General features: G+C 38.6%; 1 long non-coding RNA gene across 1 annotated transcript; it reads left to right on the top strand.

The window, feature by feature from the left end:
- LOC110390121 lies at window positions 13,117-66,511 on the top strand. The gene is made up of 4 exons (XR_002433577.1): window positions 13,117-13,362; window positions 21,457-21,571; window positions 47,863-47,982; window positions 66,270-66,511. It is a non-coding gene; the product is annotated as an uncharacterized LOC110390121 (long non-coding RNA).

Genomic DNA, 72,089 nt, shown 5'->3' with positions numbered 1-72,089 from the left:
GTGCATGTGTGTGTTTGACTCACAGGCCTGCACAGTACAGTATCTTCTATCCAGCTAGTGCTAGTTTGAAGATGGTGCTTGTGGAAAATTATAATACTTCCACTAGCATATTTCCTCGGCTTTTAGCAACCAGAAACCAAGCAGCTTCCATACTTGAGTGTAAAACTACTTGGTGGATTGTTATTTTTTGAACATTTACAATAAATACTATAGTGTCATTATGTATCATGTGAGGAAGCAGAAAACTCATTTGTTGTAAACATGTTGCCAAATAATGTCATTTTCTCCATCTTCATTCTATTGTGGGAAAGTGTGACTAATCAGTCCCTGTTCACTTCCTACTCATCATTCTTGGATTTATCTAGCACGTCCAGCCATTTTTCCTCCCGGAGTAAAGATGCCTGGTTTGTTTAATCAATCCTCATGAGAAAACGAATGGAATGTTATTGTCAGTTCTATTGTGTCCTTTTTGAGATGCTGTAATGAGAGTTGCACTCAGTATTAATGATATAAGCACATCTTGGACTTGGGGCATAATAATGTTTTCTGATTTGCTCTAATTTTCTTTCATTCCTAACAGTTTATTTTCCTTTTTAACTCTCTCTGGGTGTTAAGCTGATGCCTTTATAGAAATAGCCACAATGACTCTACAATCTTCCTTCTGAACAGTAATAGTTCATTTTGAGCCCATCACTGAATATATACACACAATGTGAATATACAGATAGTGTTTTTTCCCAGATGCATTACTTTCTCAGCACTAAATTTATCTTTCACTTTACTGCCAAGTCACTCAGTATAGTGACATCCTCCTGCAGCACTTTGCAGTCAGCTTTCATTTTACTGCTCTGAGTAACTTTATATCACCAGCAAATATTTTACCTCACTATCTATCTATACATTTTCCTATAATTTGGGTGATAGATGGATGAATATGCATCTCAACCCAGACACGTCTTGAACTCAACCAGTGAGCACTGCGTCACCAGACAGATTTTTTTTTTCTTATACTAGCCAATAACAGTAATGCTTCATCTCTGGCCCTATGTCAGCTTAGGATTTCTGAGTCTCTTTTGTGAGAGGTGAACAGGGCACTTTAAAAGCCCAAGCATTAAACAGGCACAAGATCTTGTTGATTCACATTTCCTCTTGAACCTGTAATGAAGTCTAAACCATGCAAGTCATGATTTCATTTGACAGAAGCCAAATTTGATCTTTCCTTTTGTCTCGTATGTATTCACATATATTGTTGTCTTTTTATTATGGCTTCTCCTGTTTGCCCAGTATGTAAGTCGAACATACCTGCTGTACCCAGACCTACTGTGAAACCGTTTCTAAAAACCAGTTTACTTAGCCACTCTGCATGCCTCTGGTCTCAGGGTCATTTTAAACAGTAAATACATCACAGTTAATAGGTCAGAAATCTTTTACTAAATGGGTTTATAACTCTTTGTTCAATATAATCTTGTTGTGGCAATTTACTGCTTTTCAACTGTCTTTATAGAGAAACTTCCACACGAGTGTTATGGTGGATTCTGAAATTTTCCTTCACAGTGCTTGAAACTTCTCCCATCTTAGTACCACTGTATATTTTGAGTAAATACTATCTCTTCTGTCATCCGATCCCCACTGAAACTATTGATGAAATGAACTGAACTGCAACCACAACAGATCCCTGACGTACCTGTTCTGAAAACATTTTCCAAATTGATGGGAAAATATCACTAAACATTCCTATTATAATTTCAACTGTGTGTATGTATTCACTTGCTCCAGAAACACATCCAGTCTCCTTCTTCATTTTTTAATCTCTTAGAATTTGACATTATCAATAAAATCTAACCAGAAGGATGTAGTACATTTTGTTTTGTATTCTTTGTTGTGACTCCTAGACTCCTGTTACTGAAGGGGACAGCTGGGAGAGCATAGAGCTGTATCTTTGACTGTACTCAAAAACAATTGCTGCACATATACAGTTAAGAGAATATCCAGACACAAATTCAGTGCTCTGAATTTCTGCCTTTCCTTGTTAGCTCTTCTTTCACTCTCTTTGGTACTCCTGATGCTCAGTAAATGATTGCCTTCAAATGCCTTGACAGCTGAGCTCTATAAACCATCACCAGCAAAACTTGAACTGAACCAAGGTGCCACTTGAATAATTTATATGAGTACTACTTTTACAACTTCAACATATTTAGAACGAAATCCAGTACACATGACCTACTTGTGTAAGAGTCTATTCATGGCAAATTGGGGCAGAGAGGATGCTCCTGAGATGGGAAAAAAAAAACCCACAGCAAGAAATGGCAGCTCCACCAGAGCTGATTATACAATTTGTACTGATATATAGCCTTCAACAACAACAACAAAGATTTTTTTTTAAATGCTTATCAGAACACAACAGCACAAGTTTGTTCAAGTGCAAGCCTTCAACCTGCCTCCATCTGGATGTTTTTTCTGGAATACTAAGTCAATGCTCAGAAATACTCAGCTTAAGAATGTTTTCACTGAATAACTATTACATCTGGACTTTTCTTATGTGGAATTACAAAATATTACACTCACGCAAGCATCAGCATCAGCAGGGCTCAGTTAAACCACTGTCAACTAAGAGGAGTAAGACGCACTATTAGTTCACATACGTAGTTTTTGAGTTTGTGCATTCATTTTATAACATTCTAATCATAAAGAAAGGCAAGAAAGAGAACAGAGTAAATTACTACTTTGCAATTGACAAAATAATTTGAAAAATTCCAGGTGAGAATCTAATGTTCTGATCCAACTGATCGAGATTCAGACACATCATAATGAAAAAATTTAAGCATTTTTCAGTGTTTAACATAATAAAGAAAAAGAGAGAAGGGCAAAGGAAAATGGAACGGGAAGAGGAAGGAGAAAGTGATGTGGAAGGGAAAGAGGAAGGCAAGATAAGGGAAGACAGCATGAAGTGGGATGAACTAGAAGGAAGACACGGGGAGAAATTAACTGGAAATAAAAGAAATATTCTATTTTGATAAACAAAAGCATTCTGAAGGAAGACAATATGGGCATGCACACAGATATGTCTTGCTCTATCCCTCTGTGTCACCTCAACCATTTTTCTGAGTTTTCTTAAAGACGCTATTGATGTGCAACCAAGCAGGACAAACTAGATTTCTTATCTCGAGGGTTACGTTTTCATTAATGTGGCAGAAACATAAATGTGTGTGAGTGAGAGCTGTGCTTCTAAATCATAATTTAAGATGGTAAGAGTTGTGTAAATTGCAAGCTGTTTGATGAAAAACTGTGGCTAAAGCTGAACCATAATGTGTTATTCCACAAGTAGTAGACAACCTACCAGATTTACTGTTTAAGCTTTTAAAAAACTGTCAAAGGTTTGTCCTATATTACTCCTTCTTTCATTTTCTGGATAAAATATTGTTATTAATAACCATTATACCACTTCTTACATTTCTAATTTCATGATTAATACTGTTGTTAAACTTACAGTTTGGACCATATCTTGGGTTGGGTTTTTTTTTTTTTTTTGGTGAAATTCACAGTGACAGTGTCTTTCCAGTTTGAAACAAAAGCTCTACAGTATTTACTGACTAGTCACTACTATATCACCATAGCTCCAACTATGAGAGCAATTGAGCAGTACACAGTCAAGCAATTCAGCAAATATGACCATGAGCTGGAACAGTTTAGGAGCACATCTCAAGTTAGATCTGATGATTTATAGACTTTCAGAACCAAAGTGTTCATGGTTGCTAGCATCTAAACAGTCAAAAAATCAATGATAATCAATTCTGGGACAGTATCACTGCATGTCCTCATTCAGTGGTTTTCATAGAAGGGGCTGAATCAGAAATCCTTTACTACCAGTTAGGGCAACATATTGTTGTTGTTTTCACCTTTGCAAAGGTTATGTAGAAGTGCCCAAAAATATCTTGCATTACAGAGACAAGGAAAAGATTTGGAAAGAGTGGCTTTATTAGTGATGTATTTGTAGTCTAAGAAATGTCATCAACATTCACATATATTTTTCCAAGATTTCCCAGTTATTGATGAACACTGCATGTAATAGTGCCACCTGGTGACTGAATTATTTTAAAAACTTAATGTAATAAATCTACAGACTCTTAACTCTACTACCTATTATTAAACAGGTTCCCAGGATTTCTTGAGAGAGTGACAAAAGCCCAAACAAGAAGCAGGCTGTTGCATATGGGCCATGGTTTGAATCTTAAATCTAAGATACAGGTTCTTAAACACAGAAATACATGTAGTAATAACACTGTGAAATGGAGGATATTTAACATGATAAGCCTTATCATCTAAGTGAATATGCAAGATTTTAACTTGACATTATTAATTTATGGTTGAAGTGTAAATTTGGAGTGCAAGTGCTGATATTTACTCTAGAGTAAATACAGATTAACTCCTCAGATTATGAACATTGATTTGGTTGTGTCTGTACTAAAAACAACAGTTGCTCTTGTCCACAATCGAAACAACCAGAATTTGCTTAGAAGACCTCAGTAAAATCATTAACTTCTTCCAACATTCTTCTCTCATTTAAGTATTGTAATTCCAGTTAAGGAGCTTGGAAGCAACCATCCACCAAAGTCTTACTAATAATTGTTTCTGATTAACACAAGAGCATCAATAAAGAAAAAGAATTGAACACTTTTTTTTTTTAATTAAAATAATCAAGTCAAGGAAAACGGTCCACGTGACAGATAGCTTGTGTAAAAATAATTGACTCATTAATCTCAACCACATGAACATGTTCACATTAGTGAGTCAGCTGCTAGAAAGGATGCAACTGTAGTTACATGTTCACAGAGGTGTGAAGTTGAAGTTAGCCTAATTGCACAATAACTTTCCTTAGGAGCTGTGTGAAAGCTTTGGAGTAAATAGTTATTCAGTGTCAAAAGCAGAGAAAGTTTCAGTGGGAAAAAAAATCATACCATATGGATTATGAATTATTAATACAAAGGAGTGTCTTTCCATCACACTAAAGAAAGCTAGCACTGGGGCCTCCAGCTGTATACAAAGACACATCCTTAACCTCAATGCAAAGGTATTTGATATAATTTTGATATAATTTTGTTGGTGGAAGGGTAACTAAACCTTTTAAGATAAATTCCTTCAGAGTTGATTTGGATTAATACTAAAAGACTCATGCTTGCACTAAGCATTTGTTTAGATTATTTGGATATTGAAGAACAGTTTTCAGCAACAGGAGTACTGCTGCTGAATTAAAACTGTCAGAAATTTACCACCAGTTAGCTGTACATACACTGGTTATATCTTTGTAGACCTGTAATGACAGTGTTGCCCTTGCTTGTAACAGACCACAGGCTTTGCATTAAGCTGACAACTTAGGGGTTAATACATGCCAATCTTTGCCTAAACACCACTTGGCCTCCCTAGAGATTTGTTTTAGCCTGACTGTAACTGATTCTCCAGTGACCAGGTAACTATCACCTCCTTTCTTTTATGTTTTGTTTGGCTTTTGAAAATAACTTTTTTAAAAAGTTATCACTATACAGACATATGAATTTAATAACTAAAAGACAACAACAACAAATAGTCTATGTGTAGAGCAAGATAGTTGCGAAGTCAAAAGAAATGCAGCATAAAGGAGTACAGAAATGAGATGGAAACTGAAGAAGCCTTCAAAGCCCAAGCACAAAGTACTGCCAGAGGCACTGGGCTACAGATATCTAGACAGTTATTCCTGGACATTAAAATACTGCAGCCCTGTTACCTGAATAAAACCAGCATTAGAGGTAACCAAGATAGTAAAGAGCAAGCGTTCAGCAAGTGCAAAACACACCTTAGGCAGTGTAACGTGGACAAGCAGGCCAGTGAAGGAAGATCAAGGTGCAGAGCATGTTACAATGCATATCAACTTGGCCACCTGTGTGTCTCATGGAAAAGAAAGAAACCATGGACACCAACTTCATCCTTCTCCCAGAAAATGGCTCAGGATGTTGGCAACATGCCATGTTTCAGTGTCTCTGGAGAGAAGCTACCATCAGCTTTAGGGACCAGAGAGGACATGCAAGACTGAGCTATGCTCACCTGAAAAAGAGATAGACTTTAGGAAGATTGTGTATATACTATTTTAACTACATGTGGTTTAAACTATAAGCACTAGTATCATGTTAGTAACTTTGCAAGTGATCTACTAAAATTCTTGCATGAAACTAGTAAGATTTTAATAAAACAAACAAAAGACTAGTGGGTTTGCATGTGAGGTGTGCAATTTTTTTCTGTAAACGAATTTTGAGTGTAACAAGCTGGCAGGAGCCTAAGCAATCTGTTTTGCAACTTAGATACAACAGATTGGTAGCTCTTTACATTATATATGTTATTTAGGGCATAGGCTACCAAAAGAGGACTTTGTGCCTGTCAAGAGATGGGGCTGCACACAGCACATATCATTCTGAAGCATGATTCTTTCACTCCAGATATTTCAGAGGAGAGCACAGAAAGCTGCAGCCATACAGTCCCAGGTTGCAACTGACTGCACTTATCTGGGGCATATGTGGTTGTCTACTGTATTACATGAACATGAGATTTCTACACATGAAAGTCAGTTGTCGTGATTGCATTGTCTATAACAATATACTATAATAAAAAGGGATGCAAATAAGTGCTTGGAGCCCAGCCAGCTGCTGTAAATCTCATCTAAGCTGTGAGGACAACTCCTTGAAACTATGCAGGCTAAACCAATTGATGGCAGTTGAGGATCTGGGTCAGCACGTTGCAGGACAAGGAAATGTCTGCACTTTGATTATTTTGAGAATAATTGTTGAGATAAGCTGATTACATCTGATCTTCTCAAACATCTGCCTTTTCAGTGTCCACGATTGCCATCTCCTAATTCTCTTTCAATTTTTTTAGTACAGTGTGCATGTTAGCTCATTAAAGCCTACATTATTTTCTTAATATATAGCAGGGTTTCTCTCAGAATCAATATAGGCTATCAGGTAGCATGTCTTTCATTAAAGACAATGAGTCAAAAGGCCAACCTTAGCTATCCAAGCACATGTCCTCCAGAGCAACATAAATAGCTACCCTTCTTTTTACCGAAGCACAAACACAATTACATTGCAGTTTATGTCTTAATCAATGCAAGGTATCAAGTATTTTGATGTCTCTACACTGAAAAATGAATGCATGAACTACATAAGTATAACCGTTTCAGAGCAGTATTAAATGTGTTTCTCATTTCTTACTCAGATGGAGCCTTTATAAAAATCCTTCAGATGTGGCTTTTGAGATGGGGCCTTTTTAAATGCTCACTGGTGTAGAATCCATGCCCCTGAACCAGGGCAGAAACTGCTGGTGTCCAAGCTTGGACAGCTCAGAAGATAATGACACCAGCTGCCAATGCTGGATTTCAAAACACTTTACCGGGTTCTTTTTTTCCCTGCTCTAAATTAAGAAAAGCAATAATTTTAAATCATCTATGGTCATTATGCAGACTAGTCAATCACCTACAACTTTTATATGGAAATAAATAAGATTAGGTTTTGAGAAATAGACTGAAGGGAAAGCAAGCGCAGAAAACTAATTTGTTGGGATGATGGAATAGACACATTTCAAACACAACCTTCAAACACCACAAAAAAAAAAAAAAGAGGAAATTCACTTTCAACTTATATTCAGAAGAAAAAAAATGGTTTCCAACTGAGCTTAGGCCAAAAAGCAGCACATTTGCTACTGACAGGGAGATCTGTGGGATGAAGACATCTTATCTGATCTGGAGAAAGGTTTGTAAGGGTTTTTTACTGTGTTAGGCAATAACTTAATGGTACAGATTTTAACCACAACAATTCTGCAAGAGCCACTGGAAGTATGTACTGAGGGACATTCTTGGTGTTTGTCTTGAAGGAAGGTATTGAGCAAAGCAAGCAAAAAGAAAATCTACATTCTCACATGAATAGCTAAGAGCATTTTTTATGCAGAATGAAGCATTTTTGTAACATACATTTTCCTCAGTTTTTCTCATATATGTTTTAAGGAAATTCAGAATTGTGGAGTATGTTGCAATAGTGTTTTCGGTTTGTTCTTCTGGGGATTTAAGAAAGAAAACTGTAAAGAGAGCTAGACAGCAGAGAAAGAACTGTGAGATTGACAGGTGCATTAACCAAACCTGTGAGGAGCTCCTGGGAGATGAATGTTTTGTCTTGAAAACTAAATAGAAGGTTAAAACAGTTATTCGATATAATGTTTACTAAAAAGATTCGGTTGTATCACTAATAGAGTAAGGCACACTGAAGTCTACTGCGGAAAGTTCAAAAAGGATAATATGGGTTATATTTCAAACTATTATGGCAACAGTGACCAGGCAGGTATCTAAGCTTGTCTTTGAGAAGCCCCCCTAGGACTGGATTAACAGTCACCAACATTTCCAAATGCATAGCTCTTTCCTACAGATCTGGCAATTTGTTCCAGACTTTTTATAAAAATAAGCTATATTTTCCCCCCAAGCTGTTTTTTTGCTGTTAAGCAGATCTGAGACAAAGCAGAGACAACCCTAACACTGCTTTCACTTGCCAAGACACAAGCCTGGCCACCTCCTCCCAGCCTGCCTGCCCAGAGATCAGCGGGGGCTACCTCACCTCATAGAAATTCACACCTCAATATGACATCTTTTCCTTTTATTCCTTTATCCTCTCAATTCTAGATGCATCTGGCTGTGGCTGCAGCATAGACTTTTAAAAAAGAAACCACATACTTTAGCTAATATTGTTTCCCCACTAAGAAAGAATATATTAAAATTATTCTCCTTGAACTCCTTATGATGTTTGATTTGATCAAATGCCTTCCAGTTGTTAGGTATTTTTATAACAAACCCAGAGTATTTCAATGTAAACAGAATTCATATTACTATATAAATAACTTCATTCTTCTTTTTATTTTTGTCTTCAGGCCACCCTTTTACTCTTCTTTCCAAAACCTGAGTATAATTGATCCTCACTAAATTCAAAAGAGAATATCAAGAAAAGCAAGTATGTTTGTGATGAAGTCGCTTTACATTTTGTTTCTGTGGCTGTTTACAAGTTGCATCCTCCTTCTAATACTCTTGCTGACTCCTAAAATCTGTGTTGTCCTCTGACATAGATATTTCTGGAGTCTGAAGAGATGAAGTAAAAAGGAAGGAGAGCATGCTCCACCTCTTATAACAGATATCTTCTGCCTTCTAACTTTTCATGCCACTGTAATATGCCATTACAAATAATAACATAAAAATTCAATTTTGCCTTTTTTTTTTTTTACAACAATTTCAGGTTATCAACAGAGTGTTAACTGAAACTGTTAAGAGGGCTTCACAACCAAAGAGACTTGGTGAATTACAAATACACGTTTTATCTGTGTACATATGTAAATAAATCCGATGATGAAGAAGCTGCATTGGCTAGGGAAAAAACTGAGGGCAAGCTCCCTGGAGATTTCTAAAAATTTCTAAGAAATTAGTTTCCATGCAGCTATACCTCCTTGTTTGTAGTTGACTCCCTTCTTTCAAAGCTTTGAAAATTTTCACAAAATCACTCAGAAATAAAACATGTGAGACATTTGGTGAAACTAGCAGAAGAGCAGTTTAACAATGAGGGAAGAAAAGGCTTTCCACTATATACAGCAAACCTCTGGAGCTGGAAGCCAAAGTGGGCAGAGACAGGAGCAACAGCAGGTTCAGAAGGATGCCAAACTCACTTATGGGCAACAGATCTTGGAACTGAGCAAAGGCAGTAATCAAGGAGGTGTCCTCTTGCCATCAGTGCAGGTGCTAGGATGAAAGCATCATTGAGAGTAGCTCAACCAGAGCTTTTCCCAAAGCACAGATTTATAGCCCTGATGAGACTTTTGTTCTTAATACCTATGCTTTGTCAATAGAAAGCCAAAATCCTCCCAGTCAAGAGTACATAGTAGCCAGACACATAAACCGTAAAACAGTTTGTTGAACCTGTGAAAGATGAGATGGCTTCATTTAAAACCTTTGTTAGATGTTTCCAGTCTCCCAGTACCACTACAAAGGCAGAGGGTAGCAGAACTGAATTTTGAATAACAGGGTGATTCAGACAATAGCAGACCTATTATTCAGGGAGACCAAAAAAATCAGATTGTGTTTTGAAATAGATTTCCAGCCATGAGAGGCAGGTACTGTGGAACAGCCTTCCAAAATAGTGGCAAAAAGCTTAGCCACTTTGAAATGATTATTGATGATTTTATGAACAGAGTTCAGAAGCAGTTTTTCCTACAGTGTCAGAGAACTGGACCTGATGGCCCAGAAAGACCTAAGTAGACTTCTGCTGATTGAAATGGGCTTTTCAACAGGGAAAGCAACACTTCTGATAACAGCATTTCCAATCAACAAGTTATTACCAGGTCTCCTAACAAGAGGAACAAATGTTAAGAATAACCTCTCTCCCACAACAGAGAAATAATAATTGCAACATTTGAAAAAATATATATATTTTTTTTAATTTATTTGTACATACAAATCTCCATTGCCCTCTCAATATCAGACAGACTGGAACTGATTATGCCCTTCTGATGCAATAACAGACATCTGTTTGAAATTGATATGAAGTGTTGCAAGGTCAAAATAGCTGATTTCCGTGCGTTCCTTCTCAGTCTCTTCCTGATGCTTTGGGGATCCTCTAGCTCTTTTATGAAGGAAACAGAGTTCTGTATTTGGCAACATTTATGCAAGGCATTCAATGCTGAATAAGTATTTAGACCCACTGAAGTCACAATAAATTCTCAGATGGACATATAAGACCACAGTTTTGATTATTTTTCCCGGTAGGCTGCTATGCAAATTTCTCGTTCTATTTGTGATACAGGTCTTGAATAACCGTCTGAATAACTGCATTGGTAAAAGCAAACTAACAGTTCAGTCTGAAAGTCAGCACTCCCACACTGTTCCGCAATTACTTTAAACCTCTGACTTGCAACAAATTGTAACAAAGGCAATTGAGAAAACAACTGGTCCTTTCTGTCAGCACTGCTGGCAGAGAAATCTTCCTCAGAAAACACTTGTCCTAATGGGATAAGTCTTAGAATAAGGGAAGATTACTTTAGAAACAGAGTTAGCGATATTGGGGCTACAGTGTGATACTATGGGCTAATTTGAAAGCAGTATTAATGCATGTAAAATGCAGAGAAAAAGGAGAAATTGCTCATCATGTATTTTCTACACCTGGAGCATATATAACCTTATGAACAGGGTAAACAATATCCTGACCATCTTGTTCCCATTTTAGGAAAGTGAACACATACAGGCATTTAGCAAACACGTTTTCTATTGTGATTCCCAGTTGCCCCATGGAGTTAGATGCGGTAATAACTAAGAAAAAAATAAGCATTGCCATTAACAAGCAGAGTCAGCAGCCAAACAGTCTGATTTTTTCAAGTAAACAGTCATTTCAGCAGGGCAGCCAGACCTGCAGTATGACTGAGCTCCGATAGGAGGGGAATACTCAAGCTGCCAGGCTGCATCCATGTTACAGATGCTGAAGCTGTGGTGGCCAAACTTGAACCAGTTCTTCAGCAGAGGGCTTAAGTCTGCCTGCAGGGAGCAGGGACCACCAAGATACTGCAGAACTCACCTGAGAAGCTGCCAAAACATGTGTACAAGCCAAACACATCAAGCTGCTCAGTACATTCTGCTAGAGGTGATAAGCTCCCAGGAGCAGTAATCAATAACATTGCTGTCCTCAAACCTGAAGGCAGAATAGCAGTCTTTATGTCTGCCTCTCTGCGGAGCTCAGCAGGGAGCGCCAGCACTGAGTTACCAGCAGCCTGACAAAAAGCTCTGCGCACCTACTGCTCCTCTTGCAGGGGCCAGTCCAGGAGCATACAGCAAAGTGCAGCATCTTTACTTTGTCATCAGAAGTAAACAGCTCCTGGCTGAAAATACTGGGGATTTTGTAAAACACCTTAAACGAAAACACTGAATTCAATCTTTCAGACTCAGCACTGGCTTTGAGGAGACGAATGAAGCCTTAAGACTCACATTTATCATCCCCTAACATATCAAATTCAAGGAATAGTTTTTGCTTCCAGTTTTTTTATAGTGTAAGGAGTAAATTGTACCTAGCAGGTTTGTAACTCCTTTTAATTCCAGCAACTGCTTAGCTGCAGGCATATGAGGAAACACTAGTGGAGGAAGCTCTTGACATTGGTCTGACAGTGGCTTCTCAAATTACCAGAAAAGCTATAAGTTAAATAACATTGCTTATAATGCCTCACATGCATTTAACTTTATGGGTTAGGATGTGCAAGATTAAACCAAAGGAATTCTTATCTTCATTTACATTTGTCATTATAACCTCGAACATAAAAAGCAGTCTTCTTTTAAATTACATTGCAGTGTTTAATCTTAATCTAATGTTGTGGTTAAAGGACTGGGGGAAGGGAGATAGGAATTACTATTATTCAGCAGCCTGTCTGTTGGGCAGATTTCTTAACTGGTCTCAGAAGAGTAGCCTCAAACTGGGAATTACCTGTTTGAGGCCTTCAGATCACATTGAATGAGATAGGCATTATGACCAGTGGGCATAACAACTAAAGTATGTAACTGTTAACATCCTAGTTAATGTCAAAAATCCATTTGAGAAGTGACTTCAGATTGTTCCTGCTTGCCACACCTCCTTTGATGACCCAGAACACCATTCAAGAATCATAGTCATAGAATCATAGAACAGTCTGAGTTGGAAGTGACCTTAAAGATCATCCATTTCCAGTGCCCCGCCAGGGGCAAGGCTCACACCCACCAGCTCAAGCTGCCCAGGGCCCCGTCCAGCCTGGCTTTGGACATCTCCAGGGATGTTACATCCACAGCTTCACTGGACAGCCTGTGCCAGGGCCTCAGTACACTCCAAGTACATTTCTACCTAACATCTACTCTAAATCTCCTCTCTTCTAGTTTAAAACCTTTCTCCCCTTATTCTATCACTTTCAGAGTGTGTAAATAGTCAGTCTTCCTTCTGCTAAAGCTTTAAGTATTGGAAGGCCACAATGAGTTCATGAAGAAACTTCTCCAGGCTGAATAAGCCCAGTTCCTTCAGCCTTTCTTTGTAGGAGAGGTGCTCCAGTCCTCTGGCCATTCCTGTGGCCCTCCTCTGGGCCCATTCCAAAAGCTTCACATCTTTCTTGTCAAACCTGGATGTAGTCCTCCAGATGGTGCTGCACAAGGACAGAGCAGAGGTGGACAATTACCTCCATCACCTGACCGGCCACCCCTCTTTCTGATGCAGCCCAGTTTACAGTTGGCCCTCTGGGCTGCAAGGACACACTGCTGGCTCACATCAAGCACAGGAACTCAATTTCTTCTGGATGAAACTGAACTGGAAGGTAGGCTCCATGATCTCATCTTGCCTTAATTTAAAAATTTCTTGTCAAAGCAACTTCATTCTAATTTCATACTAACACAATTAGTATTGCAAACATATTTTTCCTATAAAAGCCAGGGCAATAAAACCTCAAAATCCTGAGGAGGCAAAAAATCTGTCTCAAATTCACCCAGTAAACTGGAAAGCTCTCTCACATAATGTATACCCAGGCAAGGTCACTTAGTGTCTGCAGGAAAGATAACTAATACGGTTTTCAAATGCTTCTACAGTATCTGAAAGCCTGGGAAAGAGAGTGTACGTCATCCTAAAACTGACCAGGACTTCATAATATGTCCATATTCCTTGCTGTTACTGTCCAGTCACTGATACCTGACAATTAATACTTTGAAAACATTCTTGTGGTGACCATATGCCCTAATCATACTCTAAGATGGATAAAAAGAATGTCTTGTACACCATCAGTTTGCCAACACTGGGCAAAGTTTTGCTAGCAGCTTCTCCTTCTCAGTGCACTTCTCTACTGCATCCATTCCTCTAGAGCTGCTGTTCTTTTCTCACTCTCTTGAAATACTTTAGAGGATGATTGAAGCTCCAAATCCTTTCTTACTCTAATAGCTGTGATTTGATTATTATTAACTAAAGGACTGCAGGCTCCTCGACTTTTGAAGTAATAGCTCAAAAGCCCAGAGACATCCTAGCCACAAATCTACTTAGGGTGGGCTGACTTTAAGGTGGGCTCTGAGTTTAAACACTGAGTAAGTCACAATCTAGAGGTGGTTTCAGCCAATTCCACAGATGCTGGAAATCCAGAGAGGACTTTGCCAGGTTTAACATAGAGCACAGTCCTACCTACAGCCTTATTTATCTGCTTTTTACTTCTTTCTACCCTCTCACTTTGCTCTGTGCCTCAACATTTGCTAGCTGTACTGCAGAACATGCCTCTGTGCACAAATCCTCCCAATCTGATGTCCTCAGAAGCCCCAGCACCACATGAGTCTCTGGCGACCTTGTGTGCAGTCATCGCCGCAAAAGCCACAGCCATGAGCCTCCTTCTGATGTGCTAAGGAGCAGTGTGACCACCTGAGCCATCAGCAAGGCTGGAGGTGCAGCTGCAGAGCATGTGAAGGGAGCAGCTGCTTATTCAGCAGCAGCTGAAGGAGCCAGTCAAGCTGCAAAAGAAGCTTCTGTTGTTTTAGCAAAAATCTGCAAGCTGATCTTTTCATATTTAGTGATGTATACATATACTGATAAGTAAAGAGAATATAGAGGGCATGGGAAAGAAATCACTTGAAAATCTCTAGAGGTATTTCATGTTCTGTACATATACATGATCTAAAAAACCTATCTTTTTAGAGTACTTCTAAACTTAGACTGTAGACTATGTTTCCCTTTCTGAGCTCAGTACACATAATAATGTTCTGTGCTAGGAGTTACACGTATTACTCAGAAAAAGAAAAAAAAAATTTTGAGCACAGCACCATCAGACCCATTCTTGATTTTCCTAAAACAAAATTAAAAATTGTAAATCCAGAAATCCAAATAGGTAGTCTGTAGGATTTAATAACTGTCTCTGTAGGATAACTTAAATACTGTTATGTTTCCTAAGGATTAAATAATTTTATTGTCTTTAAGTAAAGCAGTTTGTGTTACAAGAAAATTTGTCATTTCAAGTTCTGTTGATGCTTTGTTTCCAGTTTAGTTCAGTTTTCTTTCAGGAAACAAAGCCAAATATCTTCTTTAGCAGGAGATTTCCTATCATTTGACTTACTGATTAATAATAATAAGAAGATAGCAGATAACACATTTTCAGCTATTGACTTCATAGTAATTCTTAAAAACTAACTTCTGCCCATTGAGATAGACTAACGTGTAAACTTGGCTTAGGGATATTTGTAGACTACACTGTTGTAGGATTAAACTACCAATGAATAACTCAAATTACTAATTTAACCAAAAATGAAGTCAAATCAAAATCCACACACACATTTTCTTCATTTCCTCAGTAGCCTGTTTATTTTATTCTCTGCTTCTCATGATGACTTTTTTTTTCAAAGCCAAAAGACTTTTGTGTATCAGACATATTACAATGTGTTCAAGTTAACCAAATTGCACAACCGCCCATGTCAGAAGTTCAGGAGAAAATGAAATCTATTGTCTACCCAGGGGCAATTCAGAGTATAAGGCTCTCATGCAAATTTATCACCATGGCAGGAGAAAAAGCAGATGACCAAACACAGCCAGGGTACACCAAGGGTATAACTTGTATGTGTGGAAGGGCAATTTAATTTGTCTTTGGTTTTTATGAATTGCAAGCATAGATATATTTGCACAGAAATGCATGATCATTTTAAAGCAATTAATTAAGCATGCAATTCATATGAAAACAATTTATTGTTGGACATTATCTAGGCATCCAAAATGCAAAGCAATTTCTGTGCTTTCTAATTTGTGGACATCATTTATTTTGATTGTGCAATTAGGAAAGTAGATTAATTAATTTCTGTCTTTCTACAAGAAGCAAGGAAAATTCTGCAGCCAAGATGTCAACACTATCAGAAAAAAAGAAGAAAAAAAAAGTATTAAAAAAAAGAAGCCAAGAGAATGAGGTGCACACAACACTGAAAAGAAATGCTCCAGGCAAACAAAGCTTCTACATACCAAAATAGAGAAAATAAAAATCCTGATTCTAGGGAGCAAGAGCTAAGCTAAAATATGTCACTTAAAATCTCACTATGGGAGAAAAAATATAGTCAATGCCAAATCTTAGAAACACGAATATAACAAATAAAGGAGAAAAGATCATCTAGCTCAGAGCTACCTAATGGACTCACTGGTTCAGAAATGTTTTATGTGGTTCTCATTAGAGCTCACTGGACCATTTTCAGCTAAATACATTTTCATTGAAATAAATATTTCACAGAAGCTGGAACATTTCATAGAGTTATATTGATTTCAATGCAATTTCCAGCTAGAGAAAAAAAATAATAGGAGACTACCAAAATAAAAACCACAACCTTTGCTGTCAAAATATGGACTTTTCAGCACAATGCTACATAGGAAAAAAATATTTAAATGTCTCAGCTTAGCCCCAGTACGTAAACTGGAACTAACTGCTGGAAGGTTGCTGAAAGGAAAATTATCATCCTTCAACCCACTCTGACCCTGCCCCTTGATTCCTTTCTGTGTCATGAAAAGCATTTTCATTCCAGCTCAGCTGAGGAGGCACACACCTGTACCTGTGACATTGTTGACAGTCTCTCTAGCTGTTATAAAAATATGTTCTGTAAGAGCTGGATAGAAAGCTTCCCACCATATCCTCTGTCCCCTAATGTCCTTTTGCCAAAGCAGTTCAGTTCCTTGCTTTCTTGTTGACACTTCTATCCCCTGCAGAGTAATCCCACACAGTCTTTGGAGGCTGAATAACATCCTGCATTATCCTGCATTAAACACAAGAACAATGACTTACATGTAGCTCAGAACTCACTCATGCCCAGCATGACAAGGTTTGAGTTCAGGAAAAGTTAACCATTACCAAATCAAACTCAGAAGTGCTTTGGAAGTAAATGAGCTCATGTTAGCCTTTTAGGTCCAGGGCATGTGTTAATCATCTAACTGGGAGCATCTGTGACTCACAGATTAAATTCTTTTTCTAGATGTAATTGGTCCTATGAACTGCTTCCATCCCAGCAGAAACCACAAACTCAGTTATCAGCTTTCTTCAGTCCTCTTCATCTCCATTTATCAGTACAAGGAAGGTGCCTTTGCAAAATAAACACAGGAATAACACTCAGTGCTAGGAAAAAGAGAATTTTTCCTCTGTTTCTTTTGTATTTTTCAGTCCTCCAGGCATTCAGAATACATATGTACAATCACTACATTTTCGAGTGGTATAAGTTATTTCCAGCTCCACCTATTCTGTCTCTATGCTGCTGTTTGACTTCAGCTGAAGACATGGCTATCTACTGATGCCATTCTTGCGTATCCTGTTGGTGCTATACTACAGCCCTTCTCTTCAGCTCATTTTTTGTAACTGATCCTTATTTATGCTCAGAAACAAGAAGCACATCACTCTTTCTTAACCTGTGGAACATGAAACTGGCTTCTTGAAGATCTCTAATATTTTCCAGGACAAGCATTGCTTGGCTGCAATAAATTTGGAGTGTATCCTCCCATGTGCTGACAGGACCTGATATTCAGAGTTTGGGAGAGCTGGCAAAATCCAAACTGAAATGGGGCAAGGAGCGGAACACTTGAGAATTTGAATTTTAAGACTGCAATCCAAAGTATGGCCTCAATCAAAAGATCAGAGTTCATATTTCAGCTCATACACACAGTGAGATAAAAAAAGATAACATGGAAGAGCTCATTAAAAAAAAAAAAAAAAGACATGCACATATTTAACCAGAGATAAGTCTGTCAATGTGGAATGCAAATTTCAGTGCAGAGTAAAAATGGCCGTTTCTTTCTGCTGAAGAGAGAAAGGAGGAGGAGTGAAGGTGACTATATATAAGAAGCAGAAAATTTAGCATAGCACAACCATGAAAATTAATGCTGGAAGCAAGGAGAGGGACAAAAAGGATCTGAAGAAGTAGTGATAAGGCTCAAGAGGAGGAGTTATTATAATGTACACGGAGGAGGAGAAAATGGGAAGAGAACTATAACACAGAAAGAGCTAAGCTGGTGAAACTCACGAGTGTTGCATGCCACAGGATCCTGAAATAGATCATTTAGGATTCCCCCACAGCCTTAGCAAAGCAATGTCAAATGACAATCATTACATTTCACCTAAGTGATCACTGACATTAAAAGACATACACAGGCAGAAAAGCAATGCATAGGAAATTACTTGGGTTTTCAACATGAAAGGAATTCTTTGTATAGGTCTTTGTACATAACATGGAGTAATTTCACTGAAACAAAAAATAAAAAGCAAGAAAGTGTGAAAGTGGTACCTGTAATTACTCATTTGCTATAATGCTAAATTTTGTGTGGAAAACGAATAAATTATGGTCTTGTTTCTCCACCATGTGTCATCTGAAATCCGAATAATGTGACAATTGAAGGAGTAACTGAAAGGAGGTACCTGTTCCAAGATTGCAGTGTAACAAAATATTTAGAAAAAGTGAGTACTGCAACTCCAGGAAATGGAGTGTAAGATCTGGTTACTGTACCTGCATGAGATCACCTTGGCTAGCTAAACTAATGTGGTTCTGACCATCAGTAGTAAGAAAGGTTAAACACTAAGTTTAGTCCCCACATTTCCCAAAGCAAAAAATGTTCTTAGTCACTCAACACTTCCATAGTGTCATATACAGCCCGAGCTGGGAATTTTTACTACCCAATAAATCATATAATAGGTGTTATTATTTCTTTCTGTGTAGGATGGAAGGACTTTGTTTTCTACAGAGTCCACAAATAATAAGCCACTAATAAGCTATACTTATCATTAAATATAAACTATTGTCTTTAATTATGATTATAAAGGCTAGCTCCTTGTATATGAATTAACAGTGTTCAACTATGATGAACGTCGAGACCATTCTGCAGTTTTGGAGATGAGTGGAAGAAGTTATCAATCATAGGCAACTGACAGGTGACACTGCTCCTCTTTGTAGGTTGAGAGTGAAAAGAAGTAAGCACCATCTGTAGCCCTAGAATTTCAGACGCAGAAAATCTCAAAAAATCCATTTCTCTTGCAACGCAGCATTGTTATCTTCGGAACTGTGAAGACACAGAGTTGAACGTGCTACTTCATTCAGTTGTAAGGAAGAACACAGGTTCAGCAAGGCCTTTTGCAGATCAGTATTAGAGAACTACAAAACAGAAAAGAGGGGAAGAAAGAAGACGTTCAACATGAGCATTTTTTGTGTTACTTTTGCAGGATAATAATGCATGAATGCAGTGGGGACAGAGATGGAAGACATGAAGGGTGGATGCTGGCCTCAGAAAATCTAGCTTGTAAAACTTTTAAAATAGTTTTTATCAGATAGGAACAAAATCCTGTTTCCTCAGACAGACACAGATTCATTCAATTCTTTAAATTCATCTGCAGTGGAGGAAAAGAATATTATATTACATTCGGACCAACATGGAGTAATGAAAATATTAATAGTATACTCGAAAATACTTAAATTACTTTTCTAAAAGAAGGAATATCATTCATCTTAGGTCATTTAATATATTTATTTATGATATACTATTATTAGAACTTACACATGGAAATTATGGTTTGTGATCAATAACTAGTTAATGCACATTTCTGTGTTTAAAATTGATAATGCTAGGCACATATTTCCAGCTCATAATTGATGCTGCCCCCAAACAGCTTTCTATACAGCCTTTCTTGCCTATTTTTCATCACTCTGATATTCAATTTCTTGCATATATTACCACTTGCATGCATAGAAATAAGTTCAGCTGCTTGGGGAGGCTCCTAAGCATGAACATTTTCAAACTACCTCAAAATGATAATGGTTTAAAACTTTAACAAGATACCTGAAGAAGTAGCACTTAGGTTGTTCTGTATTAAATATTTTTCTGCTGTATTTTGTGTTGTGGTCACTTAGAACAGTAATAGAAGGCAGTCATGATGGGCTACTGTAACTTAGAATGTAAGACGGACTTGACAAAATTCTGCAGTTCCTAAAAAGGGATTAATAGTTCAGTTGCTGTAGCCTCATTTTACAGATGGGACTCTGAAGCAGAGACAAAATAAAACTCACCTTAAACCAGAAAAAACCTGTGTGGTAGAACCAAGAATTTAATCCAAAGATTGTCCATTGTTCTGTCCCAATGTTTTACTGCCCTTCTCTACACTGACATCTCTGCTTGAGCTAACAAGCCTGGAAATCAGCTGGAAAGATTACTTCTACATGGACTAGATTTTTCTTTATTTCCTCCATCAAGAATCTTAATTACAGTTATTGAATTGGGTATTTGCTAAAGAAAGTTGGTAACTTAGATCAGTTCCTCTCTAAAAGATATGCAAGGAACTTTCTGGTACTCAAAAATATTTGAATTTTCTTTCTCTGCTAATAAACTATGATGCTCAGGGCTTATATTCATGAATAAATAGATAAATAAATAAAACAAAAACTGTAAAGCTTTTAAAGATAAATTTAAAAGAATGTAAGTAGTATTTGCCTTTTTTTTTGGGGGGGGGGGGGGGGAGGGAGAGAGGGAAAATCAAATCTTTCATTCATATATAGAGTTCCCAGAGTTTTCACAACGTCAGCTTCTAAGCAAAGGAGTACACCCAAAGGAAGCCATTTTCTTGGTTACTCCCTTGAGAAATCATTACTACTCTCTTCCACAATAATGTTAACTAGAAATTGCAAGAAGGCAACCATGATAGAGGGTCGTAACAGTGAAGCAAACAAGAGATACCTGAAGAGCAATTCTGCGCTGAATGAGAAGATGAATCTTTGAGAGAACATTCACTGAGATGAATGTTATGAATATACATTGTCATGAAGTACAGATGATGTAAATGTGTTACAGGAATTCCCCTGGCTTCAGTTCTGACAAGAGGGTTGTTTAAATGCTTTTTGGGGATGCATGAACATTTCCATTTTGACTTCAGAGGTAATTTGGGGATCATCAAAGAAGGTCTCAAGCCTTTAGTTCTGCAGTTTTGCCTTCTTTTTTTTTTTTTTGGTTGGTTGGTTTTTTTGTTAGGGTTTTGTTTTATTTTTTTTTGCTTTTTTTTTTAATTGTTGATGATTGGTTGGTTGGTTTTTGTTTTGTAATTTACAAGGAATACATAAATTCAGTATATTTTGGGGTGAATACAGTACTAGTAAATCTTATTATCATTTGCTGACTACAGACATACGCAAGTGGAAGCATTTATTGCATTTTACCTGATGCCAGACAGCAAAGGGAGTTGTGGTGTAGTCTTTGCCTACATGCTAATGTTGCTATAGTGTCAGGCATTAGTAGTACCATTATATTGAATTTGTAAGGTCTTTTTTTATCTTTTCTTGTTAAGTGAAGCATTGATGAGTCTCTTTGTGACATTTTGCTCTGATGTAATTTCTCTGCGGGTAAGAATCTCTGCACTTACTGAGCTTGTTTTCTTCCTTCTTTTCTTTAGCTAGTCATTTTGAGCACACTGACATCCTTGGAGGCAGTCACAAATATAAAGATGAACACTTCAGAAAAGTCATAATGCCTGTAAAATGTTTTCAACCACTGCTAACAGTGGACTGGTGAGTATACTGCTAAACAAATAAGGTATTCTAAGAAAATAATCTGTAAAAACAGTATTTCTCCTTTTCTACTCAATCTTTATTTGAGTCTATTTATTCTTCTGTAAAACAAGAGAATTTGTCAGTATAGCTTGTTAGATAAAAGATTTCATTTGACTCTATAAAACAACCCTTTCACCGGGAACTCTACCCTGCTTGGTAGCAGTTGTAGTCTTTGAGATTCACCATAAAATATTTCTAGAAGATGGCTTCCAATTTCCTTTTATTTGACTCTGTATATCAAAGGCCACACCTGAGTGATTTTTATAATTAAGATCTCTGAAACTCTCATTCATGTTGATCTCTCAGCCTCGGATATTTCATGCTCCATAATTTCTTTACTAAAATATGGCTCCCAGAATTGAACATGTAGGTTCCAGTTATGCTCCCACTAATGCCCAGTGTTAACCAATTTACAATGTCAAGTCCTCTGTCTTTTAACTCCATCCAAAGATTGCTCAAATAGCTTTGGTGTATTATTTATGATTAACCCTGTTTCTCAAGGTGCATTTTTTATCTCCCTACCATTCATTTGTTAGGTTGTTTCTTTTTTTTTTTTTTTTTTTTAAGCCTGCTGGTATATCTTTTTGCCTTCAGCCAAGTGGATGACCTAAATAAGTTCGAATCTATATTTTATGCTGATTTTTCCTCTCTTTTTGCAACCAATCTGATTTTTTTTAGAAAAAGTATTTTCTCTTATTTGCTTAGCTATTAGTAAGATTAATTTCCATACTATATATGTTGGACATGTATAACGGCAATGAAACTAGACAGATTCACTATATAGTGAAAAATATTTTTGCCAATGTGCAGATTGGTAAATATAAAATAATACATGTATATATCTAATTTAGAGATGCCTGCTTGAAAGGAGTAGGTGTTTATATAAGCTGATGCTGACAGTTGGACAAAAATCATGTCCAATCATGTGAGATCTGATAGTCAGAAGCTATAAGACTAACGAAAACTTAAAGGGATATAGGCAGCAATGAAGTTAGAGGACATTAATTCCACAGAACTCCTAAACAAAGCACAAGAATGATGTGCTTTTTCAGCAAGATCATAAAATGGAACAGCAGAAAACTCCCCTATATACTTTTTTAAATATAGGAGCTCAGACAAAGCAATTACTACATTTTTCTGAGGCCACTACTATAGATTTCATACTCAGGCACTAAATGTTAAAAAAATTGCTTTGACATGAAATATTTAATCTCGTAAGTGATAAACTGGCCTCAAAATGAATCGCACAAAAACAAATAAATAAATTAATAAAGAGGCTGATATTGGAGGGAAACTCTGGGTGTAATCTTGTTTAAACCCACTAGTCCAGCAGGCACACCTATAGCCAGTTGCCCAAAACATGTCCAAATGGCTTTTGAGAATCTCCAAGGAGAGAGACTCCACAGTCTCTCTAGTCTCTAGGCAACCTGTGCTAGTGCCCTGTTACTGACACAGTACAGAAGTGCTTCCTGATGTTTTGTTCCTGATGTTCTCACCAAAATTCTTGTGTTCCAGTTTGTGCCCACTGCCTCTTGTCCTGGATATGGGAACACTGAAAAGAGCCTTGCTTCTTTACACCCTCCTTTCAGTTAAGCATTGAGAAGATTGCAGAATAATACAATCATTTAATGGTATGGGTTGGAAGGAACCCCACTTTCAATTCTTTTCCACATTTCACTAACTGGGTTGCTTGAAGCCTTACTGAACCTGGCCTTGAACACTTCCAGGGATAGGGAACACATCATTTCCCTATGCAACCAGTTCCAATGCCTCCTCAATGTCTGAGGAAATAATTTCTTCCTAATTTCTAATCTAAATTTATCCTCTTATAGTTTAAAGCTCTTATCCCTTGTCTTATCAATACAGCCCTTCTCCTTAGAGCTGCTATTGATCTATTCGCCTCTCAGCCTGTATTTGTGCTTGGGATTGCCCCAGCCCAGGTGCAGGGCCTTGCACTTGCCTTTTTTGAACTACACTGAGTTTTAATGGGCTCACTTCTCAAGCCTGTCAAAGTCCTTCTGGATGGCATCCCTACCCTCCAGAGTGCTGACTACACAATGCAGTTTGGTGTCTTCCACAAACTTGCTGAGAGAGCACTCAATAGCAGTGTCCATGTAAATGACAAAGATTTTAAATAGTGCCAGTTCCAATACTGACCCCTGAGGACTGCCACTCATCACTGACCTTCGTTGAACCTTTGACCACAACTCTTTGCGTGCAACCGTGCAGCCAATTCCTCACTCATGGAACGGTCCATCCTTCAAATCTGTATCAATCCAATTTAAAGACAAGGATGCCATGCAGGATAGTGTCAAATGTTTTGAACAACCCCAGGTAAATGATGTCAGTTGTTTTTCCCATATCCACCAACACTGTAACCCTGTCATAGATGGAGTCACAAAATGTTATTCCCCAAACCCTTTCTCCAGGCTGAATAGTCCAGGCTCAGCCTTTCCTTGCAGAGAGATAAGACCCTTCATCATCCTTGAGGGACTACTGGATTCTCTCTGATATGTCTATGTGTCTTGTACTGGACAGCCCAGAACTCAACACAGTACTCCAGTTGAGGGATAGAGTATTCAAGAGGGTTCAGAAACCATCTTTTCTGAGCACTTAAGCCAGGTGTGCCCCACTTTAGTTATTCCTACCACCCATTTCTATCATGATCTTTGGCTCTCTTATATCTCTCAGAGGCTCACTGATTCTGATTTAAATTATCTTGACAGCAGACTACACAGCTCGCTGTTTCTGCAGATAGATCAAAAGAGCATATGCTGTGTAATCTTTATCTCAAAATAATTTAGAAGAGAAAATATCATCCTTAATTAAAATCATTAACATGGTCTCTTTTGCTTTATCTCACAGCTGTGAGATAAAGACCAGATGAGATATACATTATGGATACAAAGTTAGGAAAAAAGTTCAAGAATATTTGGTTAAGGAGTAAACATGCAATCAATCTTCAAAAAATGTAGCGTCTAGGAAGAAACGAGTAGCTATGTTTCAATATTTATTCAAGATCCATTTTTTCCTCATAAAGAGATTTAATAATTTAAAGAAATTAAAATATAAATGCATTTTTAAAAGTTCTCAGACCATGTGTCTGAAATCGTTTAATTACAGGAAATACAAGTACAGCTGAGTTTCATCACAATAAGACCAAAGGCTTTAATTATACCAAAGCATTTCAGGCCCTTTCAAGTTTTAGCTATTTGTATTATGACAGATAAAAAAGGAAGCCAAAGTGCCACTTACGCATGAGATCTTGGTAATGGTAGGGAAAATAACTGGTGAAAGATGTCCAAGAGTCCAAGTTGCCATAGCTTTTATCATAGCAGAAGAAAACAATGAATCATTGGTTTGTTACTCTGACTGGGGAAAATCTTTCCTTGTTTCTACATCCAGCAATTTTTACCATCTCTAGTGCATATGTCAGACTCACATCATGAGGTATCTGGTGAAGAATTTTCTCTGCCACAGTCAACACAGATAAGACTAGTGCAACAGGCCATCTGGGATAGCAGTGACTCAGGGAACACTCCAGTGTCCTCACGGGCAGATAATTCATCATAAACACTCTCTACAGCACTTTACAAAACAGACTGAAAACACACCTGTATTGGAAAGAAAGAGGCATCAAGGAGAGGCAGGACAACATTGCCACTCCGGATAGCACTGGTAAACTCACTATTTGAGCACGATAGTACTAAGGACAGTTTTCAACTGTAAGAATGATGTAGAAACCTTTGAGAAAGAGCTGTGAGAGAAGATGAATAAGCACAAATAAGCTTTGAAATGAAAAATGTTTTTTGTGCTGTAAGCCATCATTTTATTAGTGAGTGTTTACATGAAAGTAGTAAATGGGTATATAAAAACATCAGTAAAATGTCATGAAAACATGACAGCCAGCCACAAAAATGTACAAAACTGTAGTCTCCCTTGTCAGTGACTATAATCAGATTGAGTCACTCTGAATAAGATCAAAGTTTCTTCTAGCCTAAATTCTGTCTCTAACAATGTCTTTAGGAAATGTTTTCAGAAAGACTAGAATAATAAGAAAAGAATATGTTGTGTTTCCCCGGAGAACTTTTCCAGATGTCAGTGGCTCAGAATGACACATCTTCAAACATACAAACAGTATTTCTTACATAGTGAGGATGGATAGGCATCATTCTTCTACAATTCCACAATGATATATCAAATGATTTAACAGCTGGAGGCATGGAGTACGCTGATGCATAATCGTAAGGAGAAATCTTTGATTGGAGGAAGCATAGACTGGTATTTCTGTATGGTTTCTTTTAGAAAAAAAATGAAGTTTTCTTCCTAATTCTAATCTTAGAACACTTGAGAGAATAACTAATGACAATTTCTTGTACACCTAATTTAAGTTTTAAAGTTTAGATAGAAGTTTCTTCTTGTTTTTCCCAACAGAACAAATTTAGGGATAGCATTTTTTGCCTCATTTTCTAAAACATATTAACATTCACGATAATGCTTTTTCAGCATCCCATTTAGAAAACAATACCTCCTTCTCATAAAATAGAGGGTTCTGTTTAATTTGTAGTGCAGTCCTGTATACATTCCATTGAGCCAAACCTCATCATACATAATCATATTCTATTGTGCATATCCAATACCCTGCCATAGGCAACATATTTTGTTTACTATGGTGCAGCATGCATTTGAAAAGAGATACAAAGAGAGGGTGTTTTTGATATGAACAAAGTAATTTATTTATAAAAGAAAGCATAGGCTTGCATGATTCACAAAAGTACAGTTATTAGATGATCAGAAAATCTTTCTTATGCTGTGGAGCTTTCTGAAAAATCCTTCAGATCATCAAACCCCAGTCACTTAACACTTGTAAATTAGGGGAAGTGTATTACAAAATTTTGAGAGTTTTCAAGTAAACCTTGAAGTTCATTATCTTAATGGTATTTATTGTAAATCAAAATGACCTTGTAGTATATCTGAAGCACCTTTCAGAAAAACTAGTTTTATTGTAAATACAGAAATCTTTTTTTGTCCCCAAATTATTCAAAAAGTCATACATTAGATATAAGGTATACCTATGCCTGTGCCCCAAGTGAGCAAACTCCCAAAGGAACAACGCATCTTTCACTTGATTCTGGCATTTTCTTGAAGTCATAGAATCATAGAATCACCAAGGTTGGAAAAGACCTCCAAGATCATCTAGACCAACAGACCACCTACTACCAGTATCTCCCCCCTAAACCACATCTCTTAATACAACATCAAATGGATGGTGACTCAATAAATTTTCTTAATATCTAACCTGAATCTCCCCTGGCACAACTTGAGGCCATTGCCTCTAGTCCTGTTGCTAGTTATGTGGGAGTAAAGGATGAAACCCAACTTGCCACAAACTTTCAGGTAGTTGTAGAGTGTGATAAGTTTTTCCCTGAGAGCCTCCTCTTCTCCAAACTAAACCGCCCCATTTTCCTCAGCCGCTCCTCATAAGACTTGTGCTCCAGATCCCTCACCAGCTTTGTTGTCCTTCTCCAGACATGCTCCTTGATGTCCTTCTGGTAGCGAGAGGTGCAAATCTGAACACAGTTCTCAAGGTGCTGCCTCACCAGGGCAGAGTACAGAGGGACGATCGCTTCCCTGCTCCTGTTGTCAACACTATTTCTGATGCAAGCGAGGATGCTATCGGCCCCTTGTCTACCTGGTCACACTGCTTGCTCACATTTAGCCAAGCATCGACCAACACAACAGGTCCATTTCTTCCAGAGTCTTCCAGCCACTCTGCCCTAAGCCTATAATCATACCTGAGGTTGTCGTGGCTGAACTGCAGGACCCAGCACTTGGTCTTCTTGAACTTCTTCACTGGTATCAACACACCTGAATTCAGAGTCTTTGTGCTGGTGTCATCCAGAGGGGAATTCAGCCTTCTGGCTTTGTGTTTCATTCCTGAATAAGAGACAAAATCTTAATAAAAGCTGAATAAGAGGAAAAAATCTTAAGTAGAACAGTTTAAGTGTAGTCTCCTAACCTAAATGGAGCATATTAACTTTCAGAGATGTTCAAGTACACACACTTCCCACTGAAGTCAATTAGCTTGATTTTATGCACAATTTTTTTGCCAGTATAATACAACAGGAATTATTCTGTGTATCATCAGTGAGAGAGGGAAGCCATGTCAACACTAACTCACTTTATAAAAATCTTTTGCTTAGGAACCTCAGCTGATACAAAGCAGATTCTTATTTCCAGTTATTCATAACTAGCTATCAGTACAAAGAGGGACAACTAATCCCATCTGCACTGTTCAACCTTGTAAGACAACTTTACTACCACATATTTACACAAAAAGTGCAGTTTTCCTTTGCATGTGACCAAGACAAAAGGAGATAACAAGCACACCAGACTCTGTTTAATCACATATTCAGTGAGAAAAGGAAGGAAAGAGAATGGCAGTAAAGAAAAACTTGATCTTAATAGTAAAATAGTAAAATTCAGGGACTTAATTTGTGCCTCTGGCTAGGAGTAAACCTCAGTTTGTCTATTGTGTACTGCTGTTCACATTGAAACTAAATCCCACTGTAAGGCTTTATCACAGTGAAGGATATTTGGCAGCACAGGTATTTTAAATTTTGCTCACATGATGAATGATCTCTAATACTACTACTTTTCAAAAATGTTCATCAATATATACACACAGATAAGAAACTGAAATAAAGCAATATTGCAGACTGAGGCACATTGAAGCACTGAAAAGTTTTTAATGCACCTGTATGGAATTGTTAAATTAATAACAAGTTTTATGTTATAGCATCTACTGCCCCATTCCACCCCTCTATATATTTTTATACTTTCAACAAACAAGAATTAAAAATGCAGGTACGATTTCCGGACATAACTGTATATAATTGTACAGACACTCATCCTGTGAAGCTTTCAGGCAATTAAGTTACTTTCAGTGTAATATGTTGTGGGTAAAGGGTTCCTTGCTGCTGTTTCAGAATTATCACCTTAGGTTCTGTATTTTGCTATATATGTAAGGACTTCTGTATACATTTCCGAATCTTTCAACACTTTTCACAAAGTCTCACTTTTTAACAAGGTGCAGGTCTTCAGAATAGGAGACTTTAATTTGAATAAGTAATGTTGAAGATAACAGGAAAAAATCATCACAAATTAATTAAAATGTCTTCTTTTGTTTGGAGTGATTAATAATACATAAGGAAACCAGGTTTTACATAATTCATCAATCTGACGTAAACTGGCACTCTCCAGTTCGACCAAGTGGAAACCCAGCTACTCTGTGACACCTGAAAAACAGCTCTGAATTGATGCAGTGCATCCTTCTGCCACTGGACTTAAAGTCGTATGGATTCAATTTGTCATATAATAATGAATTTTTGAGGGTGGAAAGGGCAAAAAAGCAAAAAAAGTGATGCTGAGTTTAAAATTTTTCTGTTGTTTTAAGTGCAAAACCTAGAAACCCAGAAAATGCAAAGGTAACACACTAGACGTTAAAGGTGGAGAAGAACATAGATAATTTATCCTGTGGCCATAAAACTAAAGAATTTTTCCTACAGAGCTTTAAATTTCTATATGTATTGTTCACCGGCAGTTCTTCAGAAGTCACAACAGAGCACAAGGGAAAATCTACCTCCTTATCTCAGTGCATTCTGATAACTCCTTTTCTGCTGGTGCGTAGCATTGCCCATATCAGCCAAGGACACCCACATTAGTCAATCCTGCTGTGAGCAGGATTGCCAGCACCTCCTGCCACCACCAACCTGCTCAGGTGCCTGTCCCCAGCAGCTGGGTCCCTCTCTGTGCAGTACATCATCTTCTTTGACACCAAACACATTTTTTAGCATTCACTGAAACCTGAAATATACCAGCCAAATTTAAAATTCTGGCAAGATTCAAACTCATTAGCATAATTTTTGAAACAAATATTTTAAAATAAGCATTAGCAAATGCTTTAATCACAATTCTTTATTTAAAGTGTATATGAAAAACACACGGCATTGGTTATATTTGATTAGCTTTCTGAAAACTCACAAATCTTTTCCACTGAGAGTTGGTCTTTATAAATACCTGTTACAGAGTGCAATTTAGCTATTCTCTGTTTTCTGATTAATGTAGTATTTGTATTTGCTCATCTTGGAATGTAAATACTTTGATTGTCATTTTTGGACTAAAGAATATAACATATTTTTCTTCCTATTTCCAGCCAGCCATGCTTTGAGTAAAGACACCCTAAAGATAAAAACCTGGCAGTTAATTCTCTTAACATTTGGAATGTTTTGAACTATTGAGATGGTCTTCCTTTCAAGGCAAAGACTTTTTAATATTGATATTATTTATATTATTATTACTTATGCTTAACCGTTACATCAAAAATCAAATGCAGATTCTATCTCAGTGTAGTCTGAAATCCAGTCTTAGAAAAAGGAGCTTGCTTCTGCGAGCACCTGTTCTTCTCCCTTTATTTAATGATAATTTCTCCACATTAGTTTAGCTTGATCATTTATTTATGCTCATAGATATTCATATTCTAAGTGTCCCTTTATATGTAATTACAGTTTGACAAGACATTATTTTCTTGCAGAAGGTAAACTTAAGAAAGTTCAGCACCTCAGCTAATTGAGTCATCAGTTTAAGCCTTCTGTTTCTTAACTGATTGTATCTATAATGTGGTACAACTTTTCTGAAAATTTTCATTCGCAAAATTCTTCTTTCACACAACTTCTCCTGTTGAACTGCATTTTTCTGGGATGGTAGGCATCATAAAAATACTGTCTGGTTATAAACAGCAGTAACTTTAGGATAACATTAGGAAATAGTGCTGAAATGTATTCTTCTTCAGGTACTGGAATGGGCCAGTGGTCAAGTCTTAACATATTATAACCCAAAATCTTACACTTGTTACAACAAAATACATCATTACCATAGCACAATCAAGAGCTGCACTGTTACTATGATGATGTGCAAATCACAGAGAAATATCATTGAGTTATCAGTGATAGACTCATCTACTGATAATACTTTTCCTTTATATATTTGCTTAAAACTGAGATGTACGCTCCGAATTCCTGTAGTTAGTTTTATCTCACTGTATGATTATCCTGTTTCCTTCCACCTAAAAAAAATAAATAATGGTTCCATAAACTTTGGATCACCTTGCATGAGTCTATTGTTATCTGTAGGTCTGTGAAATTATTCAAAATATGTGGACCAGAGCAATTAATTCACGGATAGATTATTTTTTCAATGTAAATCCATACCTTTGATCCTCAGGACTAATATAGTCTTTGCACCCACTGAAACTGTACTGAAAACAGAAAACAATATTCAAGTAGATAAGAAAAGGCAGCAAGAGAATTTTTTTTTTCTTTAAGATAGAGGTGCTTGTTGTTCTATTGCTTTTAATTCTGGTACTCTTGTCTTTCACACAGGGCCTTCAGTTTCAGTATTAAATATTGATGTCTGGAGGCATACTGTCAGGCTCTATTGAAGACTTTTTTACAATAAATAATCAGGATTTGCTTTAAGCACATCCTAAGGCAGTTTTGCATAAACAAGCATCCTGCCTCAAAAAGCTGGAGAAGAAAATAATCTCCCTTGTCCCTTAAATAGATAAACATTTCTAATTTTCCTACTGAAAACAGAAAATGCTTTATCTATCTTAACTCAGAGCAGAGGTGTTTCATTCATGGAATCAAGGCATTTACTTTTTATTTCTAAAACAATTAAAAAAATGTCTCTGTCTTTTTTTGCTCCTATCTCCCTTCATCCTGGCATTGTCAAGTCATGCAATATACATGTTAGCCTCAAAGTCCTCTGAGCAATAAAAGACTTTTTGTTGAAAAATAATTGAACTCTTTTTTTAGCAACTTATCTCGTTAATTTTTCATTGATTAAGTCCCTTACAGATGGAAATTATTCTTTCCTGCAAATCAAAGATGGTAAAGTAGAAAGATCTTGCAGGGTAAATGCATGACTTGATATAGATATACATATATGTTTAGCTCAGACTGGATGGGACTCTGAGCAACTTGATCTAGCTGTAGGTGCCTCTGTTCATTGCAGAGGAGCTGGACTAGATGACCTTCAGAGGTCCCTTCCAACTCAAAGAATTCTATGATTCTGTACAAAAAGCTTCAGAAACTACAGCTGACACCAAAACTGAGCACTTTTCTCCCTTTTCTTTGATTTTAGTTCCAACAGACAGTCTCAGAATACAAAAAATCAAGTTTATTGTAGTTCTCAGATGAGAGTGGCAGAAACTCCTTCTAATCCTCCGTTATCCTCAAATTGACTACTGCCTGACATTGTCAGTTCTGAGCACTGCACATACCCACAAACTCTGAAGACTGAAAAAATATTTCATTCTAATAAAGAAAAAAATGTAACTGGACCAGCAAGGACATTAACAGAGTCTTCTCAGAGAAGGGGAAATTACCTAAAGATCTATATATGATTGAAAAAGAGGAAAAACTAGGAGTCTATTTTGCTCTGCTATACATTCCTGAGGCAGTATTTTATGTGACAAGAGTAGTATATATATTTTATGCTACTGTGCACCAGAGATTCATCTTCGTTAAGCAGGCAGCATCTGCATATTCAAAGCAATAATGATGGGTCCAAGCCAGGACTCTGGATCCAAACAGATGGCAGGTAACAAAGGCTAGTTGAGACAAGAGTGTTGATGGCAAAAAACAAAGGCTTTGCTGACAGGATGATACATAAAAATTTCTCCAAGCTTATGCTAAGGATGTTTTACAAACTGAGAGATTCTGCCTATCAGCCTCCACTTAAGCTGCCAAATCCTGCCCCGGAGCTATCCATTGCTGTACATTATTTTCTCAACCCTGAGTTCTCATAATTTGCAAAAGAACAAAGCACCCAAACATCTCTGAAAATACCACATATCTGGAAAACATTTTTAAGCACACATCCCCCATCTGTTCCACTGGACAACAACAACCTACCTTCCCAGAATTCATTATATTCATCTTTTATGAAGTTCCTAGAAAACCTGTAGCAATGTTGATCCAGGACTTCTTGGATTTAAACTATGCCCTTTCTGACTAAGAAAGTGCTGAAAACAACTGGTGCTCCTCTTATTTGAAAAGGTCAAAATATTCATTAGAAAAGGAGCTTTCACATCCTTCTTCAACTATCCAGGAAACGGGAACACTGGTACTAGGAAATGCAGCTTCGTGACCCCATATCCAACAAAAAGAAAAGCTGAAAATATATTTCCAGTGGGTACAGGCACATCAAGCATGTGTATACACTGCACATAAAAATATGTACACATATGTATGACTGGCTACGCAGATGGCAGACACACAGAGCACGCACATGCACATGGCACCAACAACCTCATTCTTCTAACCTCTTTGGCTGAGCATGTTGGAAGTTCTCTAGTGAGACTAATGTATTTATATGTACAAGATGGATTCCTTCAGCAGTGTGGCTTAGACAGGTTGCCCAGTATGTGATCCCAGATCTCAGTCTCCCCAGTCATTGGCTCCTGGAAAAGTAAGACCTATTTTCCCAAACTTGTTCCTCCTCAAATCATCTCAGCCCCTCCATATTCATGCCTTTGGTTACAGAATCATAGAATGGTTCGGGTTGGAAGGGACCCTTAAGATCACCTAGTTCCAACACCCCTGCTGTAGGCAGGGACAACTCCCACTAGACCAGGTTGCTCAAAGCCCCATCCAGCCTGGCCTTGAATATTTCCACAGAGGGGGCATTCACAGTTTCGTTGGGCAACCTGTTCCGGTGTCTCACTTCCCTCACAGTAAAGAATTTCTTCCTGATATCTAGTCTAAATCGACCCTCTTCCAGTTTAAAACCATTTCCCCTCATCCTGCTGGTACATGTCCTTATATAACGTCCTTCCGCAGCTTTCCTGTAGGCCCCCTTCAGGTACTGGAAGACTGCTATAAGGTCTTCTTGGAGCCTTCTGTTCTCTAGGCTGAAGAGCTGCAGCTCTCTCAGCCTGTCCCTGTAGGGGAGGTGCTCCAGCCCTCTGATCATCTTTGTGGCCCTCCTCTGGACCCACTCCAACAGCTCCACATCCTTCATGAGTTAGGGGCTGCAGAACTGAACGCAGTACTCCAGGTGGGTTCTCACAAGAGCAGAGTAGAGAGGCAGAACCACCTCTCTCGACCTGCTGGTCACACTTCTCTTGATGCAACCCAAGATACAGTTGGCCTTATGGGTGGAAGCGTACGCTGCTGGCTCATGTCGAATCTTTCATCAACTGGCAGTCCCAAATCCCTTTCCTCAGGGCTGCTCTCAAACCATTCTTTGCCCAGCCCATAGCTGTGCTTGAGATTGTGCTGACCTTGGTACAGGACCTTGCACTTGGCCCTGCTGAACTTCATGAGGTTGACATGGGCCCACACCTCAAGCCTGTCACAGTCCTTCTGGTTCCCTGTCTGTGTAATAAGCACAGTACAACCCTCATAGCTCTTTCTCTGCATACTATAATGTGTCCCATGCTCTAAGCAGAAAATCTCTCTACCATTAATGTAAGACAGAGAACAGTTCCCACTTACTTACCTTTACAGGTTTCAACACAGGACAGTATGTACAAGCCTCCAGTGGGACAGCCCTGAATGACGCAGTCAGGTTATTTGCTTCCTGGGAGTCTGTAATTTGGGTTCTCACCTGCTGCTGCACTCTTCTGTCTTTGTGGATATGGACTGTTGATGGGTTGATAGCTCCTGTGATGGACCTGGAAGTAGTCCAGCCATTGTCTTTATGTGTACCTTCATAGGTGTACAAATGAGTTTTCATCACATAACGCAGCATTATGAGCATGCACCATCTTCTTTATATGTTGGCAAAACATGGAAACTTTCTTCCTGTCATGTCTGTTTTCAAGATATTTCTAGTATAAAGATGGTAGATAACAAATGGCAAGCTCTCAGCTACACAGCTCAGCTGCATAGGAAGCAGAGTTTTTTGGGGAGCTGAACCAATACGACTGGAAGAACTCCTCAAGATTGTATGGTCTAGCGCAAACTTCTCCCAGTGCAAAAAGTGCTCTCTTATATCACAGAATCTTAGAATTGTTTGAGTTGGAAGGGACCATTAAAGGTCATCTAGTCTAATTCCCCTGCAATAAACAGGGAAACCTACAGCTCGATCAGGTTGCACAAAGCCTAGTCTAACCTGACCTTCAATGTCTTCAAGGGCAACCTGTTCCAGTGCTTCATCACCCTTATTGTGAAAAACAGTTTCCTTATATCCAATCTAAATCTCCCCTCTTTTAGTTTGAAACCATTTCTCCTTGTCCTATCACAATAGACCCTGTTAAAGAGTCTGTCCCCTTCTTTCTGATAGTTTCTCTTTTGACATACTGCACTGTCATTATATGCAAAATAATAATATGTGTACAGGTTAAACACACCAAAATAAGGCTCTCCATTCCAATCAATTTTGCTCTTGAGAGCGTAGAGGTATCACATATAACCAATATCTACCATATTTTCCTCTGTGTTTCTTCAAGTTCTTCAGCCACTAAAGTGAGGAATTTGGTAACTGTTGCAATATTAAGAAGCACGTTTTTATTTTACTTCCAGAAGCATTAGGTTCTATGACAATTCCTAATTTGATGTTTACTTAAGGTATTGAATATTCAGTGATGAATTTTAATTTCAGAAGTAAATATCAGGTGCTTCCCTGTGTCCCAGACAGACAGTTACCACACCTAAATCTTCTAAGCAATAGATCCATAGTTTTTTTAACTCTTTCATCTCTTTTGAAAAAAAATCCTAGCTAGGCTGTAACATACTGACTGTTGATATTAGCTTTTTAGCTCATAGATAACTAGCCTGTAAATGTTCCCTGCTGACTTTACATTTGACTTCTAAGAGAAAAGATTCTATAGCATGACAGAATAAGACTATTCACAGATCAATTGGCAGAGACCACTCCTGCATTTCAGCATCTTGGGGACATATACAGCACTAGAGCAGAGGCAAGCTGTGATCTAAATCTTGATCACTCTCTTAATCTTTCATTGCTTGACAGTCTTTCTGCAGTCATTGGAAGAGGAAGCAAAGGGGATTCATGGTGGATTTCAGGCCTTGAGATAAGTTACAGAACTGAAAGATTCAGACAGGATCATCATAAGATTCTGTCATCTCTGAGCTGTACTTAAGACGGATGATGGCCAGTGATGATCCACAAAGTTATCTGAAATTAGCTGATGAGTTACTTCCCCAGTAGTTACTTGCAGAAATCATGCCACAAACTCCATCCCAACTGTGGCTCTGCAGGGATCTGAAACTTAAAAGAAAAAAAGAATTGCGCTAGTTCTGAGTGGGGAATCCAAATTCCTATTTCATTTTACCTTCATAATTCTGAAGTCCCTTTAAGAAAGGAAATGATATGTTTTTTTCTTAGTTTGGGGTTTGGGAGACAAAATAAATCCTAGTGATTAGACAGCCTGCTTTGAACCAAATACACTGCAACACAGAATCGTGTTCTGCATAAACCAAGAGGGACAGATTTAAGAATATGGGAGATAATTTATGGAGATTGTAACTTCACTGGAGTCACTAAGCGATTTTCATTAGGTAGCAAAACAACTAATGAAACATACATACGTAAATTGCAAAATGAATCAATAAACAAACAAAAATCAGGAGGTTTTTTCGCAGCTACTAGTTTTAGCAAAAATCAAGTGATTACTGTTCTAGTAAAGTATTCATCCTTACTGAAAATAAAATGCATTTCTGTTCAACTCTAGGTTATAAGGACAACACATATTTATGCATTAGCATTTTATGCTTGAAAAAATGTATTTGCTTAGGAAAAAACTGAAAGGTTGATAGTAATGAAGATGATAAACAGAGCAAAAAGCAGCTTTGTGCTAAATCCATCCCAGGTGTCACCTCAAACAAGGTAAATGTTTGGCCGATTCTTTTACTAAATCACTTTTCTACCCCCCCCAAAAAATAATTTACATTGAGTAATTTTCAGGATATCAGTAAGTTTGCTTTGGCAATTGCTTTATCTATTTACTGAACTTGGGAGATTTTCCAGTAACAAAATTTGTAACACAGAACACAAAATTGGCACATGGAACGAAAATTAGTAATGATAAAATCTGTATCATGTTCACTGAGTAAATCAAATATAAATTCCCAAATCCACATTCCATAGGAAAGTAGAAAACCTGCAGACAGTGCATAAAAACATGGTATTAAGCTGTTGTATAACCATGCTTGAGACTAAGCAGATATGAAAAGAGATCTTAGCAACACATTTTTTTCCTCTATTCAAATTATGTTTAAAAGCTATGTGAGAAAGATCTCAGGAACAATGCAGCACAGTTACATATGCAAGGGTACTAGACATATAATCAACACGTGCATTGCACTAGCAGCAACGGAGCTAGTAAACAAGGACGAAGTTTTGTACCATGGCACAAAGTTATATATTCTCAGATAACAGCTGGCAGGGACAAAAAATAAATGATCACATTTCTAATCAGAACTAATCTATTGATGTAAGATTCTCATTCAGCTCCATTAATTAAAAAATTAAATAGAAAATAACTTTCACTAGTAGCATCAGCGACCTAGTGCTGATGGTAGGCTCTGAACTTGCTGCATGCTGAGTCACACCAGTTCAGAGCCTGGGCCTCCATGCAGAGCTGGAAGTTGCCCATGAGTTTCCCAAGGACAGGTTTCATTTCATCAGTCCCATGTGTTTTAACAGCAGAACACCCTGAAGCAAAGTATCTTTTCTGAGAACTGAGAAGGAAGTGAAGACAGTTTTATTTTTAAAGTCAAAAAGAAATTTGCTGAGCTTTTCTGCTTCCCCTTAAGTATTTATTTTCTTGTTTTCCTCCAAGAAGAAACTGCGCACACACAAAAACACGAGGATACTGTGGCAAAGGAGCTAAGCTGACATTGTTATTCATAAAACCACACCCAGAAATATAACTGAGTAGCATCAGAAGATAGTTTTTAAACATGTAGGAGGAGTAATGAGTCCCCTGGAAGAGAAGTTCATAGTTTTAAAGAATTATGTACATCTGACCTCTCATATAATAGAAACTATATATGTCATACAGCATTTCCTGCATCAATTTCTGCCACAGTTGCAATATTTGTTTTATAAAGATACATGTCCTCATTTAGAGATCTCTTGAGTAAGCTTAGAATATCCAATAATAGAGATCCAATCAAGACTGAATAATCATTGAATAGTCACTACTGGATCAAGAAGAGCCAAAATAAAGTGCTTGTGATCTGAAGCAGTACATCTCACCATAGTCAAAGTAGGAGATACTACCCAGTAGAGCATCGTCTGTTCTCCAGTTGCCTGCAAAGAACAGTACATGTGGAAAAGCCTTTAAAATCCAATATAGAAAACCTTTATTTTTGGCAGGGAATAGAGAGTATCAAGATGTTTTGAATACCTGCCTATTTTTAGAATAAACACAATAGGTCTTGGTCTTCCATTGTATCTTGGATTTTATTCAACAATTAAAAAAAATTTTTTAGCCATTCTATCATAGCCTCTCTTTTGTTTTAAACAGCTCACCTATTATCCTTGCTAACACTTAGCAATGGGAGAAAAAACATAAAAGTGTTTAGTAAAGAGCACCTGTATTTTAAGCAGGTCTAACGATACTTTCCAGTGAAGGTCAACGAACTGTTAGTGTGGGGGAAGAAGAAAAAACACCCACAACTATAGTGAGGCAGATAAAATAGCTGCCTCTACTATGGCACTCTTTAACCTCTAACTGCTAAAGTTCCCTCAAAATAGAATGTAGTTCAAGGTCTAATGAATACCTCCAAAAAGTCAAAACTCCAATAGACTTAAACATGTCATATACAGACAGCTGCTCCACTGTGTTATTTCTGTATTTGCTTTGAATATGAGGCAGTGGAAAGGAAGATTGTGGAAAGGATAGTTAAACCAGTGCTTCAGCTTCTATAAGGCTGATTGAAAACAGGGAAGACAAATAACTCTTAGGAAGAATTACCTTGTAAAAATCCATGTTATTACTGAAGTGCCGTGTGAGTCACAGCACAATATAGCTGAAGTGGCACTACAATTTCATGACCCTGCTTTCAAATACTTTAGTTTTCATAGAAGGAGGTAGAAAATACAGCTGAAAATTGTATATATCTTTTCGGTCTCTATGCAATTTTTTAAGACTTCTCTATATTTTTTGGTATGAAAACACCTATTAGAAATTAATCTATAGTTAAAAAGCCATGAATGTTGTTCAGAATGCCATAAACACACTAAGTCTTATTATATTACAAGAATATGAGACTACTGCTCAATTATTCACAGGTGGAAATAGTATCTACTTTATTTCATTCACTTAGAAAATATAATCCTGTCAAGTCTCCTTTCTGAGAAGACAGGGGAGAGGAATATTTGCTTCTGAAACCAAACAAAATTAATGTTGTCACATGCATTCTGAGTCTTCCTGAAACTTCTTGCAAAACGTGACCATAAGAAAAGTATTTGTAACAAAGTGAGAAAAATTTTGCATGCTACTGGCTTTAATTTCATGATTTCCCAGCAGTCTAAATTCTACTGATATTAAAAAGCGACTGAATGACAGTGGGAAAAGCAGTACTTTTTTCCTTAGAAAAGCACTTGTAATGGATAGGAAGAAGTATGGCTCTCATTCAACAGTCAAGTGCTACAGCTAGCAGTTTCAAATGTATTGATTCAGGGTTGGACACTGGTCTGCCTCTATTGAGTGTAGGCTAGTGCTATAAGATGGAACACACCTGGAGCTTGTGCTGATCTCCTTGGCACTGCAGGGGCTCCATATCCCCATGACCGCTAACGGTGATCTTAACCTGTGTGCATGTGTCCACCTGTATTGGAAGTGTAACGTGCCTGTTCTGTCAAGACACGATGTTGCCCCTGGCATTCACTTTGAAAACAGAGTAGTATCCCTATTCTTCCTGCAAACTAAGACTGTACAGTAGGGAATTTGTTATGAATAATTTTCACACTATAAACCCCTGCCTTTCACTATTTACTCAGTACAAAGTTCTGTAAAGGGGATTTAAGCATCTATGCAAGGACTTTGGTCTTTGTTTTCCAGTCAAATGTCAACAAGATTCAGTGTGCCCTAAGGAACACAACTGTTGCTGTACCCACAAATGTGAGTGAAGGAATGGCACTGTAGACATTTCATCCATCTGAATTACATGTATACAGCAAAAGTGAAGCTGATTGCTTTAGGCTGTTTAAGAAGAGATAGGAACAAGTCCCCATGCCCTGTATTTGCTCTAGCAGGGTAACATCACTTGGAATTTCACTTCTTTTCTCTCATGATTCATCTAGTCTATTTTAATAAATGCTTTAGGTGACTTGAGCCCTGAAGTAAAGGATTTAAACAGAGATTCACTGAGGGAAATAGCATGTAAGATACTTGCATGTATAACAGCACATTCGTGAGTACCTCAAAGTAGGTCACCCACCTTTTTGCATGGCAGTCTAAAAATACATGTGCTCACAAACCTGAGCAAATAAGGACACAACTAATGTTATTGCTTCTTCCTTTACCCAAGCACCTGTAAACACAGCAGTCTACAAACCCTGACCATGCCAAAAACAGTCCCAAATTTCACTGATACCTCTCTCTAGCAATAAAATAGAGATTTATGTGTTAAAACCTACAAAAGAGAAAGAAATAAAATCATCCCAGATGACTAAATCACATTGTTTCTGGTGGGTAGCTTAGTAACTGAACTCTTTATCCCCTGAAGGACGACTCAAACCATTTGTTTTCATTTTCTTGACATCCTGCCAGTGTAACATGACTGCATGTGCTGCTCTGCTTGTTATTTTCTGGGATGAAGATGACTGGCTTTGCTGAGGAATCTTAAGAGGCAATGAATAATATGTTAGAAGAATAGACTCAATCGTGTGATCTCTCAGGAAAGAACATTTGCTCATAAGCCCATTAACAAACCACCAAAGTAAGTGAAGATCTCAGGAAGTAGTCCATTCACATAGAAGGAACTATGACATGCTTTCTTTATAATTCCTGAAAACAGATTCACTTGATGAAATTTGAGTAGTTTTTGTGGCTGGTCATTTCAAAAAGGATGCCTTTTTCTTGCACAGAATAGCTGCTTAACTGCATAATTCTTTGTAAGTTTTTGCTTTCATTCTCACTGCATTGCCAAAGAGGTGGCAATCATTGTGACAGTACTACAGACTTCAGGAGAAAGCAATAATAGATGGGATGGATATTGGCGGTGCCGTGAGTGAAAACGTTATGTCACCCAGACTTTTTGTTTCCAGCACAGTGAGCTAGAATTTTTGGCTTAGGGAACAAGTGAACACAAGTTCAGTGATTTCATCCTAGCCTCCAGTGGACATTAATCCGCATCACAAAAACATGAGGCAATTTTTGATAGTAGTTCTACACTCTGTTCAAAGCAGATCTTGAGACCAGTGAGTTCTGAGAGTGGTGCTGGGCAGGAATGTCTATTACTTTCCACACAGGATGTGTATTGTATTTAATGTCATCACGACTTTCTCCAGGTATTGTAACTAGACAACAATTTTCATTTCCACACCTGCCTGTAGAAGTGATAGGAGAATTTTTAAAGGAGGAATATAATGAAACTCACATGCACAGGATACCAGGACCGCCGGTAACAAAGGCAGAGATACAGCCTGTAGCAGAGTAATATTAGAGCTACAGTCTCCCAGAGATACTATGCACCTGAGAATACTGCTGTGAGTAAATATGTCCTCTGCTTCCTCCTTTCCCCGAGAGGATGATAAGCTAGTGGATGCCTAAGAGAGCTCAAGGTCATCCTTATAACTCCAACAATAGGTCCACTGCATGGATCAGAAGAAAAGAGGCAGTATAGAGAACATTGCCCACTCCTAGCCCTCCTCTGGTAAAAAAGGACTGGAAGAAAACTACCTTCTTTTTCTGATCATTTCTACAAACAATCCTTATTTAAAAAAGTACTAATGGGAGAAAATTAAGCAAAATAAAACACAGATATTTGGGATAGTATATGTATTACTACTTGGTAATCTAATTACTAACTCAGAATTACTTCTACCTCACAGGAATGATGTGGAAACCCCCACAAAAGGAATGGAATAGAATAGAATAGAATAGAATAGAATAGAATAGAATAGAATAGAATAGAATAGAATAGAATAGAATAGAATAGAATAGAATAGAATAGAATAGAATNATAGAATAGAATAGAATAGAATAGAATAGAATAGAATAGAATAGAATAGAATAGAATAGAATAGAATAGAATAGAATAGAATAGAATAGAATAGAGAAGAGTAGTTCATTTGGAAGGGACCTAAAAAGATCATCAAGTTGAACTGCCAGGCCACGTCAGAGCTAACCAAAAGCTACAGTATATTAATGAGAGCATTGTCCAAATGCCTCTTGAACACTGGCAGGTATGGGGCAAGAAGCACCAATTTAGGAAGCCTGTTCCATTGCCTGACTACCCTCATTATAAGGAATTTTTCCTGAAGCCCAGTCTGAAATCCCCTTGCACCGCTCTGTTGTCTCTCAGCCTCCTCTTCCCCAGACTGGACAGCACGAACTCCTTGACTTCTCCTCACAGGACCTGCCTTCCAGCCCTGTGAACATTGTTGCCTCCTCTGGACAACTTCAAGTATCTTTACACTGTTTTTACATATTGGAGCATATATTGTTTTTACAGATTGAAACTTGCATACAAGTTTCAAAGTGAGGCCACACAAATACCAATCACATATTTTAACCAGTTGGCTGTGCTGTGTCTAATGCATATAAAAAGTGGTTTGCCCTCTTTGCTGCCAGAGCACCCTCCTGATCCATACTGAGCTTACTGTAGACCAGCACACCCCGACCTCTTTCTACTGTGCTGCTCTCCAGCCACTTGTCTCCCTGTCTGTGTCTGTGTCCGACATTACTCCATCCCAGATGCAGAATCCAGCACTTTCCTTTGTTGAATGTTGAACTTCATGCCATTGATGATCAGCCAGCACTCCAGTATATCTTGATCATTCTGCATAGCTTGTTATCTCTCCAGGTATTCAACAGCACCTCCCAGTTTAGTGTTATCAGCAAACTTGCTATGTAAAGACAGCTCCTGCATCCAGATCACTGCAAAATGTGATGTGCAGGAACAACCCTAGGAGTGAGCCCTGAAAAACACCACTGGTGATCAGCCACCAGTCAGCTGTAGTTCCGTCCAGCACAACACTTTGAGCTCTGCTGTTCAGCCAGTTCATCACCCAGCATTGCACTGAAGCCTGTCTGTTCATCTCACATTTGGACAGTTTGTCAAGACAAATGCCATAAACATTACAAAGATTTTTCCCACTTCAACCACAGCGCAGGCCAACCAATATTGTAGAAGATCAAATTACTAAGGCAGGAGTTTCACAAAACTCATGTTGACTCTTTCTAACAACATATTTGCTTTTTAAATGCTTTTTGATATCTACAATGTTAATCTTCTCCATAACTTGTCCAGGCACTGATGTTAGATTAACAGGTTTATAGTTAACAGAGTCTTGTCACATGTCCTATTTGTAGATAGGTATTGCACTGGCATGCTTCCAGTTACTAAGGACGTCCCCAGACTCCTAAGACTCGTGCCAAATTGTTGAGAGGGATCTAGCTGTAACATCCTCTAACTTCTTCAACACTCTGAGGTAAATCCAGTCAGGTGCCATGATTCATGAAAATTTTGCCGATACTTTTAAAAATATATTTAGCAGTTTTGCAAAGTTTTAAACCAAGAAACAACATACTGTATCATATTCTTGTTTTTCTTTATCATGCTGCAATGTAATTCTGACTTTGTAATATTTAGTAATGCCTACCAGAACATCACAAGAAGCATAAATGCACACTGAGACAGCCGTTATGCTAATATACATACACCTGAATCAACAGGGACACGCTCATCATCACATCACTTGTCCTGTAGCTTGTGCCTCACTTTAGACCTTTTCTTCCAGTTAAAAAGTCGTGTTGTACCATACCATTTTTATGATACCATGTTGCACCATACCACATCACCCCCAACACAGTCAAAGCTCTCCTGTAGGTCCTCTGTGCTTCACAAATTGGCTTTTGTAAATAATCTTGAAAAATGCTGTGTTCATAGCCTCCTGAAAAATTATACTTCCATTTTTACATAACACTGTGAATTTATACACGCCCACTATCATCTTTTTTTCCTTTTTTTTCATAACATGTTAGAAGTTTCTGCCTTCATATACAATTAACTAGTTTTAACCTGCTTTGCTCTTGAGATTCACAAACTATTGGCTCCAGTTTCCCATCTGAGAATGACATCAACCAGATCACATATCTGCCAGATTTTTCCAGTCCCTCTTTCTCATCATTATGTTCACCTCTCAGCACAGGGAACATTACTGTATATGCCCATCTTTAAAACCTGCCACTTCTGTGTTATTTGTAAGCTCTTCTATCACAACTAAACAGGAGATTGTTTAACAGATGTTTTTACTCTATCCATATGTTTTTAATTACTGTGTTTTATTTATCCTATCTATCTATTTCATTTACTTGTTATCCTTCTTTCTACCTGATGGACAATCTTTTTATCACGTAGATTCTTCTAATACTGCCTCTGATCCAGGAGCCTCTGCAGGCCCTTTTGAAAACAAATATGAAATAAGCAGTGTTCAGTCTGGGTTTACACTGAGAATTCATTGAACAGTTGCTCTAAGTGTAATTCATCTACTCATCTTGATTAAAACAAGAAATACAGTTCAGATGTTGCACATGATGATATAACCCGGAAGGAATAAAGTTGTGACTGGATTACTTTCAACACCAAGTTACAAAAGTGTATGTGTACCTGTATAAATAAGCACATCCCTAGACATTTTTAAGCCTGAACTCCCATTAATGTGAGAATAACACTGCTGATAACTCAGACCTCTCAGAGGCACATCAGAGCCCCTGAGAGCACAGGCTGGCAGAGGTTGGAAAGCTGAGAAATGGGATGGCTCTAAGACTCCCTGCGCTGGTTACACAAATGATCAGCTGCTGATACAAAGCTGTGTAAACACTTAAGGAAGTAACCCATAATGATATCTCAGGGTCAGCTGCCTTAAAGGCGTGTAGACTACAAGAAAAGTAATTCTTTTTTCCTCAGCTACCCCTCAAAAATAACTCTGCAGAGCTAGCCACCCTAGCATGGTGTACTGCACGTCCACATTAGTAAGTGTTGCCTTTACATCACTGAAGAAAAATATACTTCAGTATTTGGTTTAATATTTTGCTGGTTCTGCTTAGCAGGTCTGTCTATCCACCTTTTTGGACTAGCTGTTTAACCTAAGTGCCACAGGGTGACTCCAGAAGGTCACCTAAGCTAAGGAAAGTACGACCTTTCTAGAAGAGCTACACATATAGTGTAGCAAATTCTTGCTACTAGCAGCACTGAAGCTTAATTCATGTTCAGTTTCTTATCAGCGAAGTTCAATTCAATCAGCTAATGTAATCAATGTTGTCTGTAGGAAGGATGCTTGCAGTTTCTGTACTGGACGCCATGAGGTCTGCTGGGAAAGTCCCTAACACCCACTGTTCCTGAAAGGGTGGGAATGGGGGCAACTGTCAAAAAGGCTCTCAGATGTCATACTTGAAACTATGAAGGCAAACCAAATTGCAACAATTACTAACAAACTGAAAAAATATCAATACATAAACATCAGGACAGAACAAACATTTCAATGAAAGCTGGTTTAGACAGGGAAGAATAAGAATGGGAGTAGGTGCTCATATGACTTGTTACTATGTGGCATCTTCTATAGTATTGATCTTTGAAGATCCCAGAAGCAAATATCTTATGTCTTCACCAAAAAAATCCCATACTGAATCTGCAGGTTGACAGTCAATTAAACAGTGAAAATCAACGTAGCACAATTAACCACCTTTGAAAAGGCTGCAAACATGCTAAAAATAACAAAAAGCAGAAGCTATCTCCAACACAAATTTGATTGTACCTGGAATTTCTAAGTGGTTTTGTCTGTGGGTAGTGGAAAAGCGTGGAAGCTCAATGATACTGCTCCCAAGTAAGAATCCCCCAAGAAATACAATCAGATATTTCAGTTCATAAGTCTATTTCCATTATGAAGTGAAAAGAATCAACATGGACTGAAACACAGCAAATCAGGTTCTTTAAAGCTTTATATAGGGCAAGCCTTCTGCTTTGCCTAGTGCTTGTGCAAAGCTGTTAAGTGTTAATGCATATAATCTATCTAGCCAGCTAACCAGTTTAATCCATCACACAGTGTGTGAAAACATAAAAGCAACCCAACTGTGACAAGTTAATAGTAGGGTTAGGCAGTAAAACAGTAACAAAAACACACTTTGATTTATGATCGTGAATTGTCCAGCTCTAGTATAGATGGCTTTTGTCTAGGTTTATTTAGTGGCCAATCAATGCAAAATAGATCTTATAATTTAAAGCATTACACCAGACTAGAAGCATTGCCCCATACTGATAATATGGAGAAAATACCAGCTTTTCATAAGGAATAAAAGTAACAATTTATATAACTAGAGCTGCTTCAAAGGAAGAGAGAAATAAAATACACCTAACTCAGGGGCCATTCCAGTAATACTTGCAGTGGGAGGAATATTACAATTTCAGTAAAATAAAAACCGTGCCAAATTATTATTCAAAGCATGAAGCAAAACCTTCTTTGACTACTAAAATGTATCATTTGTTTCCTATTCATCCTATCTCAGTTTTTATTTCCATAAGTCTTCACTAGCCATTCTGAAATAGAGTCAGGAAACTAATCTGATGAAATGTCAGAAGAAAATTTGCTTTCTTGGTATTTCTCAAGGTATTCTGCATATTACCCTTAAGTATCAAGTAAATAGACTCACTTTGGGACACATCCATGCACTAAACAGTCAGCACTACTCTTCGTTTTATGCATACAGCCGCTCCTGTTAAAAATTTCACTGAATAAATACACACTCCGCAATCACCCTGAACTCCATACTTTACAACCAGTGTATTAGTCAGCACTGGCCGATGTATGAGACAGATCAAAACAACCCTCTAGCAAAGGAAAATACGGTGTCATTGTTCACTTCTAACATCACAGGATCTAAATCAAACGCATCTTACTGGTCCTACTTAAGTGGCCTGAAAAGGGTTTGCAGGCAAAAATTTGAAACCAGAATCTGTTTTTTAGACAGCTGTAGATTTATGGATTTTTGTTGTGGTCATTTTGATGATGGCTTTTAGGTGAACTAGGAAATGGGAATAGTGTATGCATAAAAGGTGAAAAATTAAGCTTGGAATACACGGTAAACATTTAGCTGAATATATAAAAATAGCTTAATTGTAAATCTAGCACCTAGAAACATGGAAAGGCTTTCCTGTAAAGTGACAACATGACACACCTGTAAGCAGCACAGCAATCCTAAAGAGAACCCAACTGGCCTGCCTGTTTATAGTTATCTATTAGAATCTTCCTACGATAGCTGTCTATATGTAGCAACCGATAGCGTGGTGTTTCCATCTCTCACTTTTAAATGGAAAGCATACCTGTCATCTCACCTAAAACGTGTATTTTCTAACTGTGTCTAGAAATGAAAAAGGGACTAACAGTGTTAGAAACTGATAGTAAGTTGAATCCAATCTTTTTAAAAAGAGAAGAATGTAGTCAGTGAAGCGTTGGATTTACAGAAAAGAAAATGAATAGTTCATCGGTGACTATTTCTGATAGTTGGCAGTTCAAGTTTATGGACATATGGTAATGTATTCTGAATGGCCACATTCAAAGTTACATAGTGAGACATGCGTGTTCTGTGATGCTGAAAATATAACACCAGCCTACAGCCGCTGCTAATCCTTCAAGCACACATTAGAGTTAAAAAATTAGTGGGTCAAGTTAACCTAGCCAGCTGTATCCAAAAAACATTTGCAGAGTCCTTTGAGATGAGTTTACAGATTATATGCAGTGATTTGGAGAATCAGCTGCCTTGAGTAAACTGTAAGTGCTACTGGCAATGTCCAGTTACACACTGACAAAAACTCACATAACACTGCACCCTTGACATGATAAACCAGCTTGCTAGCCTGTATCTCCCAGAATAACATTGTTGAATATGCCTACAAATGAGAATGAGCTCAGACTTCACAACTGAATGGATTTGATCTGGCCTGGATGCTTCTTTTTCTCTTTTTTTCACAACTGTTTTTCTATTTCAGCTGCTACCTGGACTGCCTTGTCCTCATGTTAATGATGCTGTTTCAGTGACATTCCAAAAGGTATTCAAAGTAATCAGAAGGACTAGGAAGAGGATGCTGTAGATGGATTTCAATTTACTGGTAGGATATCTTGGTCTGAGTGTGAAATTTATGGCCATTCATCAGAGAACAACACAATGATTATAGTAAAGGGAATATTGCGTTTGTCTTGCTACCACAGTACTCAAGACTTACTAAATAGGAGTGTCCACCTAATGAAACACCGCAAAGTAAGGATGAGGTCACCAATCAAACTACTAATTCTGTTTTCAAGGTAAAATTATGACACTGAATGCCACAGAATGCAATTTTAATCTTTACAGAAATGAGTTCTAAGGGAAATATGTCCAAGGAAATTTCAGTGACGTTAAAAAACCCATAGAATATTTTCAAATACATAAGTTTGTCTTCAGAACAGGAATGCATTCTAGAAAATATTTGTCTTTGTTCCTAATTTAAGTATAAAATTACTGTTTAAAATGGAAATCAAAAAGACAGAAAAGTCTGCTTTCTTTACAGACAAAGCACTAAATGAAAAAGCAGTTTGTTTCTAATTTTCTTCCTAATAAGTGGGAATGCTTAGGAAACAGGCTAGGAAGTGTTCTGACACTGCAAACATTAGCTCTAAAACTTTAAGGAGAAGCCTTGCCTGACAAAAAGAAAAAAGACTGGGATTTTGTGAGGAAACATTTTCATGATCAGCTTTTGTCCTTTACTTGCATTAAACAGTGGACTAACATTGTAGTTTGGTAGAATAATAAACTTTCTTTTCAGAGAAAGGGAAAATTTGCTGCAGAGTAAGGATGTCTTCTTAGTGGAAAAGAACCTGTGATTTCATTTTACTGTATTATTCCCAGTAACAAATAATCTGCTTTATTAAATTCATTGTTTCTATGACAAAGAACATTTATAACTAAATGTTCTTGTGAAATTCACAAATCACTGAAAACAAAGACATTAGGCATATGAAAGATGATGAGAGAACGTTTCTCAAAGTGTTCTGTAAGCGTCTGTAAGTCTTTTCTTAAAGAAAGAGAACAAGAGTCACTGAAGTGAGAAAACTGGCAATGAAAGCACAGAAGCGAGCAAAAAAAAAAAAAACCAGCCTCATATTTGATCAAAGAATGGAAAGGGAGAAGGGAAAGGGGAAGGAGAAAAGGAAGGAAAAGAAAAAGAAATAAGTCCAGACTGAGATAAAAGATTTTTACTGTGCTGAGACGTGTAATTTTGCGTACTGAATTTGCCAACAAACAAAGGGAAGAGAAACGACAAATTCCAGTCTGCCATGAATTAATGTCTGCTATGGGGAATTGGGGTAATGGCAGCAGCAACGTTTGCTAAGATAGAATATTTGCATTATGCTACACGACTAAGATTTTCATATTGTATTTTCCACCGATTGGTATTGCTGGAAGCCTTCAATCAGTATATTTAGTGCTCATGGATTCTTGGTCAAAGAACACATACTAGCCATGGACAGGACTGTGAAGGACCACAAGAAGCACAGATTTTCCAATTACGGAAACAGCTGATAACATTCGTCAGACCTCCGTTATAACGTTTGTTGTCACCTTTCACTCACATTGTCCTGAATGATCCTTAGTTATAGGCTTTGGTCAAGGATACAGAAGTGAGCAAAAGCAGAGATTCAAAACAAGCTTGAGATCAAAATGATGGTCTCATTCTTCTCACTGATGGCAAGATAGATTACAAGCTGAAAATGTCACTTTTTGTCCTCCTGTCAGGGAGGAAGGAGATATACCGTTAAGACAGAAGGGGAGAGCAGGCTGATTCTGACTGGTGTCTTGTTTTGGCTCATCTAGCAACATAAGAAACGTTTCCACTTCCAAATAGTTAAATATATATGTCAGTTTTTCCCAGGAACAACTTGGGGCAGGGTGGAATGGACAGGGAGAAATTTCCAAATTCAAAATTCACCAATCTCAGTGCTGTTTAGTGCACCTAAATTACTATAGGCTGCTGCCATACAATATAATAGCTTGCTGAGCATTTGTTAACTCCTGCAGAGTACACGTGCAATTATTTGTAATGAACTCCCTAGCCCCTTAGGTAAGAATAATAGTTCTTTTGAATTGGTTCTACCTGTTGGCTGCATTAAATTTTGAAATAAAGTCAGGTAAGAAGGCTCAGTGCAAGACTGGCATGTTTCCTTTCAGAAAACCTCCCAAAGCATTTTAGGCATGGCCAAACTAATACATCTCTCCTTGACAGCTGCAGAACTTTTACTTCCTTAGCTAGAGTGTAACAGATTGCTTGCAGTTTAAGTCTTGATGTTTGGGTTGAGCTGCAAAATCTGGCTGCCTGCTGGGGTTGTAAAGAGGTCCCATGCAGAGAGGCGAATTCTGGGAACATCTGCCCACATAAACATTATGCAACCAAGGAGTCAAAGATGGGAACAGCAATTTGTGGGAAGGTGAGAGAAAATACTTATTTTTCCCTCGCATACCAGTAGACTTTCTACAGACACCCTAGCCTTCCAAAAATCTGTCTGTTCTTGAAATTCTTGACAATTTAGATGGCAGAACAATTAAAATTAAAAAGTAGGAGCCCATCTCAATAAAGACACTGATTTTCATTTTGAGAACTTCACATATTCATGAAAGTTTTCAGGTTTACTTTTTTTAAGTTTTCTTTATATAACAATGTAATTGGAAAATAACTCTTCACATGAGAGGATATTCATTTTCATGGCAGATTTACATGAGATTGCCTTTATCTAGGAGATTCTTGATCACCAGTCAAAGCAACAGCTGGTGCACTCTTCTTCATCTGTATTTGGACATTGGGGAATGTCATGTTATCAAAATGTTTTAAGTGCATCCATCAAAGCTGATATAAACTGGAACCTGCTACATCAGCCAAGCAGACTGCAGGTTTATTGCATGGCTTCACATCACTCTGCAGAAAGCAAATTGTGCACAGGAAGTGAAACACCAATTATTCCAATACTAAACTTGCTTTACTTTCAACTATCCGAGACGATATAAGTCAATTTAATCCCAGAACTACAGCCTTCTCATGATGTTTCTGGGGTTTAAAATGTTTACTGTTCAACTGCCTGTGAATATTTTTCCAATATGAGCTTTTGAAAAATTATGAGGGCCTAAACCACTTGTTTCACCGGTATTTCCTTCACACTCATGAACTTAGGTAAACAAAGAAAGTACATGGATTCTGCAAGCGTTAAATGGTGCATTTTACTGAATTTGCCTAAGAATGCTTTCGTTCACGGATCGCATTGAAACCAACATAAAAAACCTTTATGTAGTGTTAGCTCAGAAACCATTACAACACAGAGCTGCAGTCAAATCATAGCAATAATCTTTGGTACTAAAGCATATTTTTTCTTCATAAGTTCCTAATTACACACACAGAGTATGCTAGATACATGTGGCATATCAGTAGTTTTAATAATGTTCAATTCCTTTAGCCAATGTTGAGTTCAATTGCCTTTTTAATAATATATGTATTGACACTATTATTTTCATGGCACATTATTATGTTCTAGAAGAATAAACAACAGACATCACCTCATGGCCTACAGTGTATAGGTTGTGTGCACACTAAGTATTCTTCTCACATCAGATTTTCAAAATGCTTTACCGCATCCTATTTTGGCACAAAATTAGACCATAAATTGACTGAACGTAGCTCTCTTTGACTGAGTTAGTCTTCTGCAGACAGTTTCTGGTTGCCAATCAGGAAGGCAGAAAGGATTTCACGTGTAAACAGCCCAGGTGTGGAGACATAGATTATAAGCACCAGCTAGAAAATGATGAACTCAGAGAAATTTGATGTTGCAGTAATGAGGATGTTCCTGTGCATCTACCAACTTACTCCCAGAGAGGAGAGGATAAATGAGCATTTCAGTGTCTCAGTACTCATAAGCATATGTTCTTTCATTTAATGACTATGGATTGCCCCAAGTACGTCCTTCTTTGTTCTTGGAGTCAAGAATGCATACTCACAAAGTATCTTGAAATGTACAATATTCAGGACTAAAAAGCAGTCTTAAATTTTATATTCTCATGTGTGGCTCATGCACAGGTTTGTGATGGTGAAAGAATCGCGATCTCAGGAGTAAACAGAAAAGACTGAATTCCCTGCTGAGTCTTGCAACCTTTTCAAGTACCCCCGGTAGATAGATATCCCAGATGATGTTTGCTCTGAGTAACTCTATTGCATCCTCCGCTACAACACTCAGCAGGTGTCAAAACCAAAATTCAGTCAAACTCACATGGATATAGCAGAAGTTTGGAATCTCACCCTAGCTAACAGTATGTTACCCTCACTGAGGCAACTAAAAAATCTTACAGTAAACCTTGGTATGTATAGAGAATCTCTATTACAAAATAAGTTTTTTGATATGCAGCCATATAATGCTACTGTTGTTTTTCAAGTCAGAACTAAACTTGTTAAAATCTATGATTTCTATTCAGGTGTTTCTGATAAGCACATCCTGTTATTATTAAGAGGGAAAAGATTTACATATTTTTTCACTTATGACCCAAAGATCTCTCACAATGTATGTACACTGCTTTGGAATAACAACTCAGAGTCCCTGTATTTTTCCTTGCAGTCCTCTCACAACTAATTTCATGAATATATATTTAGAAATTGTACCCATATTAGAGCTGAACCTCAGCCTGCACCTGTGTCTCAGCAACCTTATTCTAACTCCAGACAGCTAAATGAAGGGTATTTTCATCTGTTTCAAGAGCCTTAAATACATGTTTTTAAGTGCTAAATTTGATGTACTTTTTTAGAGAGAGATATCTACCTCTCAGAAATAATGTTACAGATATTTATAGTCCATGCTGAATATGATCTGCTGAGAAATCCTCCTGGAATCTATATAAGTTTTCAAATCTAAGTACTTTTCTTGCTCTTGTGATATGTTCAAGATATTCATTCTTTACTATTTGACCAATGTCATTAACAATATTTAGTATTTTCATTAAATCTTTTTTTTCCTAAATGATTGAAGCTACTGCAGCATGCTCAGTACAAACATCTAAAATTAATGTGTAAAATAATATCAAATTGTACTTGAACAGTGTTGGTCTATTTTTTTCCACTCTAAATCCACTATCCCACTAGGGTCTGTTGCTAACTAAGACAATGCACAAAGAATCTTTAAAATAATTTAAAAAAAAAAAAAAAGCATTAACAGAATTTCCCTGGAACATTTTGTGTGGATTTATTTTAGTGATACTGAGTCCACTATGCATGAACATGAAATACCCATTGCAAGTCTGAAAGGCCAACTGCTCATTCTCTTAAAAATAACTCAAAAGAGAAGCACATGGTTAAATAAAAAGTAAATGTGTTTATGAGCATCAAAACTATATTCACTGACAGGATTTCTATGGGCACATTTCACAGCTTATCCTGCTGCAAACCAATGTTATTTATCTGCCCTTTCTGAGAACAAAGAAGGAGCAGTAATACTCTTCTCAGCAATACGGTCTGAATTTTTGGTAGGCTTGGTAGCCAGGAGTTGGACTCTGTGAGTCTTGTGAGTCCCTTCCAACTCAGAATATTCCATGAAATATCATATCCAAGGAATATCTGCATTTCCAAAGGCCATCCTTCATATACTGAGATTCCTATTTTTGTAGCATTGATGGTTTTTCAGTATCACTTCACCTGCTATTACCAGTCTCAATTTCTCAGTCTTACACAAAAAAAAAGTTACAAGAAGCTTAATCCTCCTTCTCACTGGAGAAACCTCACTCAGACTCCCTTGTGTTTAAATATGAAGAGAGTAATTAAGTCAAAGAGAGAATATCTAAGAGAAAACAGTTTGATCCTCTAATGAGACCTACAGCCTTGGATAGGTTTATCATATTGAGTACTCTTCTCCAAAAAGCTGGGCAGCTCTGCAAAGTGCATGCCAAGGCTCTCCAATTCCTTTCTGGTACAGAGCTAAAGTGTGACTTTGGTGGCGTTTGTGACAAAACAGTTGCCTAATTATCCCTTCGCCTCATCCAAGGACAATAGCTCTGAATGATTTACAGCATCAAGTGAATCTGCTGAAACCAGCTAAATTCATGCCACAGAGCACAAAGATAAAAAAGCAGCTAGATCTTCATTCCAGATTCACTTCACTGTTATTTATTTTCTTACCCTGGGTGACTGACCTGTAGTAGAAATACACAAATTGTTACCATGCGTTTCAGGTAGCATTTCAGCCAAAGGGAAAGTATTTCTGAAACTACTTTTTCCTCACTCAGTACCACAGCTTTTGACATGCACTCTGCCATCTTTATCAAGTCTAACCTGATAGATGGACTGAGCCAAGCCCAGAGGCTGACTCAAGCAAGACCAAACATCTGGGACCTATCATCAGGTGGTTTCTATGTAGTTTGCTCAAAAATTAATGCCTCCTATTAATTTCCATGAAAAGTACAACATAGATAGAGTACAATGACACTACTTGATAGACCAAATTCTCGGAGAGAAAGCACTGTTTTTCAACAATCACCACCATTATCTATGCATTTTCACCAGCAATGAACAAGAGTCTGCATGCTGCGCTCATAAAAATCTGCACCAGCAGAGGCGTCCCAAAAGTTGCATGTTCACAGTTGCTGTGACTGTAGGTGTGGTAGGAATGTCCAGCCAAGTCTATCAGTGTGCTCCAGCTTCTTCAAAGTGATACAGGGCCTGGCATTATCTTGCTGCAGAAAAAAAGATTTTCTTCTTCTTTGGCCCATTTCTGGAAGTTTGAGCCTTCAGCTTAATCAGCATTGCAATGCAAAGGTCAGAGTGGATGGTTTGTCTGGAGTCCAGGAAATCCAGAAGGATCTTCCCTTTCCTAACCCAAAAGCCAATGTACATCACTTTACCCACTAACAACTCTGTCTTGAACTTTTCTTTGATGGGGAATTCACATGTTTCTACTCCACAGACTGCCATTTTGACTCCAGCTCATAGTGGTAATGCCACATCTCATCATCAGTAATGATGCAATCCAGGAAACTGTCATTTTCCACCTCATGTTGGTTAAATAGGTCCTGAAAAATATAGATATGGTGTTCTTTCTGTTCCTGTGTGAGCATTCATGAGACACACCTAGCATAAACTTTATGATATTCCAATGTTGCCGCCACTGTTTGCAGCACATTGAAGCCACTATTCAGCTCCTTATGCAGCTCCTTAGTTGTAATCCACCAATTTGTATGGATAAGCAGATCAAGACACTCTTCATCTCATGCTGGAACAGCTATTCATGGCGATCCAGAATATGATTTGTCTTTAATGTCTCTGTTTCCACTGCTAAAATGCACCACATACTGCCTCGCCATGCTCACATCCACTGTTAGCTTCAGTAAACGTCAGTGAATGTCAATGGGTGCAATTTTTTCTGCATGGAGAAATTCAGTGACATGGCTTTTCTTCATCCACATGTCCATATCAGACACCGTATTGTCAGACTGCACCTATTCTGCCTTCTTTCACATAGCAACACGATGTAGTGGAATATTGGTGGGAAGGTTCAACCTCTACTGCCGTACCACCAGCATCTGCCTCGGACACCATGAGCCAACATAATAAAACAGGAATCATTACTTTCAGAGCAGTCCTTGTACTTTGGCATTTCAGGGTAAATTTATTTAAAATCTTTTAGTACCTGATTTAAAAAGGAAAAAAGAAAGGGAAAAAGAAAGAAACCTTGCAAAATCTGACAAACTAAACACTGAAATGTGAATGAATCTTCACCTCTAAAAATGTAATGGAAGTACAAAATACTGTATTCGTGAGGGGAAGGTCTTTAGAGCATGGAACAGCAGAGGTAACATGAAATGTCAAGGGTGAAACAAAGTCAGTTATTACTCTGGTTTCTCAGTGTTAAAACTGCCAGTGCATACATTTTAAACTCAAGAGCTCCATTACATTGTAATACGACTGCTATCTCCCAGTCACCATGGTGCTATTAATGATATTGCTGTTTCTCAAGTAAAACCAAAACTTTTCAGTTTGGTAGAAAGCAAGTCATTATTAAAGTCTTTGCTCTTTATTATAGTGTTTGTGCTAAATGTAGACAGTACTACTTAGAAGGGAAAAAATGTATCCTTTTCCATTCATCACAATCTCTGTCTTTCATATCACTTCCCTCAATAATGTATGTGCTGAGATCAACCTTTACTAACATTTTATGTCACAGTCTGAAAACTCAGGGATTATTTTTTTTGCAATTGCCAAGTTTAGGTATGGCCAATAGAAAATTATTTCTGAAAACACAAAATGCACCAAGACCAAAACTGCAGGAAGAACTTCTCTGTAGAGAAATAGTGAGCAGCCTACAATTAACTGATTCTATGGAGCCCATTTGAGGCACTCATTCTACACAAATGGAGAAAGGCACATGCTATGAGTGAAAATTAATTGCCAAGGATACAAAAACAATAGTTTCAGGATAGTGTTTGGAAACTTCAGGTCCTTTGGTTCATATGCTACCCCATCCTGCCATTATTGTACAGTTATACAGATTTTAATTCCAGAGTAACTTATTTCCATACCACAAACCATAGCATGTAATTGCAAAAAGAACATTACAGTTGTAAAATACTGAAAGTACCAAAGTGGATGAATTGACTGCATTCATTGCTATGTCCACTTGCCTCCATAGCATTTTTGGTAAACGTATCAAGATGTCACAGAATCTCAGGCCAAAAGATTCTGTAATCCAGGCAACCACAAAAACAGATTGGACTTCCATTTTATTACATACTGCCTGCTCAGTTCCTTCAGTACTTAAAAAGCAGATTGTGTTTTCACAACATAGATTTTTCTGAAAAAAAAATTAATGCTGTAAGAGTATGATCATGATATGAGACACATAATCTAATGTCCATTATGAGAGTCTAGGGTGCTTAAATGACAGTGGCAATTTTGTAGTATGGCTGATTAAAGAACTGAAGAAGGAGTTTGGGTTGTGAGAGAACTCAGATGAAATGGAATGAATCTGTAATCCACACTGAAACTGTAAAGTGACAGCGGCTTAAAAGGAGAAAAATATGTAGATGGCTCCAGCTTCTTTTCTTACTTCTTTCTTGAATAACTGTGCAGCAGGGTTTCTTTATCCTAATCTGCTTACAGAAATATTGAGCATGCATTACGCATCAAAATAAATAATTTCCCCATATCTTTGTACTCCAAAATTTGCAGTTAATTAAACTAATTTGTCAGTTTTTGTACACTGGAAACTCTTCCTGTCATCCTCTCCAATCACTACTTATTTAAATTTCATCCTTGGCCAGTTTCATGATAATGTTTATCTGCTCCAGAGGATTGGAAATGAGAGTAATATACTGCCATGCCATTTAATTTCTTTCTTAAAGCTGGAAAAAGCAAAGCATCAACTGGCCAGTTAGATAACACAATTTCCCACGTAGGTTATTTGCTTACGGTAGCTGGGGGCTAATTTAATTCCTGAGCTGCTTATTTACTGGTTCTGAGAGGGATTCCCTACAGTTAAGAACGAAGTGTACATAAAGCTTCTATGAAAACTGTATAAAATTTTTCTCACATCAGAGCAAGTTATATATATGACAGCAACATATAGGTAACATATTCCAGTATTTGAATGAAATAATGACTTTCTGCTACTTGTGTGATTTGTTTTTACACCATTAGCCTTGCAGAATGTAGATCCAGAAAAAGAGATGTTTAATATCAACCACATATTTTTTAAATCCACACTTTTTTTTTTTTAAATAGACTGCTTTCTCTAGATCTAATTCTGATTTCTCTCCTAACCATTTCTTAAAAGTCTGGCAAGAAATGAATACAAGTTAACCTAAGTCTCATAAAGAAATGTTAATGTTTGGTTTCATATTCACTGTGCTTTCTAAACATTCAATTAATTCCAACATCACACTGGGAAGTGTGTGCTTCTGAGTTTTGGACCTAAGGAATAGCTCATCTCATACATGAAAAACAATTTTAGAGCTTCTTCTACCTATAAGAGGGTTCCAGACTGTCCCTGACAGTGAAAATCCTAGACAGAATTTGTCCCTAGATAGAGCAATGTTATTTGCATGTAGCCTACACCTGCTTTATCGAGCATGTATACAGTCAAAAGACAGTATCAGATCTGCTGCTATATAAAACTTGCAATTCCGTTTAGCAGAATTTAACTGTGCCGTTTCTTTTGCTACCATGTTCCCTTTTGTGTATCAAACATATTTTAAATACAGATGGAAATGATTAAGATGTTCTTCCTGCCTCCTGTTTGTGAGTAATCTTACCAGCTTTGCTGCCAGGAGCAGGCGTGCCAGGCATTTCTGTCATTCCTGCTTCCTTACTGTATATTGTGACTTATACTGTATCAGTCTGGCAAAGCAAAGAAAGAAGACTAAGCTTGAGATAACTGGATAGCAAGACGTCTCTCAGTGTATGGCATACATGCAACAAAACCTCTCCCATTTGTGATTAGGCAGCAAACAGCAGAATGGAAATGATTTCACATATCTAATGCAGATAAGACTCATAGAGGCAGCTGCTGATATGCAGTAGTAATTCTGTTGTGTTAGAACTGGAAAAGATGAGTTTCCTACTCTCTAATTATAGAAGCAGGTTTTAAACCTGTTCAGAAGTGTCTTTAGGTCATTGCTGTCCCTTTGCCTGTAAGAACCTTTACTCACACTTTGTGTTTTCCCTCCTTCTCTGTTTTACACTACACGTTAAGGCTAGGATATCGAAAGATGAAAAGTAAATGGCATACTTGTAATACAAGAATATTTGAGCTATTTACTCTCTGGGCATTCATCTGAGCATTTCCATCTTGACCTTGTTTTCATCAAAAAAATGTTGCATGGTAATGAGCAGGAGTAGACATGGTTTTTAATATAAAGTTGTTTTGCCTTATGGTCACAGCACTTTTTGTTAGATCTAAATAAAACTTACACTGCAATGCAATTGTTCTTTCTGAGATTCATACGGACACCTTTGTTACCAGCCTTTTAGAACTCTTCTTGCTACTAACCCAGTATATACTGTTTCACGTTTGTATTTTCTGTGTGTCTTCCACTTTGGCAGTTTCACACTGCAGCTAAACCCCACCGCATTACTCACACACTCACTCTCCTCAAAGGAAGAAGGAGACAAAAGTTGACAAAAAAAAATGGCTCCAGCATTGAGATAAGGACAGAGAGATTGAGAGATTGCTCACGTGTTATTGCCATAGGCAAAACAGAGTTAGGGAGACATAGGGAGATTAATATAATTTATTGCCTATTACTAACAGACTAAAGAAGGGAGAAAATAAAAGCAAACTAAAAACAACTTCCCTCCCCTCTCCATCAATCTATGTGGGCTTCCCACAGTCTGCAGCTTTCCCAGCACAGCCCCAACATGGCTCTGTACCAGAGGGCCCACCCTTCAGACATTGCCCCACACAAGTTCCCACAGGTGGAAGCTCCCCCAGTCCTCCTGCCCCAATGCAGGCTGCTCCCCATGGGCTGCAGCTTCAGCCCAGGGTGATCCTGCAGGTGTGTCTATGTCTGTGCCTCCTTCAGGCCTCATCCACTGCTGCACCATGGGCTACTCTGTGGCTGCATGTGGAGAACTGATCTACATGGTGCCCATGGGCTCCAAGGGGACAGCCTGCTCTACCACGGGCCACTCACGGAGGCACACCCAGCATCACACATTGCTCAGCTCTGGCAGTGGCTCTCCCTGTTGGAGCAGCTGGAGCTGGCTTTGATCTGACATCAGGGAGAGTCCCTTGGGATTCAGTCCTGAAGGGTAAAGGAGTCCAGGAAGGCTGGTCACTCCTCAAGAAAAAAGTCATAAAGGTGCAGGAGTAGGCTATCTCTGTGACACAAGATGAGCCAGTGGGAAGGAAAACTGGCATGGATGAACAGGGAGCTCTTCCTGATGCTGCAGAAAAAAAAAGAGAATCTTCCTCCTGTGGAAGAAAGGACAGGAAGCTCAAGGAGAGTACAGAGAAGTTGTTAGGATATGCAGGGAAAAAAACTAGAAAGGCAAAAGCCCAGCTTGAACTCAACTTGTCCACTGGGGTAAAAGAAAACTAAAAACATTTTTACTAGTTGTCAACGGTTTACGGGCGTTAGGCCCGATTCCGTGACAAAGGGGACGGGGGACCCAAGGGCCCACGTCCCGGGAAAAGGGGAAAGGGGAAAAGGGTAGGGAGATGGCCCTGAGAGCAAAGAACAGCGGCAACAATCTGAGGAGAAACAAACTAATTTACTAAATACGATATCGGAATGCAAAACAACACACTATAATACAATATAATTACAATTTAAGCTGATAAATCCAATGCAGAGAGAGAGAATGTCCCAAAATCAAGGTAGGCCTTACTCTACTACCGACGATAAGACGGCTGGAGAGCGAGGTGCTGCCAAGATGAGAGACGGCAGAAAAAGGGACGAGGTCTCGTGATCTGCAAGTTTTTATACTGCGAGCTTTTATCTTTTCCCTCTGGCTGGAAATGGTAACAGAGGAGCAAAGTACCGTGGGGACTGTAGTAGTCCTTCTCTTCTGAGAACTAGGTATGTCCACTACATGATGTTATGATGTGGAATACCAATAACCGAAAATTACAAAACCATGACACTAGTATATTAATGTTAGAAGGAAGGATAAGTTGAATTTCCATCCTTTACTGGATGCGGTGGGAAACGTGACCACGGAAGATAACAAAAAGGCTGAGGTTCTCAATGCATTCTTTACATCTGTCTTTAAAAGTCAGACCAGTTATCCTCAGGGTACTCTACCTCCTGCCCTGGAAGTCTAAGATGGGGAGCAGAATAAACCCTCCATGATTCAGGTAGAAGTGGTTAGAGACCTACTACTCCACCTGAGCTGCCACAAGGCCACGGGGCCAGACGGGGTTCACCTGAGGATGCTGAGGGAGCTGGCAGAGGTGATAGCCAAGTGGCTTTCCATCATCTATCAGCGTTGCCAGTCAACCGAGAGGTCCCAGAGGACTGGAGATTTGCCAGTGTGACTCCCATCTACAAGAAGGGTAGTAAAGAGGATCCATGGAACTGCAGGCCTGTCAGCCTGACCTTTGTGCCAGGAAAGATTATGGAGCAGATTGTCTTGAGGGAGATCGTGAGGCATGTACAGGACAACCAGGGGATCAGGCCCAGCCAGTATGGGTTTGTGAAGGGCAGGTCCTACTTGACCAACTTGATCTCCTTCTATGATCAAGTGACCTGTCTGGTGGATGAAGGAAAGGTTGTTGATGTGGTCTACCTAGACTTCAGCAAAGTATTTGACACTGTCTCCCACAGTATTCTTCTGGAGAAGCTGGCAGCCCATGGCTTGGACAGATACACTCTTTGATGGGTAAACAACTGGTTGGATGGCTGGACCCAGAGAGTGGTGATAGACAGAGTCACATCCAGCTGGCAACCAATCATGAGTGGTGTTCCTGGGGGGTTGATACTGGGGCCTGTCCTGTTCAGTGTCTTTACTGATGACCTGGATGAGGGCATTGAGTGCACTCTCCATAAGTTTGCAGATGACACCAAGTTGGCAGGAAGTGTCGATCTGCCTGAGGGTAGGAAGACTCTACCAAGGGATCTGGACAGGCCGGATCTCTTGGCTAGGGCCAGTAGAATGAAGTTCAACAAGGTCAAGTGCACTTTGGCCACAGAAACCCCAGGCAATGCTACAGGCTTGGAGCAGAGTGGCTGGAAGACTGTGTGGAAGAAATGGACTTGGGGGTACTGTTTGATGGCCAGCTGAACATGAGCCAGCAGTGTGCCCAACTGGCCAAGAAAGCCAATGGCATCCTGGATTGTATCAGAAATAGTGTTGCCAGTGGGAGCAGGAAAGTGGCCATCCCTCTGTATTCAGCACTGGTGAGGCTACACCTCAAGTACTGCATTCAGTTTTGAGCCCCTGACTACAAGAAAGACATTGAGGCTCTGGAGCATGTTCAGAGGAGGGCAACGAAGCTGTTGAGGGGTCAGGAGCACAGTTCTTATGAGGAGCGGCTGAGGGAGCTGGGATTATTCAGTTTGGAGAAGAGGAGGCTCAGGGGTGACCTTATCACTCCCTACAACTGCCTGAAGGGAGGCTGTGGTGAGGTGGGAATTGACCTCTTCTCCCATGTAACTAATGATAGGACTAGAGGCAATGGCCTAAAGTCACGCCAGGAGAGATTCAGGTTAGACGTTAAGAAATACTTCTCCAAGCGAGTGGTCAGGCGCTGGAACGGGCTGCCCAGGGAGATGGTGGAGTCACCATCCCTGGAGGTTTTCAAAAAAACATTTAGATGTTGTACTGAGGGTCACAGTTTAGTGGGAAATATTGGTGGTAGGTGGACGGTTAGACTGGATGATCTTAGAGGTCTTTTCCAACCTCAGTGATTCTTTGATTCTATGACATGAGGATGCTGGGCTCACAGAGACCACACCTTACAGCCAGATCACTTCCATCACCTTCAAAACCTTACCACAAAAACCCAATTCATACATTCTTCTACATCATCCAACTAGGGGTCACATCTCCATTTGAATGCTGGTGGGCAGCCAGAACTTCTTATTAATAACACCAAATAGGAGAAAACTTGCAAGTTCTCCTTACAGTATTGTGAGCCAAGATAAATGACTAATTTACAGTCTCCACAATATTAGCAGCTAACTGGATCTGGCTGGGATGGAGTTAATCTTCTTGATAGAAATTTGTGTTGCTGCTGTGTTCAGGATTTGTCACTGGAATAGGGTTGATAACCCACCAGTATTTTGGCTGCTGCTGACCCAAATGCTGAGGCTCTGCTTTTCAGGAACTGGCTAAACGTCTGCATGCTGATGGGAAGGAGTGAATGAAGTCCTCATTTGTTTTGTTTGCATGTGAGCTTCAAAGTAAATCTACTCAGCTGACTATATCAAACCACAAGTATTTTTGCTTTCGCTCTTCTTTTTCTGTCCTCCATCCCCCTTGGGGAAGGGAAGTGAGCAATGAGCCGTGTGGTGTTTAAATGTTGCCCAGAGTCAAGTCACCAAAAGAATAGAAAGGTTTAGACAGCTGTAAAAAAGGGGCATATTACCTGCTGAACCACATTTACATTACTAGTCTGCCAGTGAGATCTGCAGCACTTTGTAGGAAGATGTTTACTTTTGTCAAACTGCTCATTGTAGTTATTTCTTTGTCACTGACCTGTCTCATTGCCACAGTTGACAGAGTTCAGAGATGACAATCAAGAAAAAGTAGATATTGTTTACTTTACTGCTAATATTAATCAGCATTTTTCAATGAAGACACATCTGTCATGACCTTAACACTCAGCAACACTGAGTAACCAACAGATGTGGGGGTTTCTTTATGAAAAACAAAAACATCTTAGATTCATACTTCAAATAGCAGAATTCCAGTGCTTGTTTTTGAGAACTTGCAATGGATTCTAAGAAAAATCAGAACATATAACTGAGTGGCAAGATACTTAAATATATCTGGGAAGAATTTTGTGACTCCCATCTGCAAGAAGGGTCGTAAGGAGGATCTGGGGAACTACAGGCCTGTCAGCCTGACCTCGGTGCCAGGGAAGATTATGGAGCAGATTGTCTTGAGGGAGATCACGCGGCATTTGCAGGACAACCGGGGGATCAGGCCCAGCCAGCATGGGTTTGTGAAGGGCAGGTCCTGCTTGACCAATCTGATCTCCTTCTATGATCGAGTGACCCGTCTGGTGGATGAGGGAAAGGCTGTTGATGTGGTCTACCTAGACTTCAGCAAAGCCTTTGACACTGTCTCCCACAGTATTCTCCTGGAGAAACTGGCCGCCCGTGGCTTGGACAGGTACACCCTTTGCTGGGTAAGGAGCTGGCTGGAGGGCCGGGCCCAGAGAGTGGTGGTGAATGGAGTGAAATCCAGCAGGCGACCGGTCACGAGTGGTGTTCCCCAGGGGTCGGTGCTGGGGCCTGTCCTGTTCAGTGTCTTTATTGATGACCTGGATGAGGGCATTGAGAGCACCCTCAGTAAGTCTGCAGACGACACCAAGCTGGCAGGAAGTGTCGATCTGCCTGGGGGTAGAGAGGCCCTACAGAGAGATCTGGACAGGCTGGATCTCTGGGCTGAAGCCAACGGGATGAGGTTCAACAAGACCAAGTGCCGGGTCCTGCACTTCGGCCGCAACAACCCCAGGCAGTGCTACAGGCTTGGGGCAGAGTGGCTCGAAAGTTGTATGGAGGAAACGGACCTAGGGGTATTAGTCGACGTTCGGCTAATCATGAGCCAGCAGTGTGCCCAGGTGGCCAAGAAGGCCAATGGCATCCTGGCTTGTATCAGAAACAGCGTTGCCAGTAGGAGTAGGGAAGTCATTCTTCCTCTGTACTCAGCCCTAGTGAGGCCCCACCTCGAGTACTGTGTCCAGTTTTGGGCCCCTCACTGCAAAAAAGACATTGAGGCCCTGGAGCGTGTTCAGAGGAGGGCAACGAAGCTGGTGAGGGGTCTGGAGCACAGGCCTTATGAGGAGCGGCTGAGGGAGCTGGGATTGTTCAGTCTGGAGAAGAGGAGGCTCAGGGGAGACCTCATCGCTCTCTATAACTACCTGAAGGGAGGTTGTAGTGAGCTGGGGGTCGGCCTCTTCTCTCTTGTAACTAGTGACAGGACGAGGGGGAATGGCTTCAAGTTGCGCCAGGGGAGATTTAGGCTGGACATTAGGAAACACTACTTTTCTGAAAGAGTGGTCAGGCGCTGGAATGGGCTGCCCAGGGAGGTGGTGGAGTCACCGTCCCTGGAGGTGTTCAAGAAACATTTAGATATAGCGTTGGGAGACATAGTTTAGTGGGGTTGTTGGTGGTAGGTGGATGGTTGGACTAGGTGATCTTGTAGGTCTTTTCCAACCTAGCTCATTCTATGATTCTATGATTCTAATTTGGAATTACTTGTTTGGTTGTCAAGAAAAGCACGACTAAATCAAACCTTAATATTTGGCTTGTTTTGGAATGAGAATTTGACTGCCATAAAGTAACATTTTTCATAACTTGACAAATGTAGGAGATATAACCAGTCATGAAATCAGTGTGTTTGTTGATGAAGTCATCTTTAGGAAAATTACAGTCTTAGTCCTGAAGACTCTAATACAATGAAAGAAGGATGGGTGAGAGGGAATTTTTTTCTTTTAGGTAGATACACAAATATTATGCCTCTATATTATGCTAAGATTTTCCAGTGTGTTCACCTAGGCCTAAAGAATGCAAATTGTACACAGCTTCATAGTTGTCAGTTTTAAGGATTAAATTCCACCGTACCAATAAGTTATCTAAATAACAGCACAGGATTTGTTTCTGTCTATGCAGAGTAAATAGAGTCCGGACTTAAAAGAAGTAAATTTGCATTTGCAGTTAACAGAAGTACAATACTTTTTTTTTCTTCTTAGCATATCACCAGCTCAAAAGCACTCTATTTTCCTGACTGTTATACAGAAAACTTATGCATCTGTAATTTGAGTAAACTATCATCTAATTAAACAATTTAGATTGAATATGCTAATGTAAGGGATCATAAAAAAAGAATAATTACAAAGGGACTTCAAGAGGATAATTACAAACAGAGAAAGTAGAATCCGAATAAAATTCTTATGTTCTTTAATTACTGAAAACACATCTAAACCAAGGATTGAGAATATCTTTATTTAAGCATTGTGCACAATGAATGTCTCTTCAAACCTTTGAAAAATATTAATTTGATCATGTATTTGTTAGATATCATCTAACAACTTTCAAAGCCTGTGAGCTTTAGGCAAAAAAAAAAAAAAAAGTCAGAAAATACAAACAGTACTCCTTTCCTGAAGACCTGTTTGTATAGTGTCAACAGTGTTTCTTGTCTCAAGAGACAAGAAACAGAGTAGCTCATGCTTCAGCTGGCCTCATGCTCCTGAAGCTGTCAGAGTTCAACTTAGAATCACATGATTCTGCGATTCAGCTTCCTCAAAGAGACTCAACACAGCAATACCGTAAAGATGCAAGGCTGCTTAGAAAAAAAAAAAAAAAAAAAAAAAAAAAAAAAAAAAAAAAAAAAAAAACCAAAACCACTTACTTTAGCAAAAAGATGCATGCACACATATACAGAGTTCTCCTTTAGTATCCATTTGTACAACTAGTGGCTTTGATTAGCTCTCATACGTTTTACCTAAATGTGTACTTGCCTAGAAGAGACATGCAAAGACTGTTGCTCGTTTTTTCACTATACTTTAATGTCTAGATTTTAGGAGGTTACCATAGGTTAGCTGCACGTTTTAAAAGAAAAGAGAAATAATATTTATTTTCAATTTAAGTTTTTTCTATTCATCACTCTGAAGGAGAATAAAAAAGACAACATTTGACCTTTCCTTTTTGTTTTTTTTTTCCTTCCTATTTTAGATCCCCCTGAAGTACAGCTAAACTAGAGATACATTTCTGAGCAATTTCAGCCTGAAAGAAACACAAGGATCCGATGATCTGAGAAAGAAGACCTGAAAAATATCTGTTCATCACACCACCAGAATATTCAACCAAATACACAGAGACTACGAAGCATGCAGGCTAAGGCCTACAGAAGCTGAATGAAAGCTAGTCATAGACTAGCTTAGACTGAAAAATTATTTGAAAACTTAAAATTTGGAATTTCCAACCCTTGTATGATTTCATGATATTAGGAAATAATCCTTTTTCTGAGAGAAACTAAAGTAAAAGAAATGAAAATGTCATGAGGGAAATTTTGAATATCAGCAGAAGATCTATTTTATTTTAAGGGAAAGTATCATGACTGAGGACGGTTTTATTTTAGATTTCCTTTTACCGTTTCCTTGCACAGATGTTAGTTTCAACAAATATGTTTCAAGGTAAAATAAAATATGACAATCTGCAGAACTACAAATAGCCTAAGTACAGAAAAAGAAGGTAGGAAATTGCTTTCACTATTATTTCTCAGCTGTCTTAATTTGCAGAACCTGAGATAACAGAGAGAGAACCCACCAACTATGGCTGAGGAGATTACCTTAATCTTCAGGAAATACACACTCTCATTCAGTAACCTTAAATTCTCTAGTTACCTTATTTATTTCAGTTTGGTACCTGTAGGATGCAACACCTTCCCCAATAGAGATTCTTTTCCCCATCAACAAATGCAGGATTACTGAAAATTGAGCCAATCTTTAAGGCAGTTGAGTTATGATATAATCCTATGTGAGCCGGTGAACAAAAGTTCAGGATGACTCAGATGTTCCTTCATTTGATGGCAACATACTGTTTTCACCTGTCCAATTATCCAGCACTCAAGAATAAGACACTGCAGTTCCCTAATTGGTAGAATTTATGACAACTTTTTTCCCTTTGAGGAAAGTTGCCCTCTGAGGCATTAACTGAAGCAGTCTCTTTTAGAAGCAGCAGCAATATGACTCTATATAGCCAAGTCTTATCCTAATTTTGCAAGCCATAGATACAATATGTGTTCTTAATAGATTAGACAAATCTTCTTTCTAGAAGTTTCAATAGCTTATTAAAAAAATATTTTCACTGGACATTACAGTTACAAACCTGTTCTCTATTCCAGGCACACTGCTGTCTCATGAATTTGTCTTTCCCTAACTGATGCAACTGGACCTGAAAAGATCTGTTTGCACTTTGTGAACTAAGATATTCTACTACATTTTTCACAGGAAACTTCATATAAACTGTCCCTGAAATATCAGGAAAAGCTTGAAGTTTGTTCTTGAAAATTCAAGAAACCTTCAGTGCTGAGAGGAGGAAAGTCTAACTAGATTGTAAACTGAGTGCAGTGTCTTCCACCAAGGCTAATCCTGACCATTTATGTGTAGGCAAAATATAAGATTAAAGTGCTCTTCAGGAGTACTTGAAACAATAACCAACTGACTATAGCTGGATGAAGAACCAAGAGTCACTTGTACAGAAGTCCAGTCAACTGAGACTGCTGAGTTTTTTTGGAACTCTGTCCAGACAAGTAAGTTCACTGGCACTGAAATGTACAGTAAAACTGATTTTACATGTATTATTAAATGAATATGCTTGGTTTTCAATGTGTAATCGCAGAGTATCTTTTTTTGCTCAGAGAAATACCAATGTATATTGGACCATTTTTGTAGGCTATGTTTGCCAAAAGCAAATATGAATCAAAGATGTCTTTTCACCTTTTCCAAGGTCCACAAATCACAGCCAAATTTTCTTTCTAGGTGTTATGCTTTAGTTATGGTTCAAAATGTCTGGCTTGTACTGTATCTCCCTGGATCCTAAGTGAACCTTAACTTGCTACAAAACCAAATAATTTTACTTCCTGAGAAGCACTTCCATTTTGTTGATTCTGTTATCTCTGGCCAAACTGGCCTTTGCAAGAAAAGTTCTTCCATCTCTGATGTCACTGACAATGAGCATAAGGTAACACGTTCCCTATCTGTGTCTTTTCCTGCTGTTTCATTCAACAGGTTTTTATTCATATCTTCCAGTTGGAATACAAGCAGGACTCTTACAGTTTCTCTGAAGATGCCAGCATTCTGTATCAGACACATGCATCTCAACTCTGTACAGTCCGCTCTTCAAAACCTGTTGGTCAGCAAAGGCCATTAACATCAATAGCAAGATGTAAATCACATAACCCATGAAAACAGCCTTCAAAGCCTTGTTGCACTATAAGCAAGAAGTGCAGAGAAGGAGTTAAAGTCAGTAATGTGTGCTGAGCTAGGCTGGAGACACCTCCTGTTATCAAGGTCTCCTGTTTTCTGATCGCTGATGGGGGTGGCTCCTGACTGAGCAGGCGGTATAATAGAGCTGTACCTGCTGTTCCATTGCAGGGATCCACAGCCTGCTCCGACTCGGATCAGCTGTTGTTTAGCAATTTCTTTAGGCCACCTGCTGCCTGTACTAATTTCATAGAAAGCAAAGCACTCAGAGGAGTGGTGAGACACAAATACTGTACTTCATTCAGAGTAGGAAAGGATCTGAAACTAATACAATCATTAGACTGTGTGCACTACTCTTTTCTAGGCATTAAGTACAATAAATGCAGTTTACAAACCATCAAGTTGAACACACTACAAGCAAGTAGTAAATATGATCCCCCAGGAAAGATACCCTAAGAGTCCTTTCCATCCGAATACCAAATATTCTTTGAGCTTAGTGGAAAGTCTCAGTATCTCTCACCTCATGCTATTCTTCTACTTCCTTAGTAATGCGTGGATGGTTGATAATGACACTGGAGGAAATCTTGCTCCTAGATTAGCACTGCAGGAGTGCCTATCTGCAATGCAGATCCCTGCTGCTTTCAGTTTATAATATCCACAAATGTCAGTAATCTTAGAACAGGAAAAAAAAAAAACACTTTGCCAATCATGTGTCCTTTTTTTTTAATCCACAGATCTCAACTAATATGAAAATCTTAACCATCTAATCAGATCATATGAATATAAGCAAACAATTATTTCATCACATGCAGTGAGAGTGATGAGTACATAACATAGAGCTAGTGTAGCTCACTTGATGAGTGGTAATTCACTAAAGCATGGTAACACCTACACTTCTAAACATTTGCCCATGCCCAGAGTCCAGAGACTCTCCTAGCTTTGCTCCTAGTTCTTCTGCAAATTCTGCCATTTAATTTGAGGCAAGGTACTTCATCCCCTTGGCTCCCTTTACCATACTGACCATACCTTTTTCAACTGCAAACATATCATGGCAGATCCAGAGCTAAGACTGTAAGCTGTCTTTTAAAGACAGCACAGCAGGCCTAAATTCATTTGGAGATTTCATTATAAAAACTATAATTTATTTTTTCTCTTTCTCTAGGAAAAGGGACAGAAAGATTAAAGGAAAATGAAGCTGAAATAATCCTAGAAGTAAAATCAATGACTCCTGAACTCCACTTTTCTGTGCTGTCCCTTCAGTAATATGTCATTATTTATTTCAGTTCTAAACAATGGAAATAAAAGCAATAAATCCATGCTGACTTTAGACTCTTCTTCTTTGCCTAGGATTGTCTTCTTCATTCAAGAAGTCAAGCCAGAAAGAGCACTGAGGTGTTTTTATGCTTCCTAACTGCGAGGCAGGTCACCCACAGCATCACAACAGCATGGCAACACTGGGAGAACTGTGCTCTCTGACAGCCTTTTTCCATGAAGAAAGGCAACAATTAGTGCATTTACTAGTGCTGCTGAGGTTCTCCTGCAGTTTCATAGAATATGGCCAGAAGGAACACCATGACCTTTTTTTATTATTTTTTTTCCTATAACACAGTGTGCAGAATTAATTACCGTACAGGTTGGAGCATGTCTGTCACAACAACCAATTCTGATGAAAAACTTGCCACAGTTAGGAAATTCACTGCCACTGTTAGTAAGCTGTCTCAATAGCTAATTGTCTTTGCTTAATAATTGTGTCCCAGAATGATAAAGTGGTAAATTTAAAAAGAAATACAAGAGTGCTGCTTACTTGATTAGCATGCTTAAAACAGGCCAGTCCTGAGACCCAGAATGCCAGAAGCTATTTCTTTTAATTTGTTTAAGCTCTGTATTAAGGAAAGCTGTTCAGACAGTGGAAATACCTTTCTGTTGTGGGAAAGCACAATGCAGTAATGTTGTCCTACACAACAGGGTCTGTTACCAGTCTGTAATAAGCAATTCTTACACACAATCAAATTTACTTCATATTAGCACAACTTGGTGCTAGGTGGTAGTTCCACAAAGACAGCAGACCCTGTAACATTCCATTTCTGTTTTTGTCCTATCTCTCACAAGTTTATTCAATGTTTCATTCTTCTATACATGCTCTGTGAGTGAAGGTCTTCAAGGGCAGGGGGCTTCACTGACTCAAGAGGTGTGGTTCTCATATTATAAAAGCCAAGTTCATCTAAGGAACAATTCCTGAGCTTTCATTAACGAATGTGGTTAATTGGCAACTATCTGTTTTCAAGGATGGTGCTGAGCCTTTTGTTTCTGCTGAAAGTTTTCTGCTGTTCACTGTTTTCATAAATAATGTCATCCTGACATGTACATGCTTATCTGCAATTAGGCAACAGTAACATAAGAAAACTTCTTGCTGATGGTATCAGATATAATTTTGATACAAACTGACAATTTAAATTTAACCTCCATTACTGAAAGCCATACTTGAAGATCTCTTTCCAGCTGTGAAGGCTGTGATATCCCCACAACGGGTGATATCATGTTTGTCAGCTGTCTGGTGAAATGCTTCAGGCCTGTACGGGTGTGCAGTGAGGCTGGGGTTGCCCCATGCCCCTGGTTCCAGTTGGCTTCGATGGCCCCACCACAGGGCAGGGCTGGGCCCTGCAGCCAAGATAGCAGTGCACTGGGGAAGATACACAATTAGAGAATCACAGAATGGCTTGGGTTGGAAGGAATGTTAAAGCCCACCCAGTTCCAACCTGCTGCCATGAGCAGGGTTGCCGCCCACTAGATCAAGTTGCCCAGGGCCACACCTGTCCAACCTGGCCTTGAACATCTGCAGTGAAGGGACATCCACCACTTCTCTGAGCAACCTGGGCCAGCGCCTCACCTCCCATACTGAAGAATGGTCAGGAAAATCTGAATAGGCAGAAGAGGAGTGGGGAAAAAAAAGAGAAATAGTTGAAAGAACTGCAAGGACAGAGATGAAGGAGAGAAAGGAGGTGCTCCTTGGGGGAGCAAGTACTTCCCTGGAGCCTGTGAGTTGTGCCCACACTGGAGCAGGTTTATTCTGAATGACTGCAGCCCGTGCATCAAAATCCTGCCCAGTTACCGAAGGGACAAAGGTAGCTGTCCTTAACCATTTCTAAGCTGATTTCAGCTCTTCACTTTTAACTCTGCTTTGCTGATAGGAGTTGAACATCATCCTGGCTTCTTCAGTGACAGCAGGATAACTATCCTTTTTCTGGTATTTCCTTATCAGTGTTACCAGAGTGTGGGATGCCAGCACTCTTCCAGGTGTATCTTCCAGAGAATGACCCAAGGTTTTCCACAAACAGACATTTGAGCAAGGAAGCAACATGCAGCAGCCTGGCCAGAGGTTGCTGAGGCACACAGGGAAGTGGCTCAGCTCCTCCTAGCAGGATCCAGGGCAGTGGGATACTGGCTGGAAGCAGGTCAATTTGCAAGGCAGAGATGTGTCCTACTGAATACTAGGCCCCATTAAATTTATATGCTGTGATGTTCACACCCTTTGCACTAAAATATAGGAAACACATTATCTGGCCAGTTA

Source organism: Numida meleagris, chromosome Z, assembly GCF_002078875.1.
Source record: "Numida meleagris isolate 19003 breed g44 Domestic line chromosome Z, NumMel1.0, whole genome shotgun sequence".
NCBI lineage: Eukaryota > Metazoa > Chordata > Aves > Galliformes > Numididae > Numida > Numida meleagris.
This window is presented reverse-complemented; position numbering and strand designations above follow the sequence as displayed.